The sequence below is a fragment of the Cryptotermes secundus genome, unplaced genomic scaffold (assembly GCF_002891405.2).
Source record: "Cryptotermes secundus unplaced genomic scaffold, Csec_1.0 scaffold409, whole genome shotgun sequence".
Lineage (NCBI taxonomy): Eukaryota > Metazoa > Arthropoda > Insecta > Blattodea > Kalotermitidae > Cryptotermes > Cryptotermes secundus.
This window is the reverse complement of record NW_019724743.1, coordinates 61,201-132,775: the sequence shown is the minus strand read 5'-3', so window position 1 is coordinate 132,775 and position 71,575 is coordinate 61,201. Positions and strand designations below refer to the sequence as shown.

The 71,575-nt window shown below is 41.4% G+C and overlaps 6 protein-coding genes across 8 annotated transcripts in view; 4 read left to right on the top strand and 2 right to left on the bottom strand.

The window, feature by feature from the left end:
* The first annotated feature begins 21,282 nt into the window (after positions 1-21,282).
* LOC111862776 (peptidyl-prolyl cis-trans isomerase E) lies at positions 21,283-27,805 on the top strand. Its single transcript, XM_023848440.2, has 7 exons — positions 21,283-21,374; positions 21,694-21,863; positions 22,564-22,743; positions 23,720-23,926; positions 25,062-25,243; positions 27,012-27,078; positions 27,694-27,805. The coding sequence occupies exons 1-7, from the start codon at positions 21,341-21,343 to the stop codon at positions 27,760-27,762; spliced, it is 909 nt and encodes a 302-aa protein (XP_023704208.1). The 5' UTR covers positions 21,283-21,340; the 3' UTR covers positions 27,763-27,805.
* Positions 27,806-27,905: 100 nt separating this feature from the next.
* Positions 27,906-33,074, top strand: LOC111862775 (fat storage-inducing transmembrane protein). Its single transcript, XM_023848439.2, has one exon. The coding sequence runs from the start codon at positions 28,504-28,506 to the stop codon at positions 29,668-29,670; it is 1,167 nt and encodes a 388-aa protein (XP_023704207.1). The 5' UTR covers positions 27,906-28,503; the 3' UTR covers positions 29,671-33,074.
* An 8,750-nt stretch (positions 33,075-41,824) lies between these two features.
* Positions 41,825-48,835, bottom strand: LOC111862778 (ganglioside-induced differentiation-associated protein 1). Its single transcript, XM_023848441.2, has 5 exons — positions 48,721-48,835; positions 46,596-46,788; positions 45,552-45,734; positions 43,576-43,776; positions 41,825-42,658 (listed from the first exon to the last, which is right to left on the bottom strand). The coding sequence occupies exons 1-5, from the start codon at positions 48,826-48,828 to the stop codon at positions 42,357-42,359; spliced, it is 987 nt and encodes a 328-aa protein (XP_023704209.1). The 5' UTR covers positions 48,829-48,835; the 3' UTR covers positions 41,825-42,356.
* Positions 48,836-49,544: 709 nt separating this feature from the next.
* Positions 49,545-61,484, top strand: LOC111862785 (acyl-protein thioesterase 1). Its single transcript, XM_023848453.2, has 7 exons — positions 49,545-49,783; positions 50,049-50,080; positions 55,572-55,637; positions 55,917-55,964; positions 56,801-57,047; positions 59,156-59,320; positions 61,150-61,484. The coding sequence occupies exons 1-7, from the start codon at positions 49,733-49,735 to the stop codon at positions 61,198-61,200; spliced, it is 660 nt and encodes a 219-aa protein (XP_023704221.1). The 5' UTR covers positions 49,545-49,732; the 3' UTR covers positions 61,201-61,484.
* On the top strand, positions 50,087-54,735 carry LOC111862787. The gene is made up of 3 exons (XM_023848454.2): positions 50,087-50,264; positions 52,844-53,271; positions 53,833-54,735. The coding sequence occupies exons 2-3, from the start codon at positions 53,170-53,172 to the stop codon at positions 54,208-54,210; spliced, it is 480 nt and encodes a 159-aa protein (XP_023704222.1). The 5' UTR covers positions 50,087-50,264; positions 52,844-53,169; the 3' UTR covers positions 54,211-54,735.
* Positions 61,485-68,575: 7,091 nt separating the features above from the next.
* Positions 68,576-71,575, bottom strand: part of LOC111862781 (ribonucleases P/MRP protein subunit POP1) — a 9,464-nt gene continuing 6,464 nt past the window's right edge. For all 3 annotated transcript variants that reach the window (XM_023848448.1, XM_023848447.1, XM_023848446.2), the window contains 3 exons: positions 71,097-71,396; positions 69,738-69,951; positions 68,576-69,581 (listed from right to left, as the gene is read on the bottom strand). In XM_023848448.1, the coding sequence (XP_023704216.1) occupies positions 68,654-69,581; positions 69,738-69,951; positions 71,097-71,396 (1,442 nt within the window). In that variant the 3' untranslated portion in view covers positions 68,576-68,653. The remainder of the gene's footprint in view (positions 69,582-69,737; positions 69,952-71,096; positions 71,397-71,575) is intronic.

The following is a 71,575-nucleotide window of genomic DNA, read 5'->3' as shown; positions in this document are numbered from 1 at the left end:
GGGCACTAGCTGGAGTGGTCAGCTTCAGGTCCAGGCCGCTTTACCTCTGGTACCCACTGGATATGAGGTTGGGTGGGCCTCAGAGCCGGTCTGGACGATTGGAGAAGTGAAAACTCTTGACTCTACCGGGACTCCCACCCTTCGGTCGCCCAGCCAGTAGCCAGTCGCTATACCGACTGAGCTATGGAAATACGTGGACGGAGGAGGGATGAAATAGTATGAGGTTGGACAAGCGTTTATAGAGAGGACCATCGTAGTCAGAACCACTGGGATTTCTGACTTGTCCTGGACAAATTCCGTCAGATCCCACCTTCGGAACCCTTTAGATCTACCCCTCGCCCAGTATAACATTACCAGAATGATTAAATGCTACTTCTAGGTTGCATACTTGGCCTACTCTTCTTCCGAAACGTCGGTGAAGTTACACGGGACCACACATTCCAAAAGACACTGTGCTTGACCTCACACGTTGCTGTCTCAGTCGTTCTGAAAGCGCTTCTTCGAGCGGGAGCTGTTTTATTTGCTTATTGCGGTTACGTTGCGTGGTAGATTGAGGGACTGACACGCTAACCAGCAGCCAGTGAACGGGCGGCAGGACGGGAGCATGTGAATCATGAAGCAGCAATCAAGTGGACAGCCGAGCCGGCCTTGGTCTTGGTCTTGGCCTTGCTGAGTGACGCTTGTGGTATGCTGGTTGCCTAGCTCAGATCGTCAGTCTTCTCTTTACCTTTGCAGGTGCTTCAGTCCAGACTTGCTTTCCCTCTTTCTCCTACTTCCTGCCTGCCGTTCGTTTCCTGTTACTGTTTTTTATAGCCTCTCATCCTGCCTTCACTCCTCCTTTGCATTAATTTTTGTTCACTCCTTTCTCTGCTATGTTTTGTTGTTTTCTTTCTCTTCCTTCCTCTATTGTACTCTTTATTTTCATAATTCATCTTCTTTTCGTTTACCTCTTTCTCTGTTTCTATCCCTCCTCCTCTTCTTATTTTCCTCCTGTCTTTTATTTTCTCCTTCGTATTCACCTTTCTTTCATTCTTCTTCCCTTCAGTTTCTTCTGTTTTCTCCCTTCCACACTTTCATTCCTTCGTCCCTTGTCCGTAACACAAGATAATGCATTGAACCTTGTTTTGAAAAACAAAACGAAAAGAGGCTTATGACATCACCTTGTTTCGCTTTCATCTCACTTTTAACCGAGTGTTCCGTCAGCACGTCACAGCGTAGGGAGTTCTTTGCCAGAGCCCCGGACGGCGTAGAGCGGGATACATATCGGCCTCGGGGCGAGGTATGAACCTCGGCCTTCCCGAATGCGAGGCAGCGGCTCCGCGGCGGTCGGTGGGCTAAGCGGTTTCGTCGCATTCTTGTGACGATTTCAGTAAATGTTCTGCCTATCCGCAAGCAAATGCTGAGACGGGTCCAAGTTCCCAATTCTCATGCAGCGCCCCCCCCCCGCAATTGAAACGCCGATGTATATATTGCCCTATTGCGAATTCGCAAAACCTAACTCCCGCGGTCCCTGTCTTCGCTGTCAGAAGGAAAAATGGGCGAAGCTTGGGAACTTATTACGGAACTGTTGGTCTTCCCCCCAAGAACAAAATATCTCTCGTTCATTCCATCACTTTTCCTTTTCACATGCTCTTCTACTATTCTTTTCTGTCTCTCTCTCTCCCTCGCTTGCTAAGAATTTCGAAAGAAAAGTAAATAGTGCGACATGTGGGCCCATTGCCAAGTAAACAGGCGACAGTACAACAGCCGTTGCTAGGGAACAGCTCTGTGGATACGTATCCCCGGCAAAAATAGAACAAACAATAATGGAAGAGACGTCTTCTATGCGGTCCGTGCAGGGGCTATATAATGAGGACTAGTAGTTCAGTGGGTACCCATTTTATCATCAGAGGGATTACTGCAAGTGTTCGGTGAAAAAAGAAATCTCTGGTCATGGGTCACAAAGGCCTTGACTCCAAGACGAACTGAGAGTCGTAGAGTAACTTTGAGTTTGACTTTTAGTGGCTGGTTGATTCAGTTGAGAGTTGTTGTCGCTAGAAGTGAGCAGCTGGTAGCTGAGGGCGGGGACACTTCGGGAAGCCAGAGTGAAGGGATCATCCGCTGTTGGAAGCCGCTACCAAGCAACGGATAGTGAACCCTGATAATGTCTTATGTGTGCTGTAGTTACAGTGATGTTTGGAGTGTATAACTCAGTGAGACTTACGTAGGTATTTGTAGTTACGTTCTATAAATGTTCAGTAAATCAGATTACCAATCCAAACCCCGTCTATAGCCACTCAATCACGTGACAGCATAACTGATAACGTCATTGATTTAATGTAATGTAATTTCCAAACATCACTTACTTTTGTGAAAGCTGTCCCTGTAACAAGTCGTAGAGGCCAATAGAGCTTTGAGACATCGCGGCCCCCACATTTTCTAGACAGTCGGCTCACAGATTCTGGTGAGGTTGTCAGCCTTATGCGCCGGCTTCACCTTTACGTCCCAGGAAGGTTCCTTGTTCTCATTTCTGTTAGAGTCTGGGTCGACCCCGGGGCCACAGTGAGGCTGGAAGGATTAGGTCAATTGAAAAGGCCTGTGACTTCATCGGGAATCGAACCCGCGACTTTCTGGCTTGTAGAGTAGTGCCTCAACCAACTATACTACCGCATGCCCCAAAGTTACTTTTGTACTGTGTGTTTAGATAAGCAGCACACAACAAGGAACGTTTTTCCAATGATACCCAGTTCCCTAACCGCTGTGTTAACTCCCTGTATTGTGCAAAGCATTACTGTACTCCAGCCTCGGGTGGGCATTCCCACTGCCCGGAAAATCCTAAAATCTCGCATACAGTTCAGAGGGTTCGGCCCTCACCGATCGAGTGACGCATGCGCACAGAGTTGACCGTGTAAATAACACAGCATGCCTTATAAGCCGACGAGACAAACCGCGACTGGATGCAAATATTGCACTTCAGGGACCATAATTGAGGTCCATGTACTGGCTGCATCATTATCTGGGAGGAAATTCTGGCTATTTTGTTGAGGAACCTGAGAGTAAAACACTGAAATTCGTTTCCAGAGCTCTCAGATGTGAAACCGAACCTGTCTCAATCCAGTCTTCGTCTCTGTCCACCTTCGACACAGGAAATAAGTCGAGACACTATGCTATAAGTCGGAAGGTCTTGGGTTCGATTTCCGACAAGGTCGCTGGATTTCTTCAGTTGACCTAATCCTTCCAGCCGCGCCATGGCCCTGGGGTCGACTCTGCCTCTAACAGAAATGAATACCAGGAATCTTCTTGGGGGTAAAGGGCGACCCGCGCCTAAAGCTGGCAATCTTACCTCCATCTTTGAACCGACTATCTAGAAAATGTGAAAGCCTACGAAGCCTAATCCGTTAATGCCGTTTGGGGCAACAGTCGCTGTTTATTGTGAGAACCATACGGAACACACAAATACAGAGAGAGAGAGAAAGAGAAAGAAATAAAGAAAGAAGAAAGAGCATAGATTTAAGAAGGTTCCCAGGCTTTGCCCGCTCGTCCTTCTGGTAAGAGTAAAGTGAAAGTGTAGGCGTTAAGATGATTAGAAGCAACGACTTTAGAGAGTTGAGAGAGGGGGGCCGCGGAGCTTTAAATTTAAAAAATTAGAGTTTACGTGTATAATTTGGTAATTTTGACAGCAAGGGATCGTAATTTTGATGAATTTAAATCGGGAGGGCTGCATGAGAAGCATGCAGTAGCAACTTGGAATTTGGGAACCATCTCAGCATTTGCTTACAAGACAGAGGAAAACCAAGAAAACCTGTGTCGAGATGGCCGGTCGCAGGACCTTCCGGATACGCACTGACTTCTAGCCAGCGGTCCGGCAAACAAAACAGACGGGCGATTCCCTAACGTTTCCCTAGCAACACATAAATACACTGTGTGGGCAGAATATATAGCAATTCATTCCGTACCTCACAGGAAACACATTACGTCTCTATAAAAAAACCCAACCGGTTAATGCTGTTTAAGGAAACAGTCGCTGTTTATTGTGAGAACCATACGGAACACACAGATACACTGTGTGGGCAGAATATATAGCAATTCAGTCCGTACCTCACAGGAAACACATTACGTCTCCATAACCAAGCCCAACCGGTTAATGCTGTTTAGGGAAACAGTCGCTGTTTATTGTGAGAACCGTACTGAAAACACAGATACACTGCGTGGGCAGAATAAATATTGATTTTAATGTTTAAGTAGGTGGTACGTGCTTAGAAGTAGAATAATGATTTTTTATTGCTAGTGGGGTGGGACTAAGTCCCTTGTACTGCGGCCACTTCAGGCCTATTGTACCAGCCCCAGATGATAAGTGAGGGTGATTGTGGAGCAATTGCTGGAATGAAGATTGGTAGGGGCAACCGAAGTACTCGGAGAAAACCTGTCCCAGTGCCACTTTGTCCACCACAAATCCAACTTTACCAGACCCGGGATCGAAACCAGGTCGCCACGGTGGGAAGCCAGCGACTAACCGCTTGAGCTATGGCGCGGCCAGAATAATGATTTAGTATATTTCTAAAAATAGGGGAGACAGAAAGGCGCAAAAGGAGAAATCACCGCCGCTTCAAGATCGGGAGTTACGAACTACTTATAACATTCTGTTTTCTGTGAAGGAATTCCCGCGGCGCTTTCCTCGGCCGCTCTCCGCCTCTGCTTCCTGTTGCTGATAAGATAACAATCAGCATGTAGGTCTGGTTGCGAAACTGTCCGTCCGGATGTCCGCCTGCTGTCAGTGTCCGTCACGTTTACCACCCGTTGCGGCTATTCCATTGCTCATCACGATGACAGGCTGAGCGTAACCTGGCGTCATTAGCACCAATAACTGCTGTCAAGTAGAGGTATAGCTCCGCCATTCTTAATCCCTGAACTAGATGCAGGTGAGTGATCAGCTTCACGTGCTGGCCGCTTTGTCTCCCGGGAAACAGCCCACGGTGCATGCTATATATATATATGTTTTTAACGACGCTCTCAGTATGCAGACGACGTAACGTCAGCTCGTAGATTGTTACACGAATCATGACGAACTTGAAAGGATTTGGAAAGAGGCAATCGTGGAATCATCCAGTTTATTATCCTTGCATATTCCTGGAGAGGCTGAAGAAAACCATGAGAAACCTCAGACAGCTTTACCGGTGTCCCAGACAAGATTCGAACCGAGCACATCCATAACACAAGCTACAGTGTGTGGGCAGAATATATAGCAATTCAGTTCGTACCTCACAGGAAACATATTACGTCTCCGCTACAAAGCCCAACCGGTTAATGCTGTTTAGGGAAACAGTCGCTGTTTATTGTGAGAACCATACGGAACACACAGATACACTGTGTGAGCAAAATATATAGCAATTCGGTTCGTACCTCACAAGAAACAGACCAACCCGCTCAGTCTGTGTAGGCCCAAAAGTTCGTGCCCCTTCGTGGAATCGAATTCAGATTTCTCGGCCGTCCAGGCCGTAGCCTAGTCGCTATACCGACTGAGCTACCGCGGTTGCTGTAAAAAATGCGTCGGCATGAGAACGGACCGCCGGTCCGTGCGCGATTTGTCGCGCCGCCCTTACCAATCGGACGTGCGCTTGCGCGAGAGAATCCGAAATATGCCGCTAGGATCGTGGGAAGCCTCGCTGTGCTTCCGTTTGGCTGCATTTCTGTTCGCGATGAGGGGCTGCTGTGCTTGGGCGCGAGCTTCCGGTCACCAAAACAATGACTCACCGCTCTGCATTTTTGCCGTTTTTTATATAACAAAACGAGTGAACCCATTATCCAACTGATGACGTACCCTTGTGGTGTAACACTGACGTCAGTTACAACGTATATCACGTCCGTCGAAACAGGGGACTCTATGGAGCGGAGACCTTCAAAACTTGATAGTTGCTCAACTAGTCAAGAAATTCAACCCCTTTTCTAGAACCCATAAATTCATTACCGTGTCCACAAGAACTAGCCGATGATTCCTATCCTAAGCCAGATGAATCCAATCTACAAAGATTCATTATATTTCTTTAAAATCTATTATACTCCCACCTACGTCTGGATCTTTCATGTAGTCTCTTTACTATAGTTTTTCCTAGCGATACTTTTGTCGTCATTTAGCTTCTGTCCTATTCGTGCTACATGCCCCTATGAAACTTATAAGCAGTCCGTAGGACACCTTGGATGAGGGATCAGCCCTGTTGCAAGGCAGCTACTACACAGGACAACACAAGGATAGAAGAAACGCGGACATGTAGGATTCGAATCCACGATCCCCGATTCGAGAGAGCGAAGACTCCCAATGCCGCTAATGTCGATTTTGCATGCAACGCCGATATTGAAGCTGTCCCCCGAAGATTAGGTCATGTAAGTTGTCCCTGTGCTTAACTAATTAACCACTACACCATGAAGACCTAGTTTGCGGTGAATGGTCAGCTTCATACTGCGGCCGTTTTACACCTGGGGAAAGAGAACCCGGTACTCATTAGATAAGCGGCTGGGTGAGCCCCAGAGGCGGTCTGGACGACGTTGAGCAGAGAAAAATCTTTCCCCTACCGGGACTCGAACTCCGATCCCTCGACCACAGTTCCCCAAAACGTGCGTTATGTGGTGGGTCTACTGTAAGTGGCAGACGTATTGAATTCCTGGACGCTCCTTGTCGTAGACGAGAAGGCGCCGGGTAGAAAACGGTCGTTTGACACTGACCTACAGGTGTGGTTGCGCAAGGCGGAATTATGTGAGCGGACAGAGTTGGTGGGTTGCGCAAGCTTCGAGGAATTCTGCTCCGCAAAGCGACTTGTTGCTATGCTCCGTGCAAGGCTGGACAAAAACTGGGCGGAATTTGCTCACAATGCTCCCGGAGCTCCAGCGTGACTCGCTGCGATGACTGCCAACAATGCAGTGGACTAGACTTTCGTATTCGAGAGGTCCCGGCTTCAAATCTCGGCCCGAAAACCGTTCATTGTGACGGAGGCTTTCGTGATTCTTCTCAGTCCGTCAAGCCAAATACAGGGATAATACTTCTACATGAAATCAGAAGGGATCTGAGACAATAAGATGTGGTCATGGGTTCCGGAGGACTCGGGCCTGAGAATGACTGCGCTGCCGAGGACCAGGAGCAATTGTAAACGACAGACACATCCTCTCGTCAGAGAAGATGTTACAAAGGACTATCACCGCAAATGTTTAATTGAAAAAATAATACTGGTCGTGATCCTCAAGGGGTTGTCGCCAAGACGAAGTGATTGGCGGTAAACCGCCAGTCGTGAAGTAATTCTGCCCCTGACTCTGACTCTAAAATCAGAACGCAGGACTCCCAGAGCCGTCGCACAATGAGTTATAGCCGTGTGTCCAGTGGGACATGGAACCAAGAATGACTGTGTTGGCGACGGCCAGCAGAACAGTTACCATATGAACAGTAACATTTCCATGTACTTCCTCAGTTACTTGAAACGAAATGGCGTTCCCGGCTTCATATCTCGGCACGGAGACAGGCTATCCTGTGCGAGGATATTCGTGGTTGTTCTCAGTCCCTCCAGGAAAATCCCGAGATATTACCTAAAATTAGGGTATGAGTGTTTGCTTCCGTAACTTTTGCAATTAACTGTTCACCTCCACTCCCCCATGCGTCTTCACGGCGTGGTGCTTAATTAAGCACAAGGAAAATTTTTACATTTTTACCCTTACCCAATTATCTTAACAGTCAGTGTCGTGTAATTTGAGTTACTGACAGCGTCCATTCATGGTTAATTCAGTTGACCCAGTCCTCCCAGCCGCACTATGGCCCTGGGGTCGACCAGCCTCTAACAGAAATGTGTACCAGGATTCTTCCTGGGGGATAAAGGGCGGCCGGCCAGCGCGTAGGGCTGACAACCTCACCGCCATTTGTGAACCGAGTGTCTAGAGAAAATATGGAAGCCTCGACGTGTTTTTCTTAGTTATCTTAAAAACCAGGACGATGGATAAAGTCCGAAAACCCAATATCTCTGTGAATAAAATAATGACCACTTCCAGGTTACTTTTCGGACATGTTTAAGAATAATTGCCTTTCAGAATTTCGCCCCCCCCCTTCACAGCGCACTGACACACTTGCTGGCAATCTCATATTTTCTCAGTGAATGAAGACACTGAATAAAAAATATTACCACATATACCAGCCCAGGATCGCCGCCCGGTTAGAGCGCCGATCACTTCCTGTTTAAAACTCTCCGCTCGCCGTTAATGTGTACACTGTGTACAGTGACATGTTGCGCTGGCGCACACTCACGCGTGAGAAATCCACTCATCAAGTGACGCCCACTCACAAAGCACAGAGTTCTCTTCGTGTTTGCGCTGGCTGGAGAACTTGCTGTGTATGGTCACTCTGTTAAGTTACGAGTCTGGTATTTGTACTGGGGAAACCCCACTGTCAAAACAGTTCCATCTATAATTCATATAATCTTGAAAATAAATAGTAATCATTTTTATATTTACTCACGTATTGTAAAAAAAACTATTCGTTATTATGCTTCATTTTTTTATTATTATTTTATTTTGGAGAATATTGAAATAGTTCTAACATACAGTATTTCTACCTTTCACACTATTCATATAAATGCTTCAGTATTTTACAAGTAACTACTGAAGTCATGTTTCCCACTACAAAAATACTACTAAGTTTCCCTGCACATTTCCACGGTTACTACGCTGCCTGTGAGAGGCAGGTGACACGGTTACTATGCTTGTTACATAATTTTTGGGCGCTCTTCTATTCTTTGTGCTTGTTGAGAGGGTACGGTTCTTTTGACGAATACACAGGCTGATTTATTGGTCACGCTTCTCCCGCTCGGCAGCGTGAGCGAAGTTTCCAGTTACTCGCAGTTCCCAAACACTGCATTAACACATCTGATATTCTCATGCTCGACCCTTGAAGCGGCATCTATTTCGCTTTGTACGTCGAACTTACAAACTGCTCTTCGCTGCAAGTCCGTTACCCAGGATCGCCCCTCGTCGTTCAGAAAGGAATCTCTGGAAGAACAAGGAGCAGCTTCCGTGATGAGTGCAAATACGCTCATTGCAGCAATCAAAAATAATTTCCATTGATTGTACATTGTGCAGACTTGAACGTTTTCAGCTGTAGCTCAGAAACTATTGTTAAGGTGGTGCTGAAAGCAATCAGAACATGTCTGGCCCTTATATAGGATTGCAGAACACATTCTGTGACGTAGGCCAGAGCACTCAGTAACTGAGGTTCGTTACCATGACATATTTCCTTATGCGCTCTTTGCGTTGTCATGGTGGCCGTAATCTGGCTGATGAAATTCAAGGCAAACGTCCCCATGTTAGAAAGTTCTCTTTCCCGTCAGAAATACGAAGGGTGTGTAACCCTTTAAATCACACTGGTATATATGTACACCAAGGAACTCTGCATTCTGTCCACATAGTGCATTTGTGCGTTCCGTATGGTTCTCACAATAAACAGCGACTGTTTTCGTAAACAGCATTAACCGGTTGGGCTTTGTAGCGGAGACGGAGTGTGTTTCCTGTGAGGTGCGAACTGAATTGCTCTGCATTCTGCCCACGCAGTGTATCTGTGTGTTCCGTATGGTTCTCACAATAAACAGCGACTGTTTCCCTAAACAGCATTAACCGGTTGAGCTTTGTAGCGGAGACGTAATGTGTTTCCTGTGGGGTACGAACTGAATTGCTATATATTCTGCCCACAGAGTTTATCTGTGTGTTCCGTATGGTTCTCACAGTAAACAGATTATTTTTCTGAACGGTATTAATGGGCTGATACTTGTAATGGAGAAAAGAGTGTGTTTTACGTGTTGTGTGAACTGACGTCTGAAATATATTTACATAAATTTCAGGCTTCACTTCCCACAGCTTTACCTTTTTTCACTTCCCATTACATACTTTGTCTCCAATATACCTTTTACCAGAAAGACAAGTCGGCACTGTGTGAGGCCCATCAGTTACCTCTAAAATGTAGCGTTTCTCACTAATCTGTTCTCCACCGTCTCTCCTCTATCTTTCATCAAGACTTCTGAGAGTTAAGAGTTCTATGTGAAGGAGTCTATGCTTCGAGCTGCCTCTCTGAAGAACGTCCTGTATATTACTCTAGGGAAAATTCGCGGTCCTGCAACGAAACTATCACGCCCACTCTGTCAGGTATGACTAAGAGCAGATACCATACTTCATTAGAGTTCCTTTATGCTCTCGGACAGGTACAGGATTATCAATTTTGGAACGAAGTTATCAACCTGAACATTTACACTCATCGTTCTGTACATTTACTGGCGTACTTAAATTTAGAGCTACCCCTGTAACAGGACGTGGAGGCCCGTAGGGTTGTGAGACAGTCGGCTCAAAGATGGCTGTGTTTTGTATGCCGAACACTATAATTGTTTGGCCAAGTGAGAATCATCTAGAGAGTTCATTAGCGTGCTCACAGGAGCGAGACACTAGTCCCTATCCTGAGCCAGATAAGTGCAGTCCACACACGTTAAAGTTGAGGCTAATATTTTAGTATGATTAATACTTCATGCGAGAACGAGAAAATTATTTCCAAATAAAAACAGTGGTCCATGTACGGGAGAGCTGCATTATGCTATAAGCCGAGAGGTTCAATTCCCGTTGAGGTTATTGAATTCAACAGCTGATCTAATCCTTCCAGCCTCACTATGACCCTGGGGTTAAAGGGCGGTCGGCTGGGTCGCCATCTCTGAACCGTCTGTCTATAAAATTTTGGAACCTCGACTTCTCACAACCCTATGGGCCCACACGCCCTGTTATTGTTATTCTTGACATGCAATTCATTTACGAACATATTGTCTGTTATGCGTGACTTGTAACTCATATTATCAATGAAGTAACTGCACATTTGTCAGGGGAACGTTAGGGAATCCCCCATATCGTTTTGTTTGCCATGCTGCTGGCTCGAAGTCAGTGTGTGCATCCGGAAGTTCGTGGGACCGGCCATCTCGGTACAGGTTCTCGTGGTTTTCCTCTGTCTTCAAATGCTGAGATGGTGCCCAAGGGGCCACTGCATGCTTCTCACGCATCCTACCGGATTTAAATTCATCATAATTAAGCCCATTTGCTGTCAGAGCCACCAAATTATTTTTATAAATTATAGAATTCACCATTAAGTCAGAGAATCAAAATCCCCCGGCTCCTGTCTTATGCCACTGCTCCTAACCATTCTAACTCCTTCACTTTCTCACTGCCCTGTCTGCAGGACAAGTGGGCGAAGTCTGGGAACCTTCTAACTGAATGATGCTCACCCCCCCCCCTTACAATAGAGCGTCTCTCACTGCACCCACAAAATTTCATTTTCATCCATGCTGCTACCTGCTTGCTACCTCTCTCGTCAGGATTCAGCGAGATTCTTGGCGGCCGCCAGACTGCTCCCCACTCCTGCCGGGGATTCCCCGGAAGCTTGGCACGTGACTCACAGTACGTTGACCTGCGCCGTACTAGCATACTGCTCCAGTCTAGCGAGCCGAGTGGCCTTCGGAGAGCGTCGTGTGTTTCCGGCTGATATCTTCGTCCTTGTACGTTGCGTCAGGCCTGTGCTATCTCAGTGACAGTAATGTCAGGACACGCATAACTACTTCTAACCAATCTAAACATCAACAATCAAATAATACTCTAAACTTCACTAAAGATGTTATCCATACGCCTTCTTCGGAATTTCAAACGCCACGCACATTGATGTACATTTAACGCTAAATTAAATATTAGTAGTCCGACACAACTCATTCAGTTAACTTGACTGACCACAAAATTGCTGCTGGCTTTCTCCCCCATATTTTTTCTTGGTTCCGAGTACCACGGGACATAACGCTATATTCTACTGTCTGACGGCTCTGGGAGCTTTCACCCTACCAGTTAACCTATTAAAGCATAGTGGTTATTATGTGTACCACTTGCTGTAAGATTCATAACCTCCGCATTCCGCCCACAGAGTGTATTTATGTGTTCCGTTTGGTTCTCACAACAAAAAGCGACTGTTTCCCTAAACAGCATTAACCGGTAGGGCTTTGTAGCGGAGACGTAATGTGTTTCCTGTGAGGTACGGACTGAATTACTATATATTCTGCCCACACAGTATATCTGTGTGTGCCGTATGGTTCTCACAATAATGAGAGGAAGAAGGGAGGACAGCCCGGCTGTTCAACACCGCGGATGCAAAACCCGCCATTGGACTTGAACCTGCTTTAACATTCGCAATGTCTACTCTTTCCCCACACACTCCGTCGCATGATTCTCACAGTAAACAGCTACTGTTGTTCCGGACAGCAGGCTGTTAACATATCTTCTGGGGTGTAACCCCGTGTAGTCTGGCAAAATTTCATCCATATATCAAAGAAACGTACAGAGTCGAAGAGTAAATGGAGCAGAAATCTTCGCTGGCACATTGTACTTGCTTAACTTGCAGTTTGATTGTGGAGCTGGAGGTGCAGTAAACCCTCGCTAATCCGGGTCGATTTTAAGGGGAGGGGCCAGTCGAATTAATGAAGGGAAAGATAGCCCTAAAAGACAAAATAAAACTTAGAAAATAGATAAATGGAAATAAGTAATGTTGATGAAAATACATAAAAACATTACTGTAGACCCTTTATTTAAAAACTATAAAAACAAGAAGCTGAAATCCAGGGTCTCCTTCACCCAGCTCAAGCCAATCTTTGTTATATTGTTGTGTGGTTTCAGTCCCTCCAGCTGCCCTCAGCACAGTCTGAAAGTCCTCTTTCCCTAATCCCTCTTGCTCCTAACCTCCACGTATGTGCTCGACTGTGAACAGAAATTTTCATTTTTCATATTTCGAAACGGATTAGCGACGGTTTACTGTAATACGTTCCTCCGAAACGTCTACCGACTCTTCACAATCGGCTTTGGGAGATCGTCAGATCCAGCAGTCTGGCCTGTTGCTGATGACACAGGGAACAACTCATACATTCCAACTTTTGTGCCTTTTGCACCATTGAGCCTTGTCTAAACACGCTGTTGACGTCAGAACCGATTTCAATTGTGGCCGAGGAGGAAACTATCGGCGCGTACATTTCGTAACTCGCAGCGCGCTCGCTCCAGCTTAGCGTGACGGCGACTCGCTACTCGGGAGACACTCAGTTCGAATCTCGGTCGGGACACAGGCTGTCATGGCTCACACATTTCGTGGTTTTCCTCGAACATGTGTGCCGCATGCTTCCAAATCATTTCCACTTCACCGTTTCACGCGATATATTCCGAAACAGTGACAGTGTCGCTGTTTACTTCGTCCGTTCTTACTCCGTGGTTTCTCGCAGAATTCTGCTTCGCATTCAGTAAGTCCTGGGTTCAAGTTCCGGAGTGCAGCCCAGTTGTCGTCACTGAGATTCCTCGTGATTTTATTCACTGTTGTTAGGTATGTTTCGAAACCCTGCCTCAATTCAGGCCACGATCGCTTCCTTACAAATTCCTTCCAGTTCGTCATTCATCAGTTGACACCTCAACTCGATAAAGCATTACAAAACAAGCAAAAGAATTAGTCTTTCCTTTGCATGTGAGCGGATTGCTGTACCGGCTTCTCGTCGCTCGTTCGAGTTGCGGGACAAGATACCCACTTTAGAATACTCCGAGACCGTCACCTTTCCGACCCTTTCCTCTTTACTACTCTACGTATTTGCAGTTGTTCTCTACGTTAAAGGAAGTGAACTTCCAAATCTAACAATACTGAAGAGTTCTATCTCTGGGACACAACACCGTGTAGCCCTTTGAAATTCCTCCGACGTTTCGGAGGAACATGTCGCCTCCATGCTTGGGGTCGAGAAGTGAGCTGAGGAAGGAACCAACGAGAACAGACTTACGATGGAGGCAGCACACTACCGGACTGCACGGCGTTACATCCCAGGAGATGGCACGTTTCATAGTCTCTGCTGTGAGAACCTCAGAGCGTTCTGAATATGGTTCTGTTTAGTTCCAGGCTTCAGAGGATTAGCATGGGCCAGGGCATTAGCATTGTCCAAAAGATGGGCATGGTCCGAAGGTGTAAAAATAGCAAGTTTTGAAACGCGGAGACCAAGCCCCTTGTAGACACATGACTAGGCGACTTTCAGCTGACGTCTGAATTCATTTCTCTCAGCGGACAATGTGAAGGTCGTCATGTGAAAGCGGGGGCGTGCTAACTGCAACGCACACAAACCGCGCTGCCGGGTGGGCCACAGCCCTGGAAGAGTGCGTAAATTGCATCACAAATTATAGCGTGACAAAAGTAATTTCTGTAAACAATTTCACCCTTTAAAACTGAATTTCTTACATACCGTATTATACACGAAAATCAACTGCCGTATATGAAAGCTGACTTCCAACGGACTACACAGTGTTATGTCCCACAAGAGTGGACTCTTTATGAAAATTCAGCCCGTACCGCACAGGAAACACATTACGTCTCCGATACGAAGCCCAGCCGGTTAATGCTGTTTAGGGAAACAGTCCTGTTTATTGTGAGAACCATACGGAACACATAGATACACTGTGTGGGCAGAATATATAGCAATTCAGTAGGTACCTCACAGGAAACACACTCCGTCTCCCCTACAAAGCTCAACCGGTTAATGCAGTTTATGGAAATAGTCGCTGTTTATTGTGAGAACCATAGGAACACACAGATACACTGCATGGGCAGAATATATAACAAATCAGTCCGTACCTCACAGAAAACACACTACGTCTCTGCTACAAAGCCCAACCGGTTAATGCTGTTTAGAGAATCAGTCGCTGTTTATTGTGAGACCCATACGGAACACACATATACGCTGTGTGGGCAGAATATATAGCAATTCAGCTCGTACCTCACAGAAAATAAATTATGTCTCCGCTACAAAGCCCAACCGGTTAATGTTGTTTAGGGAAACAGCCCACGAATGGGGGATTCTCGTAACACAAATTCGCAAGTTTTGTGCAAGGTCCAGCAGGCGTTGCGAGCACTCACCGTGACAAAGTCAGAAATTTTACGATCTCGCGCTTTCATCATTTGGCCGTTACACTGAGAACTGCAATGTCACGGATGTGTGCCCAGCGCATTATCGATGCCCCCCCTGTCTCGACAGACATTCCACAATGCACAACGTTGTTTGAACAACATGCAAGGTTCATTCATTGGTCCTCAGACTCATTCAATAAGAATTTTTCCTTAAATACGGGAAAGTTATATCATCTGGGGCATAACCTCACGTAAAGGTAAAGTTAAGCTTATCTCTGGACTTAATTGGTTAAGCACTACACCATGAAGGCGTATAGGGGAGTGGTGTTATAGCTCCAAAATTCTTAACGTCAGAACTAGATGCGTGAGGAGTCAACTTCACACCTTGGTCGCTTTTCCGGCGGGAAAACCCTGTTTCTAATGTAGAGGAGTATTTGTGGGCCCCAGAGTCGATCTGGTTCTTACGGAGAAAGTCTCATGCCCCTAGCAAAGGCCTCTTATTTTCCGGATTTTTAAATCTTGTTTACAGATATTATGTAAATATCTTTAGCTGGAGATCAGCTCATCTTAAGGCCTCTACCGACACAGGATAACACAAACACAGGCATAATTCCATGCCTTGAGTAAGATTCGAACCCATGATCTCACAAATTTTACATATATACACTTCCATACTAGCGCAAGACCCGGTGAAATTTCAACAAGAATCCTCGTCGTATTTTCAGCTTTACTCTGATTTCTGCCGTGTTAATTTTCAGTCTTACAGTTTACCTCATGTTTAACACCATCTTCCACGAATAACTCGCGCAAATGATCAATCGTAAACCGTCTCCTCAAAATACTACACTACACTTCACATAATCCCATCAAAATGTTATCAGTACTCACAGAATAGACACGATACACTGATATAAATAACTACTCACTAGTTCGTGACCTACTACAAATCCTAAACTATGTGGCGTGTTAACGCTTGTTAATTCGTTGCTGTGGCAACCCGGAATTGCCTAATGACGATAATAAATTTCACGCTTACATGCTTTATAGAAGGATATCGTAGCGTGTGAGCCCATTACTGGGTAACGACCGCGAAAAGGACAACGATACAACATTCGCAGCTAGGCAACAGATACTTAAAAAACAAATATATGCATCCGTTACTGAGTAACCCCTTCGCAAACAAACATATTCCGATGGAAATCTTTGGAGTACTACAATGAATGGTGTTTTCTTTGCGGTCCACGCCGAGATGTTATAAGGAGGACAGTTGGAGAAAGAATTCAGAGTTGTAAACAATTGTGTCAAAGGGAGCACTTAGTCGATGCAGTTGAGAGCCAGTGGGGAAAGAAGTGAGCCCGGAAGCTAAAGAATCTTCACTGTTAGAAGCCGTTGCCAGGGAGGGGCTGGTTAAGACACAGCAGGCTGGGAAAGCTTACCGTGTGTAACAGTAAATTGTAAATTGTGAAGATCAGTGACAACGCTGCAAATATTTTTATTTCTGAGTGGTGTGTATAAGTTGGGCAATGAATCCAGTATCAAAACCATACCCCGTCTATAGTCTCACACACCAAATACGTGACAATATGTAGACACACTGTGAGTACGGGTAAGACGCCCGAGACGGCGAAAACATGGATCTGAAGATTTTGACGGAGTAAACGTTTTCAGTTTGTCTCTGTTTCGATATCTGTGCATGTGCGGCCCGCTAGCGCCTGCGAAGTTGTATAGATTCTATGCATATTCATTACTCAAGAGTTTATCCGTCCTATAGTCCATTCGCGGAGACGAGACAGTCAGCGTAAACAAAGCAAGCCCCGCGTCGCCACAGCTGACAGCAAGGAGTGGACAAAGCGCGCAGTTACTCAGTGTACTCATTGCATTCGGACGCACGTTAACCTGCATTCAGACTGAAGTGTGAACTTTGGACGCCCCTGCAACGGGACACGCATCACGTGATCGCTGCATGAGTTCATTCATAGAGCGAAGGAGATACCGCGTGCATTTGTTTACGAGGACTCTCTCGTCTCCGCGAATGGACTGTAGACTTGTGCCCGGTGAATATGAACATTGTGGGTCCAAAAGTAGAGACAATCCAAATGGGCCAAAAAAGAATAGAAATATGGATTTTCTGGAAAGCAGCTGTAATTATTTTGTTTAAATTTTAGTAATGTATGGAAACCATCTCCCCCAAATAAAACTGCAGAGGGGGTATCTTCGGGAAAGTAACGCACGCGCACTAGGGGCCCAAATGAGAACGTATATGCAGTGTGTTTGCACACTCACTTCATCTGTGAGAGACAGTTGCCTCTCCAGCAGGGGGAGCAGTTTCGGTGGATCCGAGATATGTTTTGTGAGCACCAGAATGGAAATCCCGAGAAATAAAAATGTGAGTCGACCTTCAGTCAGTTCGCCAACTTCTGAACAGAGCAACAACCCGAATTTTCCATGTAGCATACCCACAAAAATCAGCGATTATTTTCCTGTACAACGCTAACATATCCTTTGTTATGGAGATACCATTTTTTTCATTAAGAATTAACAAAAGGTAAAGTTATCCCTGTAACAGGCCTTGAAGGCCCATACGTTTGTGAGACGTCGAGGCTCACACATTTTCTAGACAATCGCCTCACAGATGGCAGTGAGGTCAGCCCTACGCGCCGGCCGCCCTTTACCCCCCCCCCTGAAGATTCCTGGTACTCATTTGTGTTAGAGGCTGAGTCGAACCTAGGGCCATTGTGCGGTTGGAGGGATTAGATCAATTGATAAATCCAGTGACTTAAACGGAAATAGAACCCGTGACCTTCCGGCTTATAGCATAGTGCCGCGTGCCCCCGACTGCAAGATAAGTTCTCTGTAAAAATATAAAGGTCGTTCAGATGAATTTAAAGATTTTAATAGTTAAATTTGTAGTTCATATGTTCATGTTTTGCTTGTGCCTGTGGCTCGAAATACGTGTCAGACCTCTCGAATAACACTTTAAGTAGAAATTAGCAAGCGAATGCGACGGTTCGTGTTTCACATATGCGAAACAATGTTTAAGCAGCCTAAGCCACTGAGTAACTCCATACTCTTCCTTTAACCTCTTAAGGGTTAAAGTCCGTCATCATAGAAGTTGGACTTTCCTTTAAATGGGAGACACAACCTCCAGTGAAGCTATCATTGTCAAGTATTTTTTGGGGAGGGGGAAATTAATTGATATCGGCCATTTTGTCTCAGAGATGATTCATGCGCTCCAATGACAACTTTCCAGTTTTGGTCACCCTGCAAATAATTCGACAATGTGTGTCTTTTTCATTATTAGCTCCCAACAATACGTTTTATTGTGAAGAGAGTCATAATGAATTCCATGCGTCAAAGCGGCCATCTTGTTGACGTCAGTGGTTTCGATTCTGTACACACTCACGCCCCGAAAAGACTCAGCATATTTTGCGATGTTCCGGCTAAAACTTCCTTTTGAAGGAATATTCATGTATGTTATTACGACAGTGATGCTGTATCATAAACCACCTTCATTTCTCGGATTCGGACTAATTTATCTATTTAGTAATTCCACATCTCGAATGTGAGACAATAAAACATGGTCATGAGTCCCGCGGGGCTCGAACTTGAGAATAACTGCGTTGGCGAGGGCCAGCAGCAATTCTAAACGACAGACCTGTCCTCTCGTGAGAGAGGATGTTGCATAAGGACTATGACCGCAAGCGATCTTTTGGGGAAAAAATACTGGTCGTGAGTCTCGAAGTATTTGCCGCCAAAACGAACTGATTGGTCATAAACCGCCAGTCGTAAAGTAACTCTGACTCTGACACTGACTCTGGCTCAGGCTTCAAATTAGCTACACGTGATAAAATGAAGTACTTTGTTAACATGCGCGAGAAACCATGGGATATGTTTCTGCGGCGAAGGGTGGAGAAGATGAGCATGACAGGGAGCCTGAGTGCGTAAGAAGAAAATGAAGAGGAGTAGAGAGAGACAATACAAATAAATAAATAAGCAAATTAAAGAAAAACAGAAATTGTAGAGTTATGCCTGTTTAACATAAACAGGGCGATATGGCGGAAAAACATGAGGAAATGGTGCAAATAATTTTTCGCATCTTCCGACTGGCAAGAAACCAGGGAACTATTCGTCTTGGGGACCAAGTGCTGATGCCTCATGCCATTTCCAGCGAGGCTGCAGGCAAACTCCGCTGTGTTGAAAATTTTGCACTGAGTAAATACTTTTTTTCATGTGTAACGTGGAGAAAACATAGATTTATGCACATTAAACTAACAGAAGTACGGCATTGAAAGCCATTACCAGACAACGACTGGTGAAGACACAGCGAACTGAGAAGTTTAAGTGTGCTGTAATGAACTGCAGAGAGTATGAATTAGCTATAGCTACTTGTAGTTACGTTCTGCAAGAGTGCAATACATGCGATTACCAATCCAAACCCCGTCTATAGTCACTCCTTCACGTGACAATATATAGTTGTTGAAACTATGAGGAAAGATTAACATTGAGTTCAAGAAATTAAATTTTCTCGAATATTTGGAATGAGGTTTCTAATCGCAACCAGAAATGTTACCGCGGTACCTACACGATGAATGTCAAATGTCTGTGAATGAAATATATCTCGCGCACTCCTGTAGGATTCTGCAAATAGCAGTGGTTCAGAATTGCTGACGCAAACTGTACCTTACCCCCAAACGATTGTCACTTGGCGCGCCTGCCAAGATTGCCGTATGCTGACTGCCAAACAACAGTGCCAGAGAAGTTGTCGCAGGAGCAAGGCTGACTGCCATGATAATTCGGACGTATTGGTTTTCCAGAACGGCGATTTCCAACCTGAGCCTCTCGCACCCACGGCCCCCACGGCATCCCTTGACCGGTCTTTAGGGTGTCTGTGGATATAATTTTCAGTTCCTCATTTCAGCGCAAAATATTTGGACCGAAGAGAGATGAAGTGACAGGAGGCTGGAGAAAACTGCATAATGAGGAGCTTCATAACTTGTACTCTTCTCCAAGTATAATTAGAATGATAAAGTCAAGGGAGATGAGATTGGAAAAGCATGTAGCGCCCATGGGGGCGAAGGGGAATGCATATAGGGTTTCGGTGGGAAAGCCAAAAGGAAAGAGGCCACTATGTGGACCAAGATGTAGATGAGTGAATAATATTAATTTGGATCTTAAGGAGATAGGATAGGGTGGTATGGACTGGATCGATTTGGCTCAGGATAGGGAGCAGTGGAGGGCTCTTGTGAACACTGTAATGAACCTTCAGGTGCCATAAAATGCTGGGAATTTCTTGAGTAGCAGCAGAACTGGCGGCTTCTCAAGCAGGGCTCAGCTCCATGAGTGATCAGCTTTCATGGTCATACGGAGTCAGAAAGCATATTTTAGAGTTTTACATCTTAAAATAAATAGTATGTATGTATGAAGGGGTAGGCGTACTCGGCCCTTGCACTTAGATCTCGGTGGTCCATAAATAAATAGTAACAACACAATAAATATAAAATGTTTTTAATGTCTATAACGTTTGACTAAAAATGTTTATTATTTAATTAATGTATAATTAAATAAATAAGGGCAACCATAAGGAATCTTGTGACGTCATTTTCTCCAATCCGTGACTCCACATTTGGTAACTGTATAGTCATCTATTTTATTAAGAACATGCTAGAGTGATCTGTGGTTCTGTGAAGCAGTAATTTGTGATCGACTACATTCTGATATCCTGCCGTTGGTTAGCTCCGTTTGTACCGGAAACAGGTAGCCTAAACACGAATAAAAATGATAAAAACAAACTAATTCGTGAATTGTTGATTTTAGGATTTCACAATGGGTCATTGTTGATGCTGAATCTGTTCTTGGGTCTTTCCGCAGTGTTGATGTAGGCGTTGCTCCAATCATTTTGTAAGTTAATTCGTTGCAAATTACAATGAAGACAACCGTTTCTCTCTTCCACTGCTATGAGTAACCAGACAGAACTAGAGGCCCATGGTCACAACTGCCCTTCATCTCTGCAGCGTCAATTTTCGGGGAAGGTAAATAGGAAGAGTTTTATTTCCGGGGTTGAAGATAAGCCAAGCAAGACACCGGCATGAAGAAGACTGCAAGCAGAAAGTCAGTTGACTCTCAGTGGTCTGCATGCCGATATATCCTAAAAGATAAAACTCGTTTCATAACATTCGCTGTGAGAACCAATGTGCATTTACATTTAAACGACTAATGCTTGGTCAAGCTGACATTGTCTGTAGGTTGGAGCCATCTTTTGACAGCTACTACAACCAACGCGTAGACTCTCACGTTGGCAGCAATAGATACCAGAAAGGTAAATTTGTATTTCTAAGTACTCATCAGGGTCAACAATTTAGTTAATTGAGTGGTGTGTTCGTAACTTGGAGGCATTGTTTTGGAATTATGTCTACGAACCCGAAAAGGACAGTATATGTTGGTACGTTGAATTATTTCTGACTTACGATACGTATTAAGTTTCCTGTATTTAGAGAGTTATTAGATGTTATATTACCGTTTGTTCAAAAATCTATCGTTCAGTCTTTTCAAACATATAATTTACAGAATATCATTTGTCTCTATTAGAGTATGATATGCACTTTGCATATTTTAACAAACATTTCGAATCGTTTTCATTGCATATTTCAATTGTTTTATCTTCCAGTTAAGCTCTTTTAATTCATTGTAATATTTATGACGTCCAGTATCAATTTATACTGAACCTCTAGTAAATAAATGAATTGAAATTAAACTTTCAGGAGGATTAGCTGAAGAAGTTGACGAGAAAGTGCTTAATGCCGCATTTATTCCTTTTGGTGATGTAATGGACATACAGATACCACTTGATTACGAAACCGAGAAACACAGAGGTTTTGCATTTGTTGAATTTGAATGTGCAGAAGATGCAGCTGCTGCTATAGATAATATGGTAAGATTATAGAACTTTTTCCTGGCCAACACTATTTTGAGAGTTCATGTCTAGATGCACTTCCTAGTTAAGATCTCGTAAAAGTTGAACTGGAAATGCAGAATATGATTTCGTTAACCTTTTTTCTTCTTTTCTTTCTTTGGGAAATATTTAATGACAATGTTAGTGTCTAGACTATATAGCGTTGTATGATAGGATGATGAGTGATGAACTGGAACGTATCTAGAAGGAAATAGTCATGCCCTAATTGAGGTACTGTCTCGGCATTTGCCTCGTGGAACCAAGGAAATCACTGAAAGCTTCAGTCAGGATAGCTGGCATCCCAGCCAAGATTTGAATCTAGCACCTCCCATATACAGGCCCAGAGTGTAACCCCTAAACCACCCTGTTCAGTATACGATATTTCAAGTTTGAGTTTTGCTAGTCATGATGGTTGGGTGTTCTTAGGTTATGTTAGGTTACATTAGTATAGCTTAAGGGAATGCAAATTATATTCTGCAGTTTTATTAGAATTGACAGATAGAACTATGTTCGGTCAACATCCTTTCATTCAATTTCTGAAAATGAGTAGTGTCCACCTTTTTTACTTGTAAAATACTCCCTGTTTCTAGTTTATTTTATGACACTGTCGGTAACTCAGAAAAAATATTAATATGTTTATGCTCTTAAAAATGAAGATTCAAATAACATTTAATTTTAGAATGATTCAGAGCTGTTTGGAAGGACAATTCGTGTGAATCTTGCAAAACCTCAGAAAATCAAAGAAGGGTCTTCCAAGGCCGTCTGGTCAGATGATACATGGCTACAGGAGCATGCTGGGAAGACACTGAACAAGGATGGTGAGTCGGGGACAAAAGAAGGAACAGAGGAGTCTGAAAAGGTACGCTTCTGTACATGTCACTTCATGAATGTATACAGATTCTCTGATTTACTCGTACACATGAGGGAGACAGGTACATTCTTAGAACCAGTTTTATTCTCGTGCGTGTGTGTGTATATATATATACGTATATCGAAGGTTTGAGTCCTGATGAGGTCATTGGATTTTTCAATTGACCTAATCCTTCCAGCCACACTATGGTCCTGGGGTTGACTCAGCTTCTAACAGAAATGAGTACCAGGAATCTTCCTGGGGGTAAAGGGTGGCCGGCGCATAAGGCTGACAACCTCACTGCCATTTGTGAACTGTGTAAAGAAAATGGGGGAGCCTCGATGTCTCACAAGCCTATGGGCCTCCATGGACTGCTACATTTGGGCCCATAAACTATTCCCAGTTTGGAAAGATGTGATTTGTATGTGTCAGTGTCCTGTTTGTAATCCTGTCACATGTTAATATTTGAGATTTACATGGCGATGAAGGTTCATTTCGGTGTAGGAGAGCAAATAGTGTGTGCCTTCATTCAGATGGTTCATTAATTTTCCGTTTTATAAGACATGATATCCTGCCAAGTGGGTTGTAGAGTTAGAATTCAGCATTTTTGGATTACAGTCATCTGGGATGTTACACTGTGTAGCTTGGTAGATATGTAGACAGTATGTTGCCAGTGACAGGAGGAGACAAGGAGGAGCAGTTATGTGGTGGGTGTAACTACTAAGTGATTTGCCATGCACAAGCCGCACAGCAGACTGACCTGCTTCTCCACTCTGCCTGTTGTTCAACCAAATGAATTCATCCATCCGTGCCATCACTAGTGGCACTAGCTGTACAAGTGTTCTCATGGAACCCGCTATGTATCTGCCAAACTACCCTGTATCACATCAAGGAAGACAAGATAAGAATGAATGAACCTCAGAGTTCAGTTGCTTTGTGAACTCCGACTAAGAAGCTAATGTTTGTTTCTGCTGCTTCTGCTTAGGAGGAGGAACCAGAGACTAAAAAACCAAAGAAGAACCCTCAAGTGTACTTTGATATCAAAATCGGGAAGAACAGCATCGGGAGAATAATAATGATGTTGCGAGCCGATGTAGTTCCAAAGACAGCGGAGAACTTCAGATGTCTGTGTACCCATGAGAAAGGTTATGGGTACCAAGGCAGCACTTTTCACAGAATAATTCCAGATTTTGTATCCTTAGAAAAGTTTTAGTTAATGAACAAAAATCAGGTCATGCAAAGAATGAACATGGATTATGCCCCATCTGTTTGCAGAGCAAGTACCTCCTGTCTGTGTGCCTTCCCCCACTTCCTCCAGGTGTCACTTGTGTTGTGGCTCTCATTCCGTGCATCTGTTCTCATCCTAATTTTATTACTGGTGTCAGTAGGATGGGTGAAGCAGGTGGCTGATCTGAACCCATGCATTCCTTGCACTGAGTGTAATTCCAAAGCACGGTTTTTCTGGGACAGTTGGTAAATACATACGCAGATCAAGAATTTTCCTGTAGGCTCCCTGAATGATTCACACTTCCCTCACAACAGCTAGCCAATCAGCCTTATCCTGAGGCAGTTCAGTCACACTCGCATCTTCTCAAATTATTTACATTTTACTGATATCCTGTCAGTTGGATGTGGTGAGAGGTGCCTAGTTCTGCCAACCACATCCATACTGGTCCAATTTTGGAATAGGACACTGGGCCCCAAGGAACAAATAGTATTTGCAATTACAAGGCACAGTGGCTGAGTACGTCAGTCCCTAATGATGAAAATGGTGAGGGTTTCCAAAAGACTGGAAATCCATTCAGTCTTGCAGTTGTCATAGTGTGAGTGTTGTTCATATGAAACCTGTTGACATGTTCAAACCCCTCAAGCAAGCACGAAAGGGGCTGTTGATTTTGGTTGGATGGCTGTTACAGCATTGAACAGAAGAAACTGTACCCTGTACCGTCAACAGTGGTAGAAAATATACGTTACAATTTTTATCCTTCAGTTTTCACAGCCAGCATCTAATATGTACTCGTAACTTTGGCTGTTGGGTTTAGCATGTAGTGGTGTATGAATGTGAGTACTGAGGAGCATAACAGAGTAAAAATTTCTTTATGTATTCTCCATCTGAAGGTGGAAATTAAGCCATAGGACAATGGACAGAATAGCCTTACACATTGCGTGAGGCCATCATCAAATAACTTCAACCCCTTACACACCATAGACAAATGAGATCAGAGCCTTTGGCATTTATCAGACACAGTTGGCTTGGCAGCTGGAAGGTTAAAATTGAGGAACTATTTTAATGGCTTGTGTACTGTTTGCCCTTAACTAGTGATTAGATGTGTCAAGGTGGAGATTTCACGAACCACAACGGAACAGGAGGCAGATCAATATATGGAAAGAAATTTGAAGATGAAAATTTCATCTTAAAACATACAAATCCAGGCACTTTGTCAATGGCAAACTCTGGCCAAAACACGAATGGCTCACAGTTCTTTCTCTGCACTGCACGAACAGACTGGTAAGTGTGAGATTTGAGGTTTTTGTGCCAGTGATTATGATTACTGTCTTCTGGGGCATGATGCCAGTTACCCTCGTAGAAGTTTACCATAGTTGCAGAGAAATGTGCCTCCATTTTTAGGCAGAAGAAAAATCTGGCATTTTTTGGGTTGTTTTCATCACTTCTGTCATTCTGCTCAGTTGTCAGGACTCATTCCCCCCCCCATCTGTACTTCTTCCCACAGTCACATCCCTCTTCTGCCAAGAAGAGGGAGGAGTCACATTCTTCTGGAAGTAACAAGACTATGGTCTTAACGGTTCTGACACCATGCAACTTTGTGGACAGATGCCAAGGTATCAGGGCAACATAACTGCTTCATCTTCAGGACTGAATGGGCTTGGATATATAGGATGTCCCAGGAGGAAAGGTCAGTATTCTTGGAGGTCATAGTATCGGTCATTCTAAACAAAAAAGTGTATACATACGTGTGTCCTATTCTGAACTGTTTCCGAGATAGAGCTATTTCACTGTACAATTCCAAATTTGTTGATAAGAAAGAGAGATTTCCTACTGTTTCCAATACCGGTATTTGTTTGATTTAGGGATTTCTGCACCATCTGAATATAATGTAGTTGATCGTTCCTTTATGAGACACTAGTTCACTACATGTTTCAGCCTAAATGGCCATCTTCAGGTGTACAGGTTGTAGTTGTTCAGAACTCTGCTGCTCACTGCAGTGCAGTTTTCTTTCCTCTTGTTATTTTTGTGTTATGTGGGTTGCATATGGTTGCTTTTGATTTCGTACGGTTTGCTGGTTGTGGATGCCTTCAATGTTCCTGTTGGGGTGGGAGTTCTGCTGTGTGCTGGTCAGCCATCATAGTTGTTCATCATGGGTGTATAACATTATGAACTGGTATTTATTGTTCAAGTGACAAGTTGGTACATTTTACCTAGTATAATACATTTTTGAAAATTCCACCGTCAGCATCAATGAACTTTGCAACTCGTGTAAGGACATGGTGTGTTGCTCGTCTGTACAGTGTACACTGAACTCTACAGTGAAATAGCTGTCTTGGAAATGGTTCGGAATAGGACAAATGTACATGTACACTTTTTGCTTAGAATGACCAATACTGTGACACCCCGAATATTGACCTTTCCTCCTGGGACACTGTATAGGCAGGTTACAAGGAGGGTGTTCATGGGGCCCAAGGGAACATGGTAAAGAAAGGAATCCAGTCCAAGCCAGTAGGGAGAGATGGAATGCAAGGTGGCCCTTATAAGGGCCACACTAGTCAATCATCTTCCTGTGACTGGTTTCGTTTCTTTATGTCCTCTTCTTGCGTCTCATGAACACACTCCTTCTAACATGTCTATGTAACAAAACCTATTTCTGAACCAACACACTTCAACCCTGACAGTGGAGCAGCGTGGCCTCGTGAAACAGCGGCATCCACCCATCAAGCACAGTGTCACACTCCAGAAGGTCACGTTTTTAATAATCACCAACATGAAAACCTCAGAACTAGTTGGAATGTGTGAGGTTTAGTGGCAATAAAGAATTAAGCAACGTTCACAAATCAGAGCAAGTGTTCTGTGACTCACTGGGGCTTTGAAATTGGAGAAGTCTGAAGTAGACTAGGGGGAACTGAATCTGAACAGACCTTGGATGTAACAGCTGCAGTTACATAAGCCAGTGTATGTACTGTAAACTGTCCTTCAGTCCCGTAAAAATAGGAGGCAGGAATTTACACAACTGAACTGTACTAATGATATAACATGCTTGCAGGTTGGACGGTAAACATGTTGTGTTTGGCCATGTTATAAGTGGCATGGATGTACTAAAGAAAATGGAGGTAAGAGCAGTCATGTTTTAGAACAATGTTCCCTGTACAGACCCCTGAACAGTTACATAATCTAATATTATTTCTTCTTTGTAGACCAACACATTCATGACAGTAAGACTGAACGATTGTTCTAGAAGTAACGTTCTAAGATTTATATATGGGAGGTGCCATGTACAAATCTTGACCAGGACATAGCCTGTCCTCTCTGAGGCTTTTTGTAGTTTCCTCAATTATTCCAGGTACATGCAAGGATAATACCTCAATTAGGCCATGAGCACTTCTTTCCAAATCCTTTCCAATTCATCATTTGTAGAACATTCTACCAATCGGCACCGTACAGTCTGAAATACTGACAGTGCCATTATGTAACCTAGAAACCCAAAATCATGGCAGTGGGGTAGTTCTGCTTTTGTGACCATTACGCTATCAAATGGGAGCCTTGAAACGTAATAGGTTTTCTTAGTTCTTGGAAGACATCAGTAGCTGATGCAGCTATTGAAACCTGACATTAGGCATCATGACAGACAAAGAATTACATACGGATTTGCCAGAATCCATTTTATTTAGCAGGACCATAGACTTTTCTCCGAATTCTTTGTAATACATGACTGTGTTGTGTTTCAGAAATGCGGAACTAAATCCGGAACGCCAACAGAGAAAGTAATAATATCCGCATGTGGTGAGCTGGTGTAATGCTTATAAATGTACATACATTAATTACAACAAGTTTTATATATTTGAATGGTTATTACTGTTACTGCAGCGTTCCTTACAACCTCGCTCATCCCATTGTTCCTGTGTTAAGCTTATTGCCTGGTGTTTGTATTGGAGAAGAAGAGCATTTTCTTCTGTTATTTGGGTAAACTTCTCGCTTCAGAGGATTAGTTCAATCCATTATTAAAATAAATGCATACCACTTTTATACTAGTAATGATAAAGTAGGTCCATCCAAACTCTACCCACTGAGAGGCCACATTGTACCTTACATACTCAGTTGCTACATTTAAAAAAAATATATTGTGGCATATATACCTGTTACTAAGCAGTGACGCTGAAAACTGGCCATTGTTAGATAACACCAACATACACGCATACAACAATATAAGAATGGGGTTAGCAAGGGTTGAAATATTGTTTGACTATTAACAATGGAAATGGTAGATTCTAAAGGGTTCTGACGATAGTGTATAGTACTCAGAATTACAGTGTTTTTGGATTTTGTTCAACGGCCGGCGTTCTAGAAACTTGTGTATTAAATAATAGCCAACCCATTTACTGACATTGGTCTCTGCAGTGATTACGGTCATTTTGCTGCTGACGTCTGAACCGTCTGATCGCTGGAAATAGATGGCAGCTTGGTGCTCGTGACGTCACATGGGCTTCATTCCCACATAACATTGAATTGCTTACGGTGCTTACGGTTGAGCGAAGATCATGGCTACCAGGCGTAGACCTTTACATTCAGCAAATTCAAGCTTCAACTTTAGACCAAACACTGAGACGCGAAAATGGGAAACGAAAGGGAAGAAACCGTTACCAGAACCAACGACTGTGAAACAGGTGTTGTTGATGATGATTGTTCATGTGTGTAGGAAAACATTGTTCGTAGATACTAGTGTAAAGGTTGGAATCTATGGAGCAAGTTTGTTTGTTGTGTCGCTCCTTGCGGATGCCCTTCCTTTTCCAAGAACATACATGTCGAGATCAAATAACATATTCAATATATATTTTGTGAAATTAGGTTGGGCCTGGACTTTATTTGTTATATCCCCATTTCTTCTTATGACCAGTTATATTTATTGTTGTGGCAGACGTGATAAAATTCTGCAGCATTTTGCAAGGTTAGGAATTGCGACATTTGCTTGGTACGTTTGGACAAAATTATTCTGGTATATCGAAAAAATGTATGGGCATTGCAACGTTATACCAAAAAAATATCAAACAAAAGAAGCCTGTATTGCTGGTGGATACTTTTGGAATGGTTTTGATATATCTGGACATGCATTTATATTAATATACAGCAGTCTCATTCTGATTGAAGAAGCTCGTGCAATTGTTGGATGGGAAGGTATACGAGATCTTATTAGGGATGAAGAACATGCAAGAACCACTGGAGATGTTTCAGTCACCAACAGCCCTTTACGAGGATTATCATATGAAGATTTCTCCATCCTTAAGAAGTCCTATGACAAGTTTACTCCATACATCCGATTATGTTTCATTGCAATGACTTTATTGTGTGTGTTGTGGGATGTCATGTTGGTAAGCACAATCTTATATTACCACATAATGATTGAGAAGTTTATTAGTGGTGCCATTGCAATTCTCACATGGTTCTTTACGTACCGTTACTGGTACACCATTCCTTGGACACTACCGAACCTGCCTGGAGACGGACTGTTCAAGTATAAGGATGTTCGACAGCCAAAGGAGCAAGCAAAGCGAAGAAGTACAACAATTCCTCAAAGCAGTGTTAGAGGGCAGATCCCAACATTCATGGGAATGCCTCTCTATGGATTACGAAATCAGGAGAACAAAGAACAGAAAGATGAAGATACGGATGTTGAAGCAGATGTACCGACAGCTTTTTTGAGTAAATGACAAGAATGTTAACACCAATAATGAAGCAGGCTCTCATTTGAAAGATTAAAATTTGCCAAATATTTCAGTGCATGCTGATAACATGCTTTTGGAGTGTTTTGTTACAGATATGGCAACTTATATACAGTTATGAATTAAGAATAACATTCTTTGGTGATATCTGAGTTTCACGTTGTTGAGCCTGTGGAGATTACTGGCTTCTGGGATATGACATCATGTAATCTGGTTATTGGTACTGTTTGAGAGGAGCCTACTGCTTTCGTCGTCAGGTTAGACACTCCTCTGCCCTGAAGAAGGAGGCCGCAGATTCCTCCGAAACTAACAGTTGCCAGACTTCGTTGTGTCGCATTACAGAAACTGATCTTCATAATCTTTCTTTATGCTAAAAAAATTTGTATTTTTACTGGATGCATCACATTTTCAATGGGCACTTAAACCCACATAACCATGTCATCTTTCTAAATGAGATACAGTTATTTCATAGTTTGTTAATGGTTGTGAGGTTCTCTTTCATCTTGTTTTATTATTTATTTATTTATTGTAAGGGAATGGATTAAGGTTAACAAATATTTCATAGTTGAACTGTGTAACCAAGAAGTTTTTTTCCTTGTAGACTTCATGACACTTGTTGACTGATATTACATGTGACATTCATGTAGCAGTTGTTGATTCATAGTCACATTCACACAATAAAACCAGTACAAGAAAAGTCTGTATGATAGTTTTGTATGAAGGTGACTTAATAACAATGAGAAGTGTTAAAAGCTAGGTAAATCTATACCTGTATTGTTATTTGTGTATGGGTACTTGAAAAAAGCTATTTCATTTAATTTTGTTAATTCAGACTCATTTCAGTTAATGACATTTGATTTGCTTGCTCTCTGATTGAGAGGTGGGGAGAAGGGAAGTGGGGTGTTGTATGGGTGACAGGAAGAATGCGAGGGGAGAAGGGAAGTAGGGTGTTGTATGGGTGACAGGAAGAATGCGAGGGGAGAAGGGAAGTTTTGCACATCTGCTGCTGTTTTCACAGGAATATGGAAACTTCAGTACAGTATATCCCTGTGTTCAGCTTATGTTATTTCACACTCAGTGTCCTTCTTTTATGAACTTAACTGTCACATAAATTAAGGAGTACTTGTACTATCATATTCATAACCAATTGATAACACTCAGTGTTATAATTTTTAAGTGTTAACCCTTGCAGTCTGTTATCCTAGTTTTGTCATGACAGAAGATTGAATTGTAAGTGAATATAATAGATGTTCTTTTAATATAGACTTTGTTGTTTTAATGATAAAGACATCACTTAGTTAATTTTGTTTCTCATAACAAAAGACAGTACAGTTACACCTGTGCTTATTTATGCACCACTCCATGAGGACGTACAGGAAATTGGAGATACAGCTCCACACATTCCTAACCTAATCTTTATGGTGTGCATCCTGTTGTGTGTTATATCACACATGGGGCCATCTGCACACATCTATGAATGTAAGCAAAGACAAAGTGGTACAAATGTATCACCATTCGTTTTATTGTGGAGAGGTGTTCCGCTACATGTTTAGACTTTCAAGAGGTTATCATCAGGCTTACTTGCAAGAATTCAGCCTTAATTCTAGAATTGTATTTTAATATGAATACAGATTATTATAATTTGTTTCATTTTTGATAGTGAATATTGTATTATTAAATATATCTAATAAACACACACTAAAAGTACTCTAATAATATACAGTTTCTAATTCTGTTTACATACTAAGACTGATTACCTTTTATATAGTTTGGATTTAATATTACATAGCTATTAATGTAGTTTGATCCTTGAAGATAAAAATTAAAAAGAATTTTTAATTTCTTTCAAATTGACTACTCAAGTTACACTTGAGAAATATAGATACTAGATGGTGGTGAAACAGATTGAGGTTCTGAAATGACTTGTTAAGTTCAGATTACTAAGATGACGGATAAGTCCAGGAAACTGGTAATTATAATTGTAACCCTTTAGAAGTATAAACAAGGGTTGTTGTCATATTACATTCTTCTTGTCACTTAGTTAAATACTTTTTGATGCAAACGTTAAACAGAATAAAAGTGCGAAGCAAACCATCTGCTGGTAAATTTCGTGGAATTGTGCTCTGTAGATTACATGAAGAGGAACACTGCTAGCAATTCTAATCACCATCATCGCCACTGATGTTTGTAGCGCTCATACGTAGTGTATCACACTTCATGGTCAAGTGGGTAACACTCTGCTTCAAGTCCCAGCTTTAAATCTTGGCTTGAAGAGTGGCTGTCCTGTCTCAGAGGTTTTCTCTGGTTTTTCTCAGCCTTTTCAGGCAATACCGGGATAGTGCATCGAAGCAGGCTGCAACTACTACTTTCACATCCTTGCAATTCATTAGTTATGTGACGGCTGTCAGTACTGTGTTCTGAGCTCGATATGAGGTATACAAAGGACGGGTACTGAACACGAAGTTGACGCTTCATCTCCGCAAGTACTGAGCTAAAGAATGCATGGAGCTTTTTCCTCTATTTCCTTATGTTTTCGTGGTGTGGTGCTTAACTAAGGAAAGGGGGTAAGTTTATTTTTTATTTTTAAGAAACTGTAAATCAGTGGGATTGTTGCCTGATGTTGCAGACCACTGTGCAGATAACCTGAAAGTGTTGTTCTGTTTTTCATCATTTGTGTTGTGTAGGAAGAATGTGTGACTTGTGATTTGTATCATGAACTGATGCAGTGTTTCTTATGTAGAACCATGTCTTTATTTTCCATGATGTTTCCATCTGTGTATGTTGTCTCTAACACCCAAAGCTTTGCACTATCCTCATGTGTGATGTTTTTCTTAACCTGTTGTTCCCATTTTGATCTCAAACTTCCTCTTCAGTATTTTCGTTTTAGTTTCATGTTCTAAACCTTTTTTGGGATTTGGTCTTGATTTATTCTTAAAGCATCTGTGTCATCTTATTCTCGTATTTATAACTTATCTTCCAATGTATTTATCAACAGATTCTCTCAAAATTTTTGTTCTCATTCTTCCCTGGTTTTTTCCTTCTGTGACTCTTAACTCTCTCATCTCAGCTGCCATTAATCTGTTAATGTCACCCTTTGTCCATGGCCACGTTTTTACTCCACACATTAATAGGGCTCTATAGTAATTTGTAATAAAACTTACGTTTCCTGTCTTTGCAAGTACTTACATTAAATGTAATGGGATGCCGATGTTCCTTTGGATTCCATCGTGAGGAGCTTTCGCTGAGGCCCTGGCACTTATATCTCATTGAACAAGCATAGGGTATATATATATATATGGTGCCTAGTATCCTCCAACACAGAGAAGGGGAGTCATGTGATGGATAGACCTGTTTCAACTTGAGGCACTATCTGCATTGTACCAGTGGCAGCAGCAAGAGCTGTTAACAAAATTGATGTGAAGTTTTTAGCTTGCACAGTACATGGAGGCTGCCCTACAAATTGCATCTCCTCATTGTTAAAAGATAATAATTATTGATTATGGTTCATATAATATGTAATCAACTTTTGTATTTTAATATTGATTGGATTTTTTGTATAAATATTTCATTATACAAACTACTGTTACGTAAGATAATTAATTAAAGTGTTTTGAAAGTCATATATTTTGACCAGATATAAAAATAAAGTTTCTGGTGATGAATATAGGCTCTTGATGTATTGTGTTCCACTTTTCTTCTTTTGACATCATTTTTGCTGTATGGGTCACTGGATGAAAGGTCTCCAATCTGATCTTTTCTTTCTACAATCTTTCCTTTTTGATTTCTACCTAGCTAAACCATTGTGGAATTGTCGACACTCCAATAGACAACCAATTCGGAAAGTTTGCGGGCCCTGAAAAGGGCCGTTTGTTCCACCGCGGTAGATAGAGTTTTACGGCCATTCAGCTGGTCTGTCTGGCTGGTGATGTAGTGCTGTGTGCACCGGTAGAATAGCTGTTGACTAATGCTGCGGCAGCTGAGTTCGCTGCCTGGTCGCTGGAGACTTGTGGCTACTACTTCAGATGCCTGGTCGCTGGAGGCTTGCAGCAACTACATAGTTGCCTGGTTGCAGTGAAGAGCTGATGCCTCTGACGACTCATCGTTCTGAACTGTGTGTTCACTGATGATTGCGAGCTTTGGGCTCTGCCTTTTATACCATGCTTGATGGAGGGGTGAAACTTGCAGTTGCGATTGTGAAGGCTGATTGGCTAGAGCACATTGTGATCTAAATGTGAGCTGGACATCGAGTGCTGCCAGCAATGTGATTGGTTAGTGCACATGATGTTCTGCAAGTGGGTTGGACATCGAGTGCTGTATATAAATATGAGCGCAATGTACTGCAATGTGTTATTCACTTAGGAGTGAGTGATGTCTGAAAGACGGGCAAAACGGGGTGTCACGTGGGATGTTCCCACACCGTCTTGTTCTGGGTTTTCTGATACACCTCTTTCCTTTATATTTTAATTCTAATGCCCTGCTAGGTATCTTTGCTCTATCCATTCTTTTTATGTGACCAAACCATTGTAGTATTCCATCATTCTGCCCAAATATTGGCAGGAGATTGGTGGCTGCAGAGTAAGGAAGTCAGATATTAATTTTGGTTACAAGTGGTGTGAATGTATTAAGATTTAAAGGTTTAGTTAAAAATACCCAATAAGATTAATTTGAAGCTGGAAACAAAACCAAGATCCTCCTCTTGTTGGAGCCAAGCCATCATTTCACTCATGAAAGTGTACAAACAATTCTGATATTGTATTTGACTTTCTGCCATGCCTTTTATGGGCAATGTTATGGGAGCAATCCTGCGTGTTCAAGATCTCTTGTACAGTGACTTAGGTTCCCACCATATGTTGAAAACAGTGCATAGTAACTTGTAATGAAGGTGTGATGATGTTGCACCCTCAAAGCTGTTTTACACAAACTTTAACTAACAATAAATATGTAGATGTGGGTCATCACAGTAGTGCAAGTATTCCTGTCAGAGAACATCCACATATACAAACATGTTGACCCTAGCACCAAGAATAAATGGGGAATATTTCAGTATTAGTGATACGCTAGTGACTGTGTATATGCATGTTATGACTTATTTAGCAAGACCGTACATTGTTGAATGGTGGCATGGTCCATGAATAATGAATTGCGAAAGATATGGCCTCAGTTGAGGTACTTTCCTGGCATTTGCATGGAGGGACTAAGAAAAATCCATAATAAACCTCAGTTTGGAGAGTTGGTCTCTGGACCAAGATTTGAACTATGGACATCCCCAAATGCAAACAGGAGTTACTCTTTTTGATATGTAAGCGTACTTAATGCTAAATATTCCGCGAGTCTTTCCAGTTTTTGAAACATTTTGGTATGTAAAGAAAGTACTGTCTTCTGCAATCTTCATTATAGTCTTAAGGGATCATTACCATTTCAGGCAAACTTGCTGTCTCCATCTTCAGGGTGGAAGAGTGTTTCTAATCTGTGGATGTTGTGAAGCATAGCCTTCACACAGAGGATTGCTAACGGTGGTTCTCGCAGACGTGACTATCAAGATTACTGCCTTCCATCATGTCACCCTGAAGATGGAAGCTACAGGTTCCTCCAAAATGGTAATGACCTACCATACTACAATGTTACATCCCAGACAAGAGTAACTTTCACAATCAGCACCAGGGATATGTCAGTAAATTTCTGGGTGCATCAAAATGCTGGTTTTAAAATATGGCCATGGGAAGAACAGCGTAACTCCTGAGGTAACCGATCCTCAGTGTGTTTATGAAACCCACAACATCAGCATTTAGATAAAAATGGGAATCATAAATTAATATAGAAGATTTTTTTTTCGTAACATTTTATTTACAAATTTTAAGGCACTTTTTTAATTCCCATTTCATATCATAATTCTGCTTTGAGCAGTATTTAGTGTATATAAAATGTTAACATAAAAGTCTACAGGTTGGGCCCCTGGCATCCACATTTCATTATATACCTAAAAAAAAAGTACAAAAAAAGAATGGAAACCTTAAAAGTAAATGTGACCAAAGTTCATTTTATTACTAGTTTGAGATTCCTTATAACAAAAGTTCTATATATGTAAGAATTTTATCATTTTCTGTTTTCAAATTGTATGGAATGACAGTTATTAACATATTGGCACAAATACATTAATTACAATTCTCCTGCTACGCTATCACAACAAACTTCCATCACCATTTGTGCAAAGTTACATCAGAACATCCTCTTGCTATACCGATACCATACAGAGAACCGCTCTTTCCATTTTATATTTTAGTTATGCTGTTTCTTCTTCAGGTCATCCTAACATTTCCTACATGGACATAGCAGTAATGTCGTTAAGTCTGGCACACTAGCTGTGTCCACTTCTACATACAGAAGGGCTAGATTCTGAGCAAGACCAATTGGAACATAACATGTCATACAACTACCAAACATTGAACTTCTTCAGTTTGATATGTGGTGAGCAATATTGTTCACTTAAAAACATATATACATCATGGTGACAAATAGAAAAATCTCTTGTCCCCCCCCCACTAGGAATCTAACCGCATTTTCTCAGTCAAGCCGCTATACCAACTGTCATCTTATTTGCAGTATTAGCTCTGACACGTTACGCATATTACAAAACAGAATCTATCTTTTATACAGGCCTTTATAAGCATTTTCCTCTACTGGCTTTTTGTCAGTTGCAACAGCTTGTGCTTTCAGATGTGTTCTGTAGTGTACTGTTTCTCATAATGTGGGTGTTACCAGGTTTTGTAAAAGACTAGGAGTTTCATGACTGGCTGAGCTGCTATTAGGTTCTCGTGGATTCTGCTGCATGCATTTTCTTTATTTTTCTGTCATTTTATGACACTATCAGTAGCTAGAACTGACAAATGACAAATTGCAAATAATTTGGAATGAAGTGATTGTGGTCTAATCGAATAATATCTCAGCATTTGCATGGAAGAACAGAAGTAAGTTGCAGAAAATCTGTCAGGATGGCCAGTGTCCCTGCTGAGACTCGAACTGAGCACATCTAGAATACGAGTAAAACATTAATCACTATGCTAGCCCGCTCTGTAACATATTTATTTCTTTCAGTTTATTCTGTAGTGTACCATACAGTTTGTTACTGGTGATTTTTGTCATTTCATTATTGTATATTATGGTATAGGATTAGAAGGTGTAGAAAGATTCATTTGGCTCAGGATAGAGTTATTGGGTTTCTGTGNAATCATGAACTTAAATCAGTGCAACAGGACGCTAAAATATAAAAATTGGAAATAAATTTCTTCATTAGATGATCTACCATTAGTTTCTCAAGAACTGTTCTGCTGAAGTAATTAATTTTCTTCCTTTTGTGGGTCATATTACAACACTTACCAGAATCTAGATTATGTAACTTCAAATGGTTAAAATGAACGATAAATTGGAAAACCTCTGAAAGGAAGTGGTCATGGTGTAATTAGAGAGCCATCCCAGAATCTTTTCCTTCAGGGACAGGAAAAGAATCCTCAGGATAGGTGATGTCCTGACCAGGATCTGAACCAAGCATGTCCCTGAATACAAACCTACAATGTCAACCCATTTGTAGATTAATTTGTTACTCTGATTTATTTTATTTATGGGTTAAAAGAGTGTACATCATGGATGTTGAATTCATATATTAAGAAAATAATTTGCCACAGTCATTGTTTTTATGTTACCAGCAGAACTGCTCTAAATGTTTTCTAATTAGGTAGTACAGTAATACATAAACATGCCTCTCATTTTGTTCTCCTGTGTGCTACTTCAAGATATGATCCTAGTGCTAGTAATAAACAGCAGTCAGACTGAAGACTGAAGATATGTTTGCCCTTGGCATGGGAATAAAACAACACTTTTGCTACAAACATCTTTGCCACCACCTCATCTTCCATCCCAGCAATGAGCAAATGACCTACACATGTCCGAAGAACTGGACCGTCTAGTGACAGAAGAAAAGAACTGTGTGTTCTAAGAGTGAGATGAAAGAGAGATGCTTTGTCTTGTCACAGTACATTACTGTGTAACCAGGCTGTACAGGACACCAGTAAATGACCACACACAATTATGGGATCGAATGTATTAAGCAGTGAGTATAGTAAGTTAAATTTAGTGGTGTTTACATTTTTTAAAATTAACTTTTGAGTATTGCTTTATTTAACGATTTCAGGAACCTGCATAATATAGCATGGAGTAGCAGGGTGACCAGCGAATGACAGATTGGAAAGGATGAGTAAAGCAGTTGTGGCTTAATTTGGGGTGATATTCTGGAATTTACTTAGAGGTACTGAGAAAACCCATGAAAACCATAGTCAGGATAGTTGTGTCTGGGTTGAGATTCACGCTGGGCACCTCCAAAATATGAGTACAAGTCTGAAGCATTATCATCTGAGTGACCCTGCACCATTTTAAAGATAATAAGTAGACAGTCTGCCATAACAGGAATTTCCTGTATCAACAGTGACATGAATATTCTATCTGGCTAGCCAGTCTGTTCAAACATTGAACCCTACCTGGTACTTTCTAACAGCTAAGATTCTTTTGAAATAAATATGCAGTAAATGAGGTTTCAAGTTTTAATGGTGGTGAATGTTCAGGTTATGCTCCTCTCTGTTTTTGTACCGTGTAGTTGGGTAGGCAGCTGCCAACGCTGTTGAGCGTGTTTTCATGGGAGCGGTATTTTACAGTGTTGTCAGTAGCTACACTACACAGCACTGAATTGAACGATGATAAGCGAATAATAAACTAGGAAGTATTTGGAAGGAGGGAATTGTGGCCTAATTGAGGTACCATATTATGGCATTTGCCTATACAGACTGAAAAAATGCAGTGCTTAGCGGGCTGAACTGCAAAACTGCAATGCAAAGCCAGTATAGCTTTCAAATTGCCTTACAGTATTATGTATTTGCAGAATGATAATTTGAATATTGTGCATTGATAATTACTCCTACAAGTTGATACACCATGACATGATTTAGTGTAAATTCATAACTACATTTAACAGCCACCTAAAAATATGAGAGTACTTAAAATGGTTCTGCAATTTACTGTTATCTCTTCTTTTTACACCTCCTGAATAAGGCAGAATTTGGATAGTCGCTGTCCTTTTTATGGTTTATTTAATGACCCTGTCAGTAGCTCACACTGTATAGCATCAAATGGCAGCATAATTCATGAATTGGAATGGTTGTCAAAATAAGTGGTCATGGAATATTTCTATATAGTATCCCAGCATTTGCCTGGACGGAGTAAATAGAACCGCAACATGCCCCAATAGTCTGTTCCAATTGAGATTAAAACCAGCACCTCCGAAATAAAACTCAGAAGCATTACTGCCTCAGCCGACTTTCTCCATTAATTGGACCTACAAAAATGTATTAATAAGGAAAATATCAAATTCTGGTGTGTGTAAACAAGGCTTTCTTTCTTGTGGTATGTCATATCTTCAACGAAGAAATAAACAGAGAATACACATCAAAATCTCACAAATGCAGACATCACTTAATGTGATTAACTCTGTCCAAATGTGTTTCAACTGTGTACAGAATACAAATTCAGTGGAAAGATGACATTTTATTCCATAAGCACCATGGAAAAATTAAAGGTGACTGGAGTATCAGTTGTTAAATTATGGAAATGCTGACATAGCAAAACAAATTATGTCACATATAAAAACAACCAAGAGGAAAATATACAAGACAAATGCTGAGATCCAGACAAGCTCAACACATCTGGAAAGATGTCGCACAGAACGAAGAAAATGTGAAGCTATGGAAAGAAATAGCTTGAGAGGCGACACTGCTAGTCAGTCTACACAAATCAAGGCAAACACTGAAGTTTTATGACCTTGAGTACCATTTTCCTGTTATAGTCTGGGCCACAGATGTTGATGATGTGAATCTACTGGGAAATAACATAGATCCCATAAAGGAAAACACAGAAACTTTAACTGATGCTAGTAAGGAGGTTGGTCTCGAAGTAAATACAGAGAAAACTAAGTATACGTTGCTGTCTTGTCACCAAAATGCAGGGCAAAATCTTGACATAGAGATAGCTAACAGATATTCTTAAAATGTGGCACAGTTCAAAAATTTGGGAATGACAGTAAAAATCAAAATTTGATTCAGGAGGAAATTAAGAGAAGATTGAATTCGGGTAATGCTTACTACCCAGTCACAGTAGGCACGCAGTCTAAGGCATGAACTGTCTTCACTTGCTCAGATTCTGGGATCGTGGGTTCAAATCCCATTCAGGGCATGGATGTTTGGTGTATTTATTTTGTTTGTGTGTTGTCCTGTGTGTAGGTAGCAGCCCTGCGACAAGTTAATCACTCATCTGAGGATTCCTACCGACCATGAAAAATGATTACAAAACTGAATAAGAGGCCAGGGCCCTGAATGGGCTGGAAGATTCAATGAAAAAGCTGCTTGCTACCATTCAGTCCAGAACCTTTTGTCTTCTCATCTGCTGTCTAAAAACAAAAATTAGAATATACAAAAATATAATTTTGTCTGTGGTTCTTTTTGGGTGTGAAACTTGGCCTCTGACATTAAGGAAGGAACACAGACTGAGGGTGTTTGAGAACAGGGTGTTGAGGAGAATATTTGCACCGAAGAGAGATCAAGCGAGAGGATCTTGGAGAAAACTGCATAATGAGGAGCTTCATAACTTGTACTCTTCTTCAAGTATAATTAGAATGAGCAAGTCAAGGAAGATGAGATGGGCAGGGCATATAGCACGAATGGGGGAGGAGAAGAATGCATATAGATATTGGTAGGAAAGCCAGATGAAAAAAAAAGACCATTAGGAAGACCAAGACATAGGTGGATGGATAATATTACAATAGATCTTAGAGAGATAGGATGGTATGGACTGGATTGATCTGGCTCAGGATAGAGACCAGTGGAGGGCTCTTGTGAACACAGTGATGAACCTTCAGGTTCCATAAAATGCTGGGAAGTTCTTCGGCAGCTGAACAACTTGTGGCTTCTTAAGGAGGGATCAGCTCCATGAAATTAGTCTGGACTACAGAGGTTTCACTGTATGTAGAAATCTCTTATGAAACTTCTCAAAAGGTATAATCAAAATTTAGTTTATTTAATTTTCTGAAAAGAGTATTTAATATCTGACGTGTAAAAGTATTGTCCTGCTCTCTTTGGGTCACATCTCAGTGTGCATAAATATAGTGCTTGTAAATTGCCTCACTTTGCTGTAATGAATTCAGTATTTCCAGAAGAACTGTCACTTTTACTTCCGAATTCAAATTCTCTGTACAACACAGCAATGTCTAAAGTAAGCAGCTATGTTCTATGATGGGCTAAGACTATGTTAACCCCTCAGATGGGCATTAAAATTGCCTGCTACGTGGTGCATGCAGTGGCCTTTAGAAACCTACACTATGGCTCCTACAACCGGTCCTTTTCCTTTGACTCGCACAACAGAAATAGTTGTCCCTGTGCTTAATTAGTTAAGCACTATGCCATGAAGGACCTTCTCGGTGCTCTAGTGGTTAGAGTTCCTGGCTACAGATCCAGAGGTCCAGGTTCGATTCCTGGTGCTACCAGATTTTTTATGAAAAGTAGTGGGTCTGGAACAGGGTCCATGTGACACCTTCTATCTGCTAAAATTGGCACTAACTTCGCCAATAAGCGGCAGTCACTCGGTCAGTATAGTTTGCTTGCAGACTAAAACCATGGCGTTTGTTGTCTATGCCATGAAGACATATGGGGGAGTGGAGTGACCTCAGCACTAGTTTAGTTAATTTCTTAGGGTGGGACGAGACTGAATCCATTTAGTATGTGAGCCACTATTTGGCCTATTCTGCCAGCCTCAAATGATAGATGATGATGATGATGATGATGATGTGGAGCAGTCAGTGGAATGACAATTGGCATGGGAAACCTAAGTATTCAGAGAAAACCTGCCCAGTGCCACTTTATCCACCACAAATCCCACATGAAGTGTCCTGGGCTCAAACCCAAGCCAGCAAGGTGGGAGGAGCTCAGCACTAGATGGAAGGGAGTGGTCAGCTTCACGCTCCTGCCGCTTTACTCCAGGAAAAGAGCCCCTACTACCCACGGGATATGAGGCTGGGTGGGCCCCAGAGTCAGTCTGGATGCTGTGGAGAAGAGAAGAATCTTGCAATGTCAGGAATCGAACCCAGACATCCAGCCCATCGACCATCGCTATACCAACTGTGTTAACTCAACCCTCACATAACAAAAACACAAAGGAATTATCATTAGTAGCAACTGCCAGAGAAAGAGCACCTTCTTGCCACCCTATGAATGAGAAGTGAAAATAAAATTCCAGCTGTAACTGATGACTGTCATTGCCAAGTATGGACTGTCATTACTATCACAAGCCTCACCCGACATTCCAGCACAGCGGATTAAATGTGTCTGTTTCCATTTCTGGGAGCAGGGGATCTGAAACTCCTGTTACTTCAGCCCACTGAACTGAATTTTAACTTGGCAGTAACAGTATTCATATTGAAAACAGTGTGACCAATGTGAAAATGGACAATGAAGGTTAATAGTGGAATATTTTGGAATATGAACATGTATTCCATATTATGAAGAAGTATACATTATTCATGCTCACCACATAACTGAATGGAATTTCACTGTATATGGGTATCTCTACCCCACATGGCTAGTTTACTTGTTTTTTCTGTAATAGTATATACCGCCAACAACTACTGTCATAGCTGTGACGACTCCTACAATTAGCGGAGCTTGTGTCTGGATGAACATCTTAACAAGTGACAGAGCAGACGGAATCGTCTTTTTATATGAATCTCGTTGCTGAACTCTACGGTAATATTGTGATATATGAGGTTTCTTGCCATCTTCCCAGAAGTAATGTTCTAGACCAAGGCGATTGAGACGATCCAACAAAATTGTCAATCCGATGTCTGCTACTGTGAAACGATCACTGCATAACCACCAGTTTTCTTGATCTGAAAATATTTGTCAAATTACAAAAGAAATAAGTTATTTTAACTGCCTTTAATTAAATTACTTTTTCTATGCTGATAAAGGCTGCATGAAACATACGTTAATTACAGAATTAATGAAAGCCTAAAAAAGTTCATGCAAAATAGGAAAATATATTACAGGTTATATAAATACCAAGCACAAGTACCCGTTCTTCACCCAGGATACATTCACTTTTCTCATGAACATCACAGTATGTGTTGGCTAAAATTTTAAAGAAGGAATCACATCCAAATGAAGAAATTAAAGTTTACTTCTGTTGTTAAAAGAAATGACTGGCAATTAGGATTCACTACTACAGCTGTGGTTACTCTACATATTGGGAATACGGAGTGAACATCATAATATCTCTATTAGGTCTGTAGTAGAGGACAGGCTGCAGAGAAGTTACATTTTTATGCATACTAGATGAGCGCAGGGGCACGCAGTAGCATAGTTGGTTGAGGCTACAAGCCGGAAGGTCACGGGTTCCAAGTCCCAATGAGGTCATTGGATTTCTTTTTCAGTTGACCTAATCCTTCCAGCCACACTATGGCCCTGGGGTCGACTCAGCCTCTAACAGAGATGAGTATCAGGAATTAATTAAATCATTTTCCTGGGGAATAAAGCACGGCCAGTGCGTTAGGCTGACAACCTTATTGCCATATGAGCCGATTGTCTAGATAATGTGCGACCCTCAACGTGTCACGACCCTATGGGCCTTCACAGGGATAGCTTTACTTACTTTTACTAGATGAGCGCAGTATCCTATGGAAACAAGACATCTTCTCATTTATAAAAGCACTGACTGATTATACTGTCCCTTGGGACAGCACACTGTGTAGTCCGGTTGATATTTACTGAACATTGTGGAGGAACCTGAAAAGGGTCAGGGCCCTACCTTCTGTATGTGATTGAAGCTCTTTCTCCACTTGACTTAGCACTGAGTCAACTTGGTTAAGAATCTTCTTGTACTCGTCTTTGTCCGTTACTGACGCGTGTTTAGTTTCCTGGAACTTTGCTTTCTGGAGCAGTATGTCCTGGATCTCGGGATTTCTCTCCGCATGCATTCGTAATACATCAGCGCTGTTCTTCTCAGCAGCTAAATAAATCACATTTTTTAATTATAATAAAGTTGCATCTGGGATAAGGTACAGAGCGTCTGAATGTCGTCACCGTACGCTCTAGACATCTGCACTGGCAAGAAGCAAACAGCGACATCTGACGTTTGTGGCTCGTATGACAGTGACTATGAAGATCATTATTTTCTGGGATGTGAAGCTGTGTACTCAAATAAGATTGTGTTAATGGCATTCTGGAGGATTGTAATGCCTCCTTGTTCAGGTTAAAAAAGTGTTGTGTTTTGGGGGAACATACTGCCCACAATCCTCTGAAATATTACTAATTACCAGATTATATCGCATTACATCTCAGAAAACAAAAATCTACATGGTGTGTGTACTGATCCAGCCCTGTTAGACCCAAGTAGAGAACGTCCCATAATTATTTTGATAGAAGACTGCATCGGGCCCACAGCTGCTTTAAAGTGCTGAGAGGAGAAACTGTCTCATGCCCATACCAAAATTTAAACACCAGCCATCAAGGTAATAACCATTCACTTTATCGAACATCATGGTTCATAGTATTCAAGTGGAACATAATCATAACTGCCTCTTTAGTAATCTGGGTATTTTATGAAACTCTGAGTATCTTGACTCGATAGCACTGAATGATATGGTAAATGCTGATAAATGATTTGCAGTGAAGCAATCGTGGCCTAGCTGATAATGGTGGCACTGGGCTAAGGCACGAACTGTCTTCACCCGCTTGAACACTGCGGTCGTGGGTTTGAATCCCACTCGAGGCATGGATGTTTGTCTACGTTCATTTTGTGTTTGTGTTATCCTGTGATGGGCTGATCCCCTGTCCAAAGAGTCCTACTGACTCTAAGATTAAGCAACTGAAATGAAATGAAGCAATTCACAGATGCTCAATGCTCCAAAGGGAGCAACAGTAATATGAATGAATGAGTCATGGCATAATCAAGATACTATCCTGGCATTTGGCTGGATGGGCTGAAAAACAATTAAAAATCTCAGGATATTTCATGTCCCAGTGGAGATTCAAACTGAACACCTCCTGAATATAAGTCGAGAGCATTACCGCTGTACCAGCCTGTTCAGTGAAAGAGAGAGAGAGAGAAAGAAATATGATTTATATGCTTACACTTCGATATAAACAGGGCGATTCTAAATTATTGTCGGGGTTTCTGTTAATAGCTCACAGAAACCTTGATAATAATTTACAATCGTCCCATTATTATTATTATACCTCATTTTCAGATGGAAGAAAAGGAAAAATAAAATGCAGGACTCATAAAATTACATGAACATATATATAGCCAAAATAAAACTGCCTGTGTGCATCAAGCCATGAAGACATGGCACAATGCTCCATGCATTCATAACCTGTATACTAGATGGAGTGACTGGTTCCACCCCCCCAGCCACTGTACCACAGAGGAAACAGGCTCCGATATCCCTTGGATAGATGGCTGTGTGGGCCCTAGAGACAGTCTGGATGCAATGAAAAAGAGAAAAAGCTTTGCCCCTGGCAGGAATCGAATCCCGATTCCTTGGTCATCCAGCCCATAGCCTATTCCCTATTGTGACCTGAGTGCATGTTTAAGTGGTATTTCTTGCTTCATGCATGTCGAATGCCAAATTAAGGAACTCAAGAGGAAGAGCTCCAGGAAGACAGAAAGAGGGCTTTAATTACTTGGCTGCTAGGAGATCTTCATACTTAAATAGCAGAAATGTGCCATGAGGAGGAAGACCAAGAACTCTGGACTACAGAATATGATTACAATGCACTTACCCATTAATGCCTTCCTTACTGGTTGAATGAATGGCTGTTTAGGATTCTGACAAAATTCTGGATGGAAAAATGACCCCATAGTTACGGTTCCGGCGGGTATGTGGTCAATAACTGTACGGAATTGAAGAACTTTCTGGCGTATTTCTGGACCCTGGTCCAATGGTATTAACCTAGGTGTATCACCTGCAAACATGCACACTATGTAGGGTCTGTGATTCTCACAGCATGGCAGTTATGATGAGTTCTATCTTCTGGGACATAACGCAATGTAGTCCACTGAAAGTCAAGGAACATATCACCTCCATCTTCAGGGTTGAAGAATAAGCCAAGGAAGAAACCAGCATGAAGTACATGGCAAGCAGAGCTCTTCTTGGTCCAGTATTAACACTTCTTATGGATCTGTTCACTAGCCGGTGCCATGTTTTCAATTCCACCACCTACAAGGTGTTCATTTACACAACTGTTAATAATGAATTTGGAAGGATGTACATGGTCCATTTTAAGGTACTGTCCAGTTGTTTCAGACCAAGGAAACTACAGAAACTGGAGGATATCTGGTCTGCAAGGCCAGGGCTTCAACCCCGAACTTCCAAAATACAAAGCAGGAGAGCTAACTGCGCAAACATTTGTGACAAACAGTAAATTATACTTTATATGTCTCTCTTATTTTTGCTACCAGTAACAATGCTACAATGCATTACTGATGGTGATACTGGTGTTTAAAGTCAGAAGACACTGAGATACAACAGTAAACTTGTCTACAGATAAATAATCTATTTACAATGGCCAATGAACTGTTCTGTTTTATTTATTTGGTAGTTTACTTAACTCTTGCCAGTAGCTCAGATGACATAGCATCAAAAGTTGATTAGTGAATAATGAATTGACAAGACTATGGGAATGAAATGGATATGATCTAATTTTAGGTACTATCCCAACATTTTCCAAGAGGGACTAAGGAAATCCATGACAAAAATGAGACTGGACTGTTTTGTAGGCTGCTAGTTTTATCATATGGTTCTCTACAACACACAGCATACACACCATTACTGAAGTTATCTTCGAGGTAGTCTAGTATTCTGCCTGAATCCGGAATGACTCTGACACCGTCCTTAAGAACAGGAACTTCACCACGAGGATTGATGCGGAGGAACCATGGCTGGAACTGCTCCCCTTTCGTCAAGTTAATAACATGTTCCTTATATGGTAACTTCTTTTCATGTAGAGCCATGATAACCTGCAATGCAGATGAACACTACTGACTAATTTAACCCTTTGAACCACACTGGTTACTATGTGTATCACCTGCTTTAACATTTAATAACCTATATTATGCCCACAGTGTATTTATGTGTTCGTGTGAGTCGCACAGTAAACAGCAATTATTTCCCTAAACAGTATTAACCTGTTGGGCTTTCTTATGGAGATGGAGTGTGTTTCCTGTGAGGTACGGGCTGAATTGCTATATATTCTGCCCACACAGTGTATCTGTGAGTTCCGTATGGTTCTCACAATAAACAGAGACTGTTTCCCTAAACAGCATTAACCGGTTGGGCTTTGTAGCAGAGACGTAATATGTTTCCTGTGATGTATGGACTGAATTCCTATGTATTCTGCCCACACAGTGTATCTGTGTGTTCCACATGGTTCTCACAATAAACAGCGACTGTTTCCTTAAACAGCATCAACCAGTTGGGATTTGTTGTGGAGACGTAATGTGTTTCCTGTGAGGTACAGACTGAATTGCTATATATTCTGCCCCCACAGTGTATCTGTGTGTTCCATATGGTTCTCACAATAAACAACGACTGTTTCCCTAAACAGCATCAACCAGTTGTGATTTGTTGTGGAGACGTAATGTGTTTCCTGTGAGGTATGGACTGAACTGCTATATATTCTGCTCACACAGTGTATCTGTGTGTTCCATATGGTTCTCACAATAAATAGCGACTGTTTCCCTAAACAGCATTAACCAGTTGGGCTTTGTTATAAAGATGGAGTGTTTCCTGTGAGGTATGGACTGAATTCTACATATCATTTGCTTCAAACTACACTACACAGTACTTAAGATCATAGTCGGTGTTATCACTTAACACACTTAAAGAGTTATTTATCAAAGAATGGGATGGGAATATGGTTGTGCACTGAATTCAGAAGGATATCAGAGGAAGAGTTCATAGTCTACTTTAAAGTACTACCCAACACTTGCTGGATATCACACTGAGAGATATGTCAACAAAGCTGGACTAAGCCAATATCTATTTATTTGTAGTTTACTTAATGATGCTGTCAGCAACTCCAATAATATACAGTATAAAGTGATAAGATGTGGAAGGAAGTGGTCATGACCTATTTTTGGGTATTAACCCAGCATCCCTGGAGGAACCAAGGAAAATTACAAAGGGCAGTATCCCTGCCAAGATCTGAGCTACACACACCCCTAAATATGAGCCAAGGGTGTTGCTGCTTGAGCTAGGCTGTGTGGTTCCCTGAGCTGGTCTGGGCAATGAGAAAATTATCTTCCCCCCTGCTGGGAATTGAACCCACTCATTTTTCCAGGACATTGACTAATGACTATCTTGGCTCCATAACCATATCCAGGCCCCATTCAACTAAATGTAGAAGGCACAGACAAACAACTTACATTATTTCGATATCCTCATAGCATGGAAAAAATCTGTCTGGGATAGCCACATTTGAAATACGCAAAATTTAATGCCAACAGTTACCCTTGTCCGCTCAAAGCAAGCAATAAAGCTTTAGCAGTACACTTGACCTAATTAAGGGAATTACTGTCTAAGTCTCTCAGAATCGGTCTATTCATATTTTCCTAACTGTTAAACAGTTCCATTCGTATTTTAAATATATGAAAGTCCTTAAATTATTTCATACTGCAGGAAAAATGGTTTATTCCCGTAATATGTGGGAAACATTTGTGTACAACACACATTTGTTTTCAAATTTCTCCGTACTGACATGGCTAACAGCCAGTTATCTGTCAATTGCAGCCTTTGTGTCTCCTCTCGAAATGTAAATTTCTGATCATTGTTACAAAAACAGGTCAGTGTTAACGGTTCTTTCAGGAGTTACAGCACAAATATTTTTCGAGTTCTATCTGCATCATTTAATAAGCACCACATTTTCTCCACTGTCACAAATTCATATATACCTTTTGCGAATAAAAGGAATAATGATGGTGATATAAGAGAAGCCCGTTCCCTTTCCCATTATCATTAGAGCTGCGTCCAACCTCTTCCTTCACAGTGGACGCGGCCATGTTTGAAGTGTGTGAGACACCTGAGGCATGATCTGACCCCCACAGCAACATAAACACTGCTGTGTAAATATCACAAGATTATAGCTTTGCGCCATAGCTATTTGGTTAGCGCGTGCTCTTAATGTTAAATCACAACAGTCTGTCGAATAAAAGTGCTAAATAAAATAACCTTGATTTATTTTAAATTTTTCTGTAGTTTTCCCTTCTATCTGGAAATGTCTCAATTTCAGGACAAAAGTCTAGCAATTAAATTTATTTCAATATTAAAGTGTTCAGCTTTACACTACCGCTGCTTTCTTCTCAACACACTTTGGAACCAACCTGACACATGAAACGTTTTTTATGTGATGAGTTTTCTCGTTACGAATTTCCTAATTACGCAATTAGGTTACAATTCTAAATTCTGAAAGAAGGCAACGAGCCAGTTGGGTCAGGCGATTTGATGTTTGGTAGGCGCACGTTTCGAATTTCGGGTGGAACATCTTTTATCCTGACAGCTTTTAGTGGATTTCCTGAGTCCATCAAGAAAGTCTTGACATAATACCTCGATTATGGCATAACCAATTCCCACCACATCCTTCCCAATTCATTGCTGGACTCTATAATCTACAATCAGTGTCGCGAAAAAAGAACAAATGACGATCAAGATAAACGCTGAACTTAAATAATCGGTGGTACCAATGGTGCAAATACAAGGTGACCGAAACATCTCGTCAGTTGGTACCCTTTCTCATTTTGTTAGAGAGAGAGAGAGGTAGAAGTGCTAAAGGTTCTTGGTTAGAGATCAAAAAGAGATTGTCATTCGTAAGAGTGGTGATTAGAAGCGAAGCAGATTTGTTCCATTGTGAACGTTACAATTACAGTATCGAGAAACAGCGTCCTAAAATTTAGTATAAGTTGTGCAATGGCAGGCAGTCCGGTTGTTATAAGTGCAACAGCAAAGCATACAGCAACGGTACGTGAATTTCTTTGCCTTTCATTTACTCGTTACGTGTACATCAGTGTGTGGACATAGTCATCATTATGTTCAAATACCGTTTATACTGAAAAATCTTAATAATACTTGAGCATGTCAGTACGGTCAGTGTTTAATGTCGTCTGTCCCCTTTTGTCCGTTCTTCGTATAATTTTTGATCATACAAAATACACCAGTTCCGTCGAATTAATATGTTCAAATATAAAACTGGCCCAGTAATAAGTTCTGTAATTTTTTCTTTCAGCTTATTTTCTTGCATGGGCTTGGTGATACAGGGTAAGTTTTATGGACCTTACACGATCAATAACACGCCCGCGCAACATAGTGTTATTGGCTGGCAGAATAGTGGCCGTGACGTCACAAAAGCAGTACTGCTTCCATCTATTTTCAGCCAAGGTAACTAGGTACAAAACGGCCACTAGCACATACAGCATGCGGCGAGATCTCAACCGGTAAGAAGGTATGGTATACCACCGCCTTTTTTTTTCCCCTTGGGAACTGTTCTTCGCCCTCACCCCATCAGAACCCGTAGTTCAGAAGAATATAAGTAAATAATTTTACATTTTTATGGTATACATCCCGATGTGTGTACTTCACTAAAAGGATGATTTTGAGACAGTCTGCACAGCAATAAGTTCATAAAATAAACAAGATAGACACTGAAGAAAGCAGTTTTCTGGGAATTGGCACCGTGTACATGTGGTGTTAACCGACGTTTCGGAGGAACGTATCGCCTCCATCTTCAGGGTAGAAGAAAAATATATAAGAAATCTGCAAGGAAAGGAACCGGTAAAAGCAGTCTGCTTTTACCGGTTCTCACGGTCTCTTTCCTTGCAGATTTCTTATATATTTTTCTTGTACCCTGAAGATGGAGGCGATACGTTCCTCCGAAACGTCGGTTAACACCACATGTACACGGTGCCAAATCCCAGAAGACTGCTTTCTTCATAGTCACCGCCGTGAAAGCCTCAAATCTTACAACATAGACACTATTCTGTCAACATCTGCTTTATTTATTCATATTGAGTAAATGACATAACTCAGAAACTGACGCCAAGGATTCATGTACGCCTGAGAATGACTGAGGTAAGGGTTGAAACGTGTAGTGGAGTCACTGGCGACAAAAGAAAGCAGATTTCTTTTATGCTGGGTTCAGTATCACCTCGTATCCATCAGGAGGAATATGACTGAAGTGATGCTGAACCCAGTTGCAAGAAAAAAAAATACAACAGAGTAAGAACCTCTGCAGTACAAGAAATCGGGTTGCAAAATTTTTTGTTGTGAGAAAGTTTCTCACCAGTGCCTATAAAGTATGAACATTTCATTTACATTAGTCTCAACTCTCCTTACAGAAATGCACTGCACATTGCGAACCCTAACATACTTGTGGTTAGGAAAGCTCTAGGTGGGGAAACCTGAAAGAAAATTCTGTTTCTAGCAGAGACACTCGTATTCAACCTCATACCCTTGCTCACAATTTACACTTGAAAGCCACACAAAACTTAGTTTTTCAGTTACATTAATCCATTATACAACATGTACAGCAACCAGTAATACTCGGGTTTTCATTTATTATTAATTTCCTTAGTATCATGAAACTTGAGAATCTGAAACACGCTCTTGTCAGCATCATTAAGATTGCATTTAATGATTATTGGAAGTAAGATATCTGTTCATCTTCACAATTTCAGTACTGGATAGGATTGTATGGCAAAAATAATAACATATCTTACAGAAATATATTGAATACTGAAAATCTGGTATCCATTCATTTTCCAGTTCAGTTCAGGGGGGACCAAAGAAGGGGTATGTAACGAAGGATCAGGAGGTTGTGGGAGCGGCTGTGCAGCAGAATCTGAGTCACACGGAACTGCCGTTCTGTTAAGGCGTACCCTTTCAGCTGTGGTGAAATCACTTTCTGTGAAATGTCTGTAGCACACATATTTAGAATGCAGGATGTACTAACTCCTCTTGCCCATACCACAGCCCTCTAAGAGCAGAACATATTATCTCAAAACCATGAAATAATTCTTCAGTAAACATTACAGACATGGCGCATGTGCTACATTGTGAGGTTATGCTTAATACATATAATGCAGACCTTGGATAAACTTAATTTCTTCCTTGGATTAAACAACACATTTTAAGGGAATTACATCATGAATTAAAACGGACATACCAATGCTGAAACCCTGGGAAAGTGGAAGAATTTCATTCCTCTTTGCCCACTAGATAGATGACAGACACCCAGGGGCAGAGCATATTGTCTTTCTTACTATTTATACTGCAGGAAACAATACAGATATTATAACACAATCACAGCACACCCCGAGTTTCTTGAGATTCTGCAGACCTTTGGGCGAAAGAGAAAGAGTTTTAACATATCACAACAGAAATATGATTTCCATGAAATATTATTAACAAAGAATTTTGACTTGATATGTATTTCTGACTTCATTCAGCACAGTAACCATACTATTCATATACAGAAATAACGTGGAGATGTAACTTCGTGCGTGAACGTCGACTCCTGTTTCACAACATCAAAGCAAAATTCATAATTACCAATTAACAGAAAAATGCCCACCATTACTCATTCAAACTACACAATAATTTATCCATAAACACCACCCATGCAACATGAAATCAAATAGGTTTCTTAGGGGCACTGTCATTGGTTCAGACACATATGATATGATACAACAGGTGTATTGTGATTGGTCCTCACCATTCCAGACTGACCTGTTCACTCCTGTTGCCCTTGGCTGAACATAGATGGCAGTGACGAATGCTTATGTTTCCCACTCCCCTAATGTAGTCACAACCGGATGATCAATAATAACATTATTACCTTATCAGAATGACATTCCTAATGATTGTATAAGGTTGATGGAACTGAAATGATGGTCAGTAATCACACAAATCCCGATTTTCTGATTTTGAGGCATCATTACTAGCACATGGTGAGGATACTGTCTTTAGTAATGACCTTGTAGAGTGCGCACGTCATTACTCCTTCATTACTCAGTTCGTTTTCAGGGTGAGCATGGCAATTAGATGTGGACAGTTAATGTGAGTTCTCCATCATTGAATCCCATACAAGTGGGGTGAATGCAGAAGAGTGCGAAGTTCTTTGAAACTTCATAGAGACATATGAAGCCTTACCGGAACTGTGGAACCCTACTAACTCAATGTACTTAAATAAGACAAAAAGGAATATAGCCTTGGACAAACTGCTGAACATATACGTTAAAATAAAACCAGGGGCTAGTCTCGCTGATGTGAGACAAAAAATCAACATGCTTCACTGTAACTACAGGAAAGAATTAAAGAAAACTGTGTCATTGAAAAGATGAGGAAGCGGTATGGATGAAGTGTATGAGCCTACCTCCTGGGTATTTTATGCCCTCCAGTTTCTCGACAAATTCGAGCAACCAGTCAATGCCAGAGTACAACAGATAGACAAGGTAAGTACCTACATGTATAAATTTTATCAATAATTTCTATATATGTACATAATAAAGAATTCTGTGTCGTGGTCCTTTTGTTACTGTAAGGGCGACGGCACACCAAGGAAACTGGCACCCGCAGTTTCCAAGAATTGTTATCAGCTTGAGTTGAACAGCGTAAATTGGGGAAACATCAAATTCAGTGCTCTTCGCCGTAAAAGTTCCCCAAATTTTGAGTAGTACAGAACTTCTCCATCTGATATTCGTCCATTCATGCCAGCATCTACCATGATGAATTCTCTGTTGCATTTATCACAGCTAACAGCACAGTGCTGAAAACCCCTTTGTAATTGTAGTATAAGGAACCTGATTTTGAGAGTTTTAATGGCAATACATTTGTCATCAGTTGCCCCCAAGGTATTACAAAATTGGTGTAATGACCGAAATCACTAGCGATGTTAACCCATTCCTCAGGAGTTGTGAGAAACTGAAAAAAAGGAAATTTAAATACAACAGATAAATACATACAAGATACATTTAGTAATAACAACAATAACAACAATTTGTATCTATATTCAGGACACTCATGATGGAACAGACTGTGAGGTACGCAGAGAGCAATTCCTGACATCAGCAGCCCCTACTGCATCACAATCATCAGTTCTTCCACCCCCACCACTACCACCCATGAAGCGACATGTGCTTGAACCAACTGCGAAACAAAATGAGCCTCTACAGAAAGCTTGTTCATATCTGGACCAACGGAGGGAACCCCAAGAAAATATCCCGACCTTTGCCAAGGCTTGGGGTGAGAAACTCAATACACTGGATCCTCAGCAAAGAGCTTTAGCTGAGAAAGCTGTTAGTGATATCCTTTTTGAGGCGAGTCAAGGCACTCTGTACAGATATTTTGTGAAAATCAATGAAGATCCCTGTACAGGACCATTTCGTCGCTAACCTCCTTCCCCATCACTTCAATCCTTCTCATCTGTGGATACCTCTTCTCGTCCCTCCCCAACTGAAGAACAAGAAGATGCATTGCCTACATTCTTTACAAACTCTAAACCCTAATTATGATCTTTTATGTTGTTTTGTAACAGTTTCATGTTTTGTTAGTCACATGCTTTTCAATACAATTTTTTGTGTTTCATTGTTCAAGATATTGTATTCTAATAAATAATTTCTAACTAGTTGATATGTTTTAAATATACCCTACTGCACTTGAATTTTAACTTATACGATGAGCAAATCATTAATACAAAACAATTATACAAGAGAGGACTGACCTTGCAGAACGTATACAGTCACTTCACATGTTTCAACAACAGCAACGCTTATTGCAGCAGGTGACATGACAGCTGAAAACATGAGGTCTTCAAAGTTTATTCCTGTAGCCAGGTACCTCAGGGTCACTGCTAATCTTTCATTCACCTGTAAACTCTTCCTCGTGTTAGTGTCTTAAAAAGGTAAAGTTGTCCCTGTGCTTAACTAATTAAGCACTACACCATGAAGTCATATGGGGGAGTGGATGTATAGATCCACATTTTCTTGACCTCAGCACTAGCTGGAGGTGAGTGGTCAGCTTCACGCTTCTGCTGCTTTACCCCCAGGTACCCATTGGATAGGCTGGGTGGGCCCCAGAGCCTTTCTGGACAACATGGAGAAGTGAAAATTCTTTCCCCCACCAGGACTCAAATTCTGATCCCTCAGTCATCCAGCCCATAGCCACTCACTATACCAACTACACTATCACAGCTCTTCCATAGTAGTGTCCTTCCTTAACAAAAATGGTTCGACCATTCTGAGCAACTTATCAAATGTTCCTTCACTCATACGAAAATAGTTTCTGTAATCCTTTGATTCCGTCACACCAATTTCTTTTAGCAGAACAATATGGTAACACTTTCCACTTTTTTTAACCAGTTTTTCATCCAGTGTTGGTGCTTAACATTTCGTTTTGTGCCTAATGCTAGAATTATAGCAGTACACGCTTTTCTCCGAGGATCCATTATAATGCCGAAGAAGACCTACACAAAATATATGTGCATCTCTCTTGGTGAGTCGAGCAGTACTGAAGGAAATAATATAATTTCAGATGATCGTGTAAGATTGAAAAGTAATGAAGGAGTAATGAAGGAACACTTCTGGAGCTAATGACATTGTTATTGATCGTGTAAGGTCCGCTTTTAAATCGTATCTCTTATAAGCATAATCAGACAGCTGGTTCATATATGCTTTTCAGTGTATTTAGTTTACTTAAGATAAGTCCCATGTGTCACAAGGAGATCTCCAAACTGTATTTTCATTTTGTTTTCTAGCCATGGTTGGGCAAGTGCTATGGGTGCAATCAGATCACCCCACATGAAAGTGATCTGTCCTACAGCGTAAGTTTTAATCTTGTCATTTTATAATAAAAGAAATTTAGTTGTATAAGAATTAGGGATGTGATTGTATATATTTACGCTTAAATTTGATATATGTTTAAACTTTATATAATCTTTAATAGCTAAGTTCTCTCAAGTAAAATGTTTATTGTTTGACTGAAGTTTAATTATCTGTGATATATATCGGGAATAGCAAGGTTTTTACATTAAATTTATTGAACTTGAAGTTATTTTTGTTGTGTGAGATACAGTAACATATATTTATGTATCACTTTCCAGACCCACGATGCCAGTCACACTTAATGCAGGATTCAGAATGCCATCTTGGTAAGAAAACGTTTTACATGAATTTGTATAATAAGAAATGTCCGTTACATATTGTTCAGTGATCGTCCCCAAATTCTTACCAAACTTCTTGTTATGTGGCATGAAAGGGGAGGGGTGGAATGTGCCAGGTACACAAATCTGCTGGTTGCATGAGAGAAACTCAGAGAACTGCAAAGCAGTGTCATCAGAATTATGTGTACTGTGTACTGAGGGTGAAATATTTTGCATATACTCGAACCTCTTCTGACCAGCACTTGCATGAGGGAGAATGATGGACAGTGGTCAATCCCAGGTCTGGTCAAGTGGGATTTTTGGTGGACAAAGTGGCGCTGGGGCAGGTTTTCTCCGAGTATTTCGGTTTCCCCTGCCAGTCTTCATTCCACCAAATTCTCCATCATAATCACCCAGGGCAGGTACAACAGGCCAATCAGTGGCTGCCGTGCCCAGTGGACCCAGCTGGACTCCACCCCCCACTAGCAAATTAAAAAAAAGAAGCCAGTAGTGTAGAAAATGTGGGAGTCTCAATGTGTCTCAACCATATGAAGCTCCATAGCCTGTTACAGGATAGCTTTACCTTACCTTTTACTCTAAATACTAGAGTAGAGAAATGATAGTTTTCCTCAGTCCCACCAGGCAAGTGCTGGACTGGTATATCAAATCAGGCCATGACTGCTGTTCCCACATTCTTTCCAATTCATTATTCACGAATCATCCTGTAATTTAGCGGTATGTAGGTGGGCTGCTGACAGCATCACTCACTAAACGTTGCATAAACAGTGATATGGTTGTGTTTCGGTAACTCACTCACAGCAGAAGGATATATTTGTTGCTTGCAGGTTTGATCTGCGTACATTGGATGCGAACGGGCCAGAAGATGAGGAAGGAATCCGCCGAGCAACAGAACTCGTCCATTCACTGCTCGAACAAGAGATAAACAATGGAATTCCCTCAAATCGCATTGTCCTTGGAGGGTTCTCACAAGGAGGGGCTCTAGCACTGTATTCAGCTCTTCTGTTTCCAAAGCCTCTGGCAGGTGTGATAGCTTTATCCTGTTGGTTACCCTTGCACAAGAATTTTCCAGCAGTAAGTATACACTGTTATTATTATTATTATTGGAGGGGGTGGGTTTCCCCATGCATTGTGATTAGTTGTTAATCTATTGTGCGTCCCCCTTTAATATTCAACCAGTCGCCATGCCCTTCCAATACTGGTGCTCGCTATCAGCCCCGTTCTGCCAGCGAGGTCGGCCCTCACTGGCAGTGGTCCCTGATACTTCCCCATCTACTGGAGGAATTGAAAACTACTTGGGCGGCAAACTTTTGCCTAATTTTGCTCAGAGGTCTCCTAGAGACATGAGGATCTTTTACGTGCCATAAATCTACAACATGGGAGGACTTGTTCCCTGAATTTTTCACCCCTTAAAAATTCCACGACCTCCGCTGGGTTTGAACCCGTGTACCTTGAGTCATGAGGTGGGAACGTTACCCCTAGACTACGGAGGCTGCTTAAGTATACACTAAGCATTCTGGATAAAGTAACACATGACAGTAGTCACATACATAATCGCTATGGACACAGAAGTGGCAAATTTTAACACTATATTGTTTAAGTTGTGCATGTGCTTAAGTGGGCCATGTTTGAGAAAAAACCACAGGCAAGTATCACTGTGTTTGCATTTTTTGCCCCTCCATGCAAGCTACATGTCTGGCCCATTATAACCTTGACTTATTCCAAGAATACAGGTAACCTGCACAACTCACAAAATTCCTCCTTGTGTGTCTTCCTAAATTTCAAAACTTTTTCAGTTGATACAGCATTTTTAAGTAATCTACAAACCAATTGTTAATGTTTGCACTTCAGTAGTCAGGGTCTAGGCAGTAGGTGTCTTGCACGTGATATTTTGAGGTTTGAGGTTCCCAGATCATTGGCTATGAAGACTACTCTCTCCTGGAATGTGACACCTTGTAGTGTGGAAACTCTTCTGTTCTGCAGCTGTAGGCAGTAGATTGCTCCAAAATGTTGACAGTGATCAGGAGTGTAGGCCTAGAAATAAACATAGTGGGGTGGTCTGGTATGCGGTTCCAGGTTGGTTTAAAAAATGACATGAATCATGATTTGAAGCTGTTCTTTTTATTGTACAAGGGAGAGTCAATAAATTGGACACAAATAGAAGTAAAATGGATGTAATAGGTTTTCTATGTGTATCACTAGGTAGCAGCACAGTTCAGCCTCATGACAGTCTAGGTAGCAGAGGCTCATGCATGTGTTCACAGGCTGGTTTCAGTAGTCAAAATGGTGACTGTGCTACCGAAGAGCTGCCTTCTGTTGTGCTTCTTTGTGTGAAAAAGGACTTTGAGCAAAGGATATTCATAAGAAATGTTTCCTGTTTACGGTGGGAAATGTTTGTTGGGTAAAACTATTCACAACCAAGGCAAAAATTTTCTCGCCGACATTCAAAAGTCACAGATGATGCCTGACCAGATGTGGAAGTGGCTGAAACAGAAGTCAGAATACTTCTGTGCTGTGGGTTTTGACACACTGGCAAAGTGATGGGACAAGTGTATCAATATTTGTGGAGGATATGTCTAGAAGTAAATGTTCTAATAGCACATGTTTCACGTTTTGTATCCATTTGTGACCTATGTACTCACGCTCCCTTGTAGAATGTATTGGGATAACAAACGGCTGGCAAAATGCACATCACTGAGCAAGTTAGCTCAGGCGATAACAATTCTAACTTCCATTCTGAAGGTTCTCAGGTTGAATCTTGGCTGAGAAATTCTGATTTTCTGGTTTTCTCAGTCTTTCCAAGAAAATTTTGGGATTAGTACCTTAAAATTAATCCAGAACCACTTCCTTTCACATCCTTTCTTATTTATTATTCACTGTCATATAATTTGATACTGTGTAGAAAGTCACTGATAACATTATTGAGTAAGCTGCAGAAAAACATGTCCTCAAACACAGAGGTCTGAATTTAAGTGAGCTAGGTTATGTGTTTATGCTTTGTCATCGCTGTTTCTAAAATAAGTGCCATGGTGATTATCTGGCAACCCAGCTGCCCTGACCTGCCCAGGCTGGACTACAGCAGACTACACAGCATCCCATAAAATTGTGCTCTACAAGTGGCAGTTTAGTTTCCCACTATTATAAATTGTGATTATTGTTAATTTGATTTTCTGTTATTACAGGCTGCGGTCGCAAACACAGACATTCCTTACATTCAGTGTCACGGGGACTGTGATCCTATAGTACCGTACAAATGGGGACAGATGACTGCGTTCCTAATGAAACAGTTCTTAAAACATACTGAATTTAAAACATATAGAGGAATGATGCATTCATCATCTGATGAGGTGAGTTTATCCAAAGTATATTACAGACCCTGTGACATGATGCCCTAGTTACCCTTGCAGCTACATTCAGAGGGCTGCAAATCTCATCTGTGTTGGTGTTACCTTATATTTATGTTGTCTTCTGTGTGTAACAGTAAATAAAATACATATTTTGAGGGCAAGAAAGACCACAGAGAATAGAAGGTTGCCATCTCTTTGTGACAAGGTGAACTAACTGTAGGTGACCTGACCAAAGAATTCTCATCAGTGACGGAGAAAAGGACTACATAGCAATATGTCCCAGAGGATAGAACTCTTCATATCCACCACTGTGAGAACCTAAAATCCTATGAAGGGTAGGGCTTGTTTCCCTACTGTATCATCCTAGCCTGCCTGCTGGTGTCTTTCACCAGATGCTACAGTAGAATGAATAATCCAGCCAATAGGAGCAGGACAATGGGGTGGAGTAAGGAGAATGCAAAGGTCATGCCATAGCTCAAGCGGTAAGTCGCTGGCTTCCCACCACGGTGGCTCAGGTTCAATCTTGGGTCTGGTCAAGTGGGATTTGTGGTGTACAAAGTGGTGCTGGGGCGGGTTTTTTCCAAGTACTTCGGTTTCCCCTGCCAATCTTCATTCCACCAAATTCTCCGTCATTATAATCACCTGGGGCTGGTACAATAGGCCAATCAGTGGCCGCCGTGCTGAGCGGATCCAGCTGGACTCCACCCCCCACTATGCGAATTAAAGAAAAAAAGGGGAAATGCATGAAGGGAGGGTAGAGTAGGGAATGATCCATGAGAATTCGGTGCCCATTCCCATTGTAATATAGTTTCAGCAGGAAAAGTTAACAAAGATGTGGTGTGGTTGTTTCGACACAGCAGTTGAGCGCATCTCAGAAACATCAGGCAGCGGTGGATTAACCGCAGCTGACTTGGTGCATGAAACGAGTCATTTTTCAGAAGCTTATACTTATTCAGCTGGTGATAAAAGTTCCACTTCTGGTGCCCGAAAGTGTGTTACCATGCAAAGAGCCTGCCACATGACCAGCACTCTGTAACATTTTGTGACATCAGGATTTGATAGTGACAGTTTGTTAGTCCTCTGTGTAGGAAGCAGCACCCCTTGTCAGCTGTCAGTGGCTGACCATATTCACAGCTACCCTGCATATCTGAAAGTTCTCTCCCACATCCACAACCCTAAGACATTCCAAGCCGTGCTGATAAGAGGACTACTTTACAGGGTATTCATAGCCTTAATGTGACTAGTAAAGAGCAGTTTGAAATCGGTGGGAAGAATGACTGATTGATTGTTGGCTAATTATGGATGATGAACTGAGAAGAATATGTAAGAAAATGATCATTTATTATTTTTATGTACTCCAACCATCACAGACCAACCATCTTACTAATTAACTAAGACTCTGGTAGCAGAACCAGAAGGTTCAACACCGCTAATACCAAAGCCCGCCACTGGACACGATCCTGAGCCAGTTCCATCCACCTCCCATTCTGACAGCCCATTTCCCTAAGATCCATCTTACTAATTAACTAACTCTGGTAGCAGAACCAGAAGGTTTAACACCGCTAATACCAAAGCCCACCACTGCACACGATCCTGAGCCAGTTCCATCCACCTCCCATCCTGAGCCTATTTCTCTAAGATCCATCTTACTAATTAACTAACTCTGGTAGCAGAACCTGAAGGTTCAACACCGCTAATACCAAAGCCCGCCACTGGACACGATCCTGAGCCAGTTCCATCCACCCCCCCCCATCCTCACAGCCTATTTCCCTATGATCCAATGTACACTTGCTTTGACAGAAAGTGTGAAGTAATTTTTTTTCTTCCAGGAAATGCGAGACCTGAAGACGTTCCTCGACAAAGTCACTCCACCAGAGTAAATGGTCACCATCTCTGGTACATCAAATTGTTAATACATGGTAGACTGACAGATGCCACTGGTGAGGTGGCAGGTGGCAGAATGTCTGATAGCACCTTCTTGTTTAACAGCTCATTTATAAGACTCAAAAATTCCTGTCCATTATTTATTGAGGTTTCCGTCACCCTACCCACACATTCCTGTGTTACAGAGTACCACTCTTTAAATGTTAGGAGCCAGGATAGCATAGTCGTTACAGTGACTGGCTGCGGGCTGAACGACCGAGGGGTCAGTGTTTGAGTCCCGGTAGGGTCAAGAATTTTCTCTTCTCCATGTCGTCCAGACCGGCTGTGGGGCGCACCCAACCTCCCATCCAATGGGTACTGGGGGTCTCTTTCCCCGGGGTTAAAGCGGCCGGGGAGTGAAGCTGATCACTCACCTCCAACTAGTGCCAAGATCAAGAAATGTGGCTCTATCCATCCACTCTCCCATAAGCCTTCATGGTGTAGTGCTTATTTAGTTAAGCACGGGGACAGCTTTCACTCTTTAAATGTTAAACTGTTCATCTCACAAACCAAACCAAGCATAATATTAAAGAAAAATACAATTTTTTTAAATAAACACAGTGATTAAACACTTGTATTATAAAAATAAAATGATACAGAAATAACAATAATGAAGTAAATATATAGTGTGTAAGAGATATATATATATATATATTTTTTCTTCCAAACAAAAATGTAGGTGAACTGCCTTTTGGTACCACACACGTCTGAAGATGAGAACATTTTGGACTAGTATAGTTTTGTTCGGAAGTTGCCTTTGCATTCACAGTGAGATGGTTCTGATAAATTTGTACAAAATGATAAAAAGTTTTAGGGTTGGCAGCACCAGAGAACTGAAGATGCAGCTTTCTGCAAGGAGTTAATGTATTTTTGGTACATCCTCTGGATAGTAATTTGTTCTTCCGTATTTGCATTTAGTAACATTTGCTTTCATCTTAGTTGCAGAATGATCAGCGGCTGTTGAGGGAAAAACAGATACGTCTTGAAAAATGTCTGTTTTGTGTGGTTTTTCAAAAATTCTTGCAGATTTTAAAACTGTTTCTTCCAGTATTATTGAGCTGTGAGATCATTAAATTAGTCAGTAGTGTGCAAAGTATGTATAAATGATCATAAAATGGGAAGCAGTTAAGGTAGTTAACTGGTGAAAAACATTTTGTTACCAGCAAAACTTCTTAACCCACAAGAGTTATAATTGTAAGGGTGCATTTCTCGTATGTTTATTTAGTGATCTTTGTTTTCTTTTACGCATTGAATGTAAAACAGTACTGTTGATGGTTCAGGTATGTTCATGAGTACAGAACGGGTTTTACATAATTTTTATTAAGTTCCTGTCAACGTATATGTTTTTAAACCTGTAATTTGTTCAAATATATTCACAGCAGAAGTTACAGAGTTTCCTGAATTTCAAACCAGTTGACTGAAACAGGAGAAACTGATTTTTACAGCACACCAGAATTTAAATCTGGTGGTTCATATGGTTCTTGAAGTAACTCAGTAGCTGTTGGCTGTTTGTACAGCTAACATTTTGGGATGCTGTCACATTAATGTGAACAACACTAAGTACATTTAAAAGAACAGAGAAATGTTGCTTTTCCTTTTTGAGCATTACTAAGACCACAGAAAAAACTTCCATGTGTCAACACACTTGACATGTGCATTGAACAGTTGTGATTACATCAGACCTGAAGATTTCAGCATACATGTACTTCCCTCTGTTCTGCTGTAATCATCGAGTCATTTGTGCACACCTGTGTCAGTAGTAAACAACCTTTTTCGTGATAAATGCCTTAGGCAGATTGGTGTAGGACGGAGGCAGCTGGAGATGAATACAGCAGGCAGAAAGATGGATGATCCCTGCCATGTGTGGAGCTTCTTTCTGTGGCCTTGGTATGGGATAACGGGTTTCTTCACACAAAGTAGAAGAGGAAAGTATCAGCATATGACAGTTTTGGGTCTGTTCCCCAAGAAATGTTGTGGCTTATAGTAAGTAGCTTGCCCCTTTTCCTCATCTAATGCTGAGGTTAAGAACATATGGAACTTAGAAGCATATTAGCCTTGTGCCCAAAATGTCTCCTGTTTGACCTGCTATACAAAAATTCTCACTGAATAAGTCCAGGTTGAATCTCTGGACAGTCTATATAGGATTTGTGGTGGATAGCGTACTGGGGCATGATTTTCTCAAATCACTTCTCTTTTTCCCCTGTCATTTCACCAGTGCCCCAGTCATCAGGGACTGGTAGAGTTGGCCCACTTGCGAAGTACCAAGGGGACTCAGTCTTACCCCACCACAAAATAATAAATAATGTTGAGCTTTACATCCATCAACACCTCTTTTTCCTCTTTCTGAGGCAGTTATACCTTTACCCGTTTTAACACAGTCGTTTGTAAAGGCTCATGAACCAGTTAAAATATCAGTTCACCTAATTTTCAGTTTAATGTTACAGTGTACCTTCTTGGACCTGAATATAACACAAGTTTTCTGTCTTGGCATTTGGAGTATTGGTCATCCAGCATTCATAATAGTTCCCTAGAACAAACGGTTTTGTCATCAGTAATACAAAGCACACCTGAACCGTGCTGGGTGAAATCACTAAAGCCTCTTCCTATGAATCCCAGGATGGTTTTTGTCCCTTTATCAACGTTTTGATTATCCTGTGTGTTGTTATCCCCTTGGTCAGTAACAAGATGCCAGTTGTAGAAGCCAGTCTTTCCATTCATTGTGAATGATTATTACAGTTCTGTTGGTATCCTTGTATCACTTCAGTGGTGTTTATTACTTTCAATCTTTGGATTCCTTTTAGTTTAAAACCCAACTTTCATTACCGTTAATTGTCACGCCCAGTGTGATGTCACATTGTGTATGTTGGTAAACCTCGTCCAACAAGCAGTGACATACAGTCATGCGAAAGGGAAGATGGGGGAAGTAGGAACGTGGTTGGTGTATTATCACGTTACTTGGCTATTTGATCTGCACAAAGTCAGGCAGCAGGCTGACCTGCTTCACCTCCCTGAAAATTTTCCAGCCAAGTGGACTCAACCTTGTTTATGACTTCACCAAAGGAACAGAATATTGTTTCTGAGTGCAGGAGCCATCACTTGTGGTATAAGCTCCCCCTTTTGACAACACTACACAGTATCAGGTCTCAGAAGTCTGTAATTTCATGTAATACAGCATATCCTTTCCACCATCACCAGATACAAACTGGAGAAATTATGAATGTGACTGTTAATGTTGTCAGGAAGTGATCTTGGCTCATCAGCAGATCGAGAGAGAGCTAGCACATCCAGATTTGTACATTTATAAGTCGTGGTGTGTTTATCTTTTCCATGTTCTTTTATGGAAGCTTGAAATGTCAGTTTAAACTTTAAAATAATTATAATAAATATTCTTAGGTTCATTCCTCTTAAGATTTGTTGTGCATAAAGTGATACTGGAGCAGGTTTTGTATGTATCTTTGGTTTTTGCTCGCTGATCATTCTACTGTTGCTACACATCCACCCTTCACTGTCTCCTGTGTAACAGCTCTGACCACGCAGCACATTGTCACGACCTTTGTCTTTAACTTGGGGGCTTCATCTCTGATCTGGCACTTGGCTAGTTACAGAGGAAGGAAGTTAAAAGTTTCTTTTAAAGAAGATTTGTCTGTAAAATGGTAGGTAATTTTTTATTTTGAAATTTGAAGTGTGTTGTGATCCTAGAATTGAGTGTCAGAAATCCTACTGCCCCATACCACCCTATTTTAAGCACTGTTCTACTTCAGAAAGGGAAAGGAACATGTTAACATATTTTAATGTCTAAATAATGTGTAACATCTTAACTTCTGTATTTGTTACCTTACATTACATAATTTTGCAAGGAAATAAGTATATGTTATTTAGTTCCAAAGGGTTCTGACAGTGGTATGTTATGCTTGGAATGGCTAAGTTTCAGGACTTTATCCATCATCTAACATTCTGAAAGAACACTATGTTTTGGAAACTGGATCAGGTTCAGTCAGAAAGTGAAAGGGTGAAGAGGGACATACTCAGGTCTCCTAGAAAGACAGTCTCAATCCCTAGACCATTCTAGTGACTGGGACTGTCTCTTTCTAATGGACCCAGCTGAGTCCAGTGATTGAGATCAGCTCTTTCTGATGGACCCAACTGAGTCCAGTGATTGAGATCAGCACTTTGTAATAGACCCAGCTGAGTCCAGTGATTTGAGATTATCTCTTCGTAGTGGACCCAACTGAGTGCAGTGACTGAGATCTGAGATCAGCTCTTTGTAATGGACCCAACTGAGTCCAGTGAATGAGATTAACTCTTTGTAATGGACCCAGCTGAGTCCAGTGATTGAGATTAGCTCTTTCTGATGGACCCAGCTGAGTCCAGTGATTGAGATTAGCTCTTTCTAGTGGACCCAACTGAGTGCAGTGATTGAGATCTGAGATCAGCTGTTTGTAATGGACCCAACTGAGTCCAGTGATTGAGATAGCTGTATTAGTGGACCCAAATGAGTAGGTACTTCCCAATCTTTTCACCCCAGGACAGAAAGCGCTGTGTTCTTTCAGAATATGAGACAGTGGACAAAGTCCAGAAACCCAGTAATATGGAGCATAACTCAGTGTTCATTATAGTGGTTGTCAGAAAAGTTCCAGATGCAGTCCAGGAATGTATATGTGTATTATAGATGAATTATTAACAGGGTATTGTATGGATTGTGGAGAAGTAAAACTGAAAACCAGTTGAGTTCCTATCACAATAGGTACTTTCTCTTTTCATGCAGTATAATGGTACACACCAGCGCTTCTCAAGGTGACAGTTACTGTGAATTCATTCATGTGTGAAAGAATTTGCTGTGGCCACACATTTTTCTCCTCTCCAAATACAGGATGTTTCATGGATACATGAATCAAGTGACATTGAATAAAAAGAAAACAGCTGTTAACAAGGATCCAATTTGGAAAGTTTAAGGAATCATGGCAGTTTAAAAGTGGGTTATAACATAGCAGAAATAAGGGCTTTTAATGAATATTTTTGCAATCACTTCAGAATAGAACAAAAATAAGTGTCATTACTGGTTAGTTTAGGTCTTCCCCTGGTTGATTTTAGATGTTTCTGCTCTTGGGCCTGCACACTGTAAATGCGGGGAGTGTAGCCTACATCTGAGGGGTACATGCATTCACCTTCAGGGTTCAAGTATATGTAGATTTTGATCCAGCTAACTAAGGGGGAGGAAGGGTAAGGGCTGATACCTGGTCCATTGTCCCTAGAGGTCTGGACTAGGCACCCTCCACCCTTCCCCCTGTGGGTGTCTTGCTTTGAACCTATATATATAAAATGAACTCTTGCCCTTCTGACTTCAACCCTGAAGATGGAGGCAGCATGTGCCTCCAAAGACCCAAGAGCACAGTCAGAATAAGTAAGCGTTAAGGCAAAACCATCACTTCCATATTCAATGTTAAAACCAAATTTTATTTTTCAACATTTTCTTATTAGCATAGATAAAGAACTCTTAGGCTCTGCTGTGCCTTGTTGTGAATGCACATATGAGCACAGTGTATTATGGAAGTGGTTGGCAGCACTGTCTATTTATTGTGTTATATGTGTACGCATGGCTTATTTAATGATGCTTTAACTGTCTTAGATAGCATCAGATAGATGACTGATGAATTGGAAAGGATTTAGAAGGAATAAGTTGTGGCCTAGTTGAGGTACTATCCCAGAATTTGCTTGGAAGGACTGAGGAAAGCCACAGAAAACCTTAGTCAAGAAAGACAGTGTCCTGGCCAAGATGTGAAGTGCACACTTCCCAAATGCAAACCAAGAATGTTACTTCTAGGCAACCCTTTTTGGTTCAACTGTAGCGGGCACTTCAAACAGTTTTGTACCATGTTTCAGCATTAAATGACAGTTATTTTCCTTTTACATTGAAGCTGTTACAACTTTTTCATTAGAAGCCCTACCGGCTGGTGTTAACCTTACTTCCAGATGCCATGATTCCATAGGCTTTCTGAATTGGATACACGTTAATCTAATAGGCGTTTTTTACTTAAAATAACTTTCTTAGTGTTCGCTGTGTCTAAAAGATGTTATAGGATGTGACATCAAATAATGAAAAATCATTACATCATTTTATAATATTTCAGCATACTGTTGCATTGGTACGTCACTCATCCACTTGTTTCCATCTCTAATGCAACGGAAACTTTTATTTTAAAATTTAAATTTCTTAAAATGTCGTTAAAATCACATTTTATTCCACTGTTGCGACATGCTTCGGCACTACAAGGCCATCCTCAGGCAACGATTGATTGACTGATCGAAACTGCTACACTGTATCAGTGTACACTGTGTCAGTACGAGTGTATTGCACGCTAGTATTGCACGTCGTCGTTTGAGAATATATGCCCACGCTTCATTCACTTTATTCTATATTCACCATGCAGTGCGGACCAAAATTGCAGTACTGAAGATTCTATTGAACAAACAGGACTTTTTTACTGCAAGGTTCTACCTGCTTAAGGTGTGATGTGCTGTCAGAGATGATATTTTAGTTTGTCAGTGTCCTCCTCAATCTCCTTGTATTCAAGGAGATGTTATAAATCTTAAAATTAGAATAAAATTTGATAACATTTTAATCCGTACCACAGTTTACTGTTGCATTAACAGTAGTCACACTTGAGAATCGCTGGTATGGGCTATGTGTAGAATTGCTTGGTGCATTTATAATGTTATGTTATGCCATAAGTACAGAATGTCCCATAAACATATATGAAGGTGATATTGAATAATTTATGAACTTAATAATGTTGTTGTTCACAAAGAGCATTGAAATACAAACACCAAAATTTGCCAGTGTTCTTTCACTCATCATATTTTAGCTTTTTTATGCAAATCATTGGAACATTTCTAATTACCCACAGTTCAGTAACTCATACTTGGTCAAGAGCGACCAGTGGCTGATGTGCAGTACTTGAAAATGAACTCCGAAAAGTACTGCTGTAGGGGTGACGGGTCAGTTGTGATCTAGCATATGGTTCTGTCAGTCATGTAATCCAAAAAACGTCCACATTGTGATTCTTTAAGTTATGAAAAGATAAGAAAAAGTAAAGCTATCACTTTAACAGGCCGTGAAGGCCCATAGGGTTGTGAGACGTCAAGGCTGCCACATTTTCTAGACAGTCGGCTCACAAATGGCGGTGAGATTGTCAGCCTTGTGCATCTGCTGCTCTTTACCCCCAGGAAGATTCCTGGTACTCATTTCTGTTAGAGGCTGAGTGGACCCCGGGGGCCATCATGATGGTTGGAAGGATTACCTAAGAACTCTTGGATTTGAATGAATGATAATACAGGAAGACAGCAGTTTTATTATGACAGACATGCAATACTCTACACATCACATCGAAGATACTCTGCCTGCGTTGCACTTCAAATGTTGATTACTCCAAAACGATACTGTAGACTGGTGGGATTTCGTACCAATACCCAAACTGCAGACACATCATTTCCCTCCCTTAACCTCCTCTGATATAATGCTACCAACTGCAAAAGGGCTGAAAGAACCACATACCCTTGGCCAGCTCCGTGCGATTCTGTGAAGCAGAAGTCTCCCTTGGTTATGAAACCAATAACTGTCCTACTGCATGAATCTTTTACAGTCTGCGTCTGCGGCAACCAGAGAGAACGCAATATATCTTGGTGTTTATCTGTTACACCCTTAGTCGGGGGAGGTTCCTTTGCTTTTCTCTTTCTGACTACAGGAACAGGTTTAGGATGACTTTCATCTTCTGAGTTGCCTCGCTTTACTGCAGCGAGGTCTTCAAGCTTCCGTCTCTCCCTCACTCGTTTCCTGCGTAAACGTTTCAGCAGTTTCTTGTGTTCTGTCCGTAGTTCTTTCCGTTCCATTTGACGCTCATCATTATGGATCCCCTCTGTCGGACCTGGACTGTGGACGTCTTTGGATATGTCGTCTATATCCATCTCTGAGGGAAGACATATGATGGCACAATCTGTCGGACTTCCTCTGCCACACATGTAAATTGTTATAGGCACAAGGCAACAGTCCTTACAACTTGGGAACAAATTGCTTAAATCAGGGAAGTCTGAAACAATCCGAGAACTGTTTTTAATGTTCTTTGTGTTCAGCGTGCTGACAGCGGCTTTCAGAGACTCCAACTTCTTCCTCTCTCGTAAGACAAAGAATTTAGATGAGTGAGTTTTGTTTTCTGTTTTGCACTGCATATCAACATTTTCAGAGGTCCTTTGTGACCATTCATTGACGAGAACATCCCAGCAACAGAAAAATGGACTGGTGACACCAAGTTTTACATAATTTGGTCTTTTATCCGGCGGTAATCTGTAATAAAGAACATGCAAAAACATTCATAGCCACAGTGACTGATTCACTGAACAGATGGAAAGTGAGGAAAAAGCAGACCAACGTAAAGTAGCGTGAGGAGGGATATATGGGTGATCTAACCGAAGAGCTTGAGACCAGTAAACACAGACTGACCTGAAATGGCGTTCAGTCAATCGGGTTTTCTGGGCCTCGGCTTCAGTGCTGCCAGATACTGTATCAGGTGGTAACACGGATTCACTGCCTGCCTCAAACCCCAGAGACCCGGACTCTCTCAGGCCTCCAGCACGGGCTCCACGGAACACTAGGGCCAACCATAAAGGTAAGGCCCATCCAGCGGGCATAACCACATCCCAGCCTGATGCAAAACCTGCCAACATAACACAGCACTTGCTTACCTCGAAGCCACAACTTAATAAGCCCTTAATCCACAATATTACAAATGCTTTTCACCCCTAACACTACAGCATTTATCAAAGTTTAAAGTTATTTTATGGTGGTGCATCACAGTATTTGAAGCTATCTCTTTAGACTTAGTTCATTGGCCTGGGTGGTTATACAAGATGGTTCGCCTAGAGGAGGCCCCCAGTTAATTAATACAAAGTAAACAGTAGTGTTCCTAACAAAAATGAAACTTAGAAATGCAGTGTCACTTGCAACGCTGACCCAGTGCCTGCCTGCACAGTTTTTTCTGTTTCCTTCAATCTGTGATCCCTCCTGCTGTGTTGGCTTCGTTACATGCGTGAACATGGAGCATCATGTAGGCCTGTGTCTCCAGGCAGAGGAAAGTCAGTTTCAACATCTGGATCCCAATTACCTCCACATCTACTGACATACATGAAAAGTTTAATTTTCATCAGAAAAATTTATCAGGATTGCCTATTAGTGAATCACCTGTACATAGAAAACATGGAGCTTTGGAAATTGGTTATTTTTCTGTCTATTTTATTTTGTACTAAATCCCATGAAAATAAGGAAGACCTCTGATATGACAGAAAGACTCCATGAGATATGAGGTTATCATGGTGGTGACTACGAAGATTATTGTCTTCTGGGATATGATGCCATGTAGTCTGATAGACTGTTACCGACATTTCAGTCATGGTGTCTCCATCGTCAGGAACAGAGCACATTCTTCCAGTCTCTTCTACTGTGAAGATGGGAACCACACATCCTCCAAAACATTTGTATAGATGTTTTAAGTTCTCATGATGTTTCCCATGAAGGATGCTGTCTTCTGGGATGCGACGCCATGTAGTCTCAGTCACTGTTTCAGAGGAATGTACTGCCTCCATCTTCAAGGAGGCAGCACATTCCTCCAGTCTTTTCTACCCCAACATAGCGACAGGATGTTTCTCCAGAACATCTGTAGACCTACAAGACATCACATCCCAAAAGGCAGCAATCTTTGATGGAAGGATTCCATTTTGTAACATCTGTAACAGGTCTCTGTAGCTCTAATACCGGACAGGATGATAGCAGTGATGATGAATGGGAACGACTAAAACAACTTACCGAGCCTCTTACGCACTGGTTCCTGACTACCCGGTCGCTGGATGAGGAGAATGGGAACATGAGACTTCACCTGCCCTACATTGCGACAGCAGAAATTTGAGGTGCCTTCTTCAACATCAGTCTCAAACTCCTCTAATAGAAATCCCGGCACAAGGTTATGGGAGCGGCTATCCGCCAACTCGGCCGATGACATCTTGGAGTTCGTCGCAAGGTCTCGTACATGAGAACTCCAGATTGGACTCACACAAGCCAGTGACGAGAGTGACATCACCTGATCTTTGGATTCCTGTTCCCACAGAGCTGGGCAGGACAGTAATAGGAATTATTGTCATTACAACATAAATACTTAAGACCATGAGATATGTACATGAATATTGAGTTCCAAATCTCAGCCCAGACACCAGGAAACCTGACTGAGATCTCCATGGTTTTCCTCAGTCCTTACAGATAATGTCGGGATAATACCTTAAAATTTGACC

Bases quoted from the DNA above. Each gene is read 5' to 3' on its own strand.
- LOC111862776 (XM_023848440.2), top strand. From the start codon at position 21,341: ATGTCTACGAACCCGAAAAGGACAGTATATGTTG. The intron at 21,375-21,693 runs GTACGTTGAATT...TTAAACTTTCAG, and splicing joins GAAAAGGACAGTATATGTTG to GAGGATTAGCTGAAGAAGTT. The intron at 21,864-22,563 runs GTAAGATTATAG...ATTTAATTTTAG, and splicing joins CTGCTGCTATAGATAATATG to AATGATTCAGAGCTGTTTGG.
- LOC111862775 (XM_023848439.2), top strand. From the start codon at position 28,504: ATGGCTACCAGGCGTAGACCTTTACATTCAGCAAATTCAAGCTTCAAC.
- LOC111862778 (XM_023848441.2), bottom strand. From the start codon at position 48,828: ATGGCCGCGTCCACTGTGAAGGAAGAGGTTGGACGCAGCTCTAATGAT. The intron at 45,735-46,595 runs GTGTGTATGCTG...GCATGTTTGCAG, and splicing joins CGAAGATAACTTCAGTAATG to GTGATACACCTAGGTTAATA. The intron at 43,777-45,551 runs GTAAGTGCATTG...TGATTTATTTAG, and splicing joins AGTAAGGAAGGCATTAATGG to CTGCTGAGAAGAACAGCGCT.
- LOC111862785 (XM_023848453.2), top strand. From the start codon at position 49,733: ATGGCAGGCAGTCCGGTTGTTATAAGTGCAACAGCAAAGCATACAGCA. The intron at 55,638-55,916 runs GTAAGTTTTAAT...ATCACTTTCCAG, and splicing joins AAAGTGATCTGTCCTACAGC to ACCCACGATGCCAGTCACAC. The intron at 57,048-59,155 runs GTAAGTATACAC...CTGTTATTACAG, and splicing joins TGCACAAGAATTTTCCAGCA to GCTGCGGTCGCAAACACAGA.
- LOC111862787 (XM_023848454.2), top strand. From the start codon at position 53,170: ATGGATGAAGTGTATGAGCCTACCTCCTGGGTATTTTATGCCCTCCAG. The intron at 53,272-53,832 runs GTAAGTACCTAC...ATCTATATTCAG, and splicing joins GAGTACAACAGATAGACAAG to GACACTCATGATGGAACAGA.